This window comes from Oncorhynchus gorbuscha, linkage group LG24, assembly GCF_021184085.1.
Source record: "Oncorhynchus gorbuscha isolate QuinsamMale2020 ecotype Even-year linkage group LG24, OgorEven_v1.0, whole genome shotgun sequence".
NCBI classification, from domain to species: Eukaryota; Metazoa; Chordata; class Actinopteri; order Salmoniformes; family Salmonidae; genus Oncorhynchus; species Oncorhynchus gorbuscha.
In genome coordinates this window covers 28,311,335-28,377,552 of record NC_060196.1, presented here as the reverse complement: position 1 = coordinate 28,377,552, position 66,218 = coordinate 28,311,335, and the positions used below count along the sequence as shown (strand labels likewise).

The window sequence follows — 66,218 nt, the reverse complement described above, 5'->3', positions numbered from 1 at the left end:
CATCTATGGAAAGAGCTGAAACTTGCAGTCTGGAGAAGGCATCCATCGAACCTGAGACAGCTGGAGCAGTTTGTTCAGGAACAGTGGGCAAAATGACCTGTTACAGGTGCAGAAGATTCATTGAGAACTAAAGAAAACATTTGATTGCAGTGATTGCCTCTAAAGGTTGTGCATCAAAATATTAGGTTACGGGTCCCATCATTTTTGTCCATGCCATGTTCATTTGTTTTATTATTTATAATAATATGTTGAATATAAAATCTAAAGAAAAGTCCGATTTCTATTAAATATGGAATAAACCTAGAGATTCTGGGTTCGAGTCCGGACTCTGTCGCAGCTGGCCGCGGCCTGGAGAACCATGGGACGGCGCACAATTTGCCCAGCGTCACCTGGGTTAGGGGAGGGTTTGGCCGGCAGGGATGTCCTTGTCCCATCGCGCACTAGCGACTCCTGTGGCGGGCCGGTCACAGTGCACACTGACAGGGTAGACCAGTTGTACGGTGTCCCCTGCTCGCCTAGCGTAGTAGTGACTACCGAACAGCACCCTGAATCACCTATTGCTGCTCATTTGACCCTATGGTAACTTGACTACACAGCTGATGCCCCCTGGACTGTTTCAACAACACGGTACCTCGTTTTGTGTTTACCTGTCAGGTCAGGTCCTGTATGTACCTAACTGTCCCGCTCTGCCCCTTCATCACCATTAACCCGTTGTTGTCTTAGCTCTCCATATCAACACCTGTGACTGACATTAGAGAGAGGCATAAAGCAATACGCCTTGTCTACTGCTGTCTTGGCTAGTTGTTATTGTTTTATTTCACTGTAGAGCCCTCAGTCACGCTCAACATTCCTTAGATAGTTATTTTGTCTCACCCCACACACATGCAGAGACCTCCCTTAGGTTAACAGATGCCTCCAGAGACAAAACCTCTCTCATCGTCACTCAATGCATAGGTTTACCTCCACTGTACTCTCATCCTACCATACTCTTGTCTGTACATTATGTCTTGAATCTATTCTACCACGGCCAGAAATCTGCTCCTTTTACTCTCTGGCCCCAACGCACTAGACAACCAGTCCTTATAGCCTTCAGACGTACCCTTATCCTACTCCTCTGTTCCTCTGGTGATGGAGAGGTCAACCGAGGCCCTGTAGCCCCCAGTTCCACTCCTATTCCCCAGGCGCTATCATTTGTTGACTTTTGTAAACGTAAAAGCTTTGGTTTCATGCATGTTAACATCAGAAACCTCCTCCCTAAGTTTTTTTTTCTCTCACTGCTTTAGCACACTCTGCCAACCCTGATGTCCTAGCCATGTCTGAATCCTAGCTTAGGAAGGCCACCAAAAAATCAACTACAACATTTTCCGCCAAGATAGAACTGCCAAAAGGGGTGGAGTTGCAATCTACTGCAGCGACAGACTGCAGAGTTCTGTCATACTATCCAGGTCTGTGCCCAAACAGTTTGAGCTTCTCCTTTTAAAAATCCACCTTTCCAGAAATAAGTCTCTCACTGTTGCCGTTTGTTATAGACCCCCCTCAGCCCCCAGCTGTGCTCTGGACACCATATGTGATTTAATTGCCCCCCCATTTATCTTCAGAGTTTGCACTGTTAGGTGACCTAAACTGGGATATGCTGAACACCCCGGCCGTTCTACAATCTAAGCTAGATGCCCTCAATCTCACACAAATGATCATGGAACCTACCAGGTACAACCCTAAATCTGTAAACACGGGCACCCTCATAGATATCATCCTGACCAACCTGCCGTCTAAATACACCGCCGCTGTCTTCAACCAGGATCTCAGCAATCACTGCCTCATTGCCTGCATCCATAATGGGCCCGCGGTCAAACGGTCATCCCTCATCACTGTCAAACACTCCCTAAAACACTTCAGCGAGCAGGCCTTTCTAATCGACCTGGCCCGGGTTTCCTGGACGGATATTGACCTCATTCCGTCAGTAGAGGATGCCTGGTAATTCTTTAAAAGTGCTTTTCTCACCATCTTAAATAAGCATGCCCTATTCAAAAAAATGTAGAACTAAAAACAGATATAACCCTTGGTTCACCCCAGACTTGACTTCCCTTGACCAGCACAAAAACATCCTGTGGCGTTCTGCATTAGCATTGAATATCCCCCCCGATATGCAACTTTTCAGGGAAGTTAGGAATCAATATACACAGCCAGTTAGGAAAGCTAAGGCTAGCTTTTTTAAACAGATATTTGCATCCTGTAGCACTAATTCCCAAAAGTTCTGTGACACTGTAAAGTCCATGGGGAATAAGAGCACCTCCTCCCAGCTGCCCACTGCACTGAGGCTAGGAAACACTGTCACCACCAATAAATCCAAGATAATCGAGAATTTCAACAATAATTTTTCTACGGCTGGCCATGCTTTCCAGCTGGCTACCCCTATCCCGGTCAACAGCTCTGCACCCCCCACATCAAGCCTCCCCATTTCTCCTTCACCCAAATCCAGATAGCTGTTGGTCTGAAAGAGCTGCAAACTCTAGACCCCTACAAATCAGCTGGGCTCGACAATCTGGACCCTCTCTTTCTAAACATTATCCACCACAATTGTTGCAACCCCTAATACAAGCCTGTTCAACCTCTCTTCCGTATCGTCTGAGATCCCCAAAGATTGGAAAGCTGCCACTGTCATACCCCTCTTCTAAGGTCTTCGAAAGCCAAGTTAATAACAAACAGTTCACCGACCATTTTGAATCCCACTGTACCTTCTCCACTATGCAACCTGGTTTCTGAACTGGTCATGGGTGCACCTCAGCCACAGTCAAGGTCCTAAACGATATCATAACCATCATCGATAAAAGACAATACTGTGCAGCCATCTTCATCGACCTGGCCAAGGCTTTCGACTCTGTCAATCACCGCATTCTTATCGGCAGACTCAACAGCCTTGGTTTCTCAAATGACTGCCTCGCCTGGTTCACCAACTACTTCTCAGACAGAGTTCACTGTGTCAAATCGGAGGGACTGTTGTCCGGTCATCTATAAGTCTTTTCTAGGTACAGTCCCACCTTATCTCAGTTCACTGGCCACCATAGCAGCACCCACCTGCAGCACGCGCTCCAGCAGGTATATTTCACTGCTCACCCCCAGAGCCAATTCCTCCTTTGGCCGCCTTTCCTTCCAGTTCTCTGCTGTCAATGACGGGAACAAATTGCAAAAATCACTGAAGCTGGAGACTCATATCTCACTCACTAACTTTAAGCATAAGCTGTCAGAGCAGCTTACAGATCATTGCACCTGTACATAGCCCATCTGTAAATAGCCCACCCAACTACCTCATCCCCATATACATATTTTGTTTTTGCTCCGTTGCACCCCAGTACCTCTACTTGCACATTCATCTTCTGCACATCTATCACTCCAGTGTTTAATTGCATTTTTTTTATTGTTTCGCCACTATGGCCTATTTATTGTCTTACCAAAAAAATATATATATATTTATTGTCTTACCTCCCTAATCATACGTAATTTGCATACACTGTGTATAGACTTTTCTATTGTGTTATTGTCTGTATGTTTGTTTATTCCATGTGCAACTCTATGTTTGTGTCGCACTGCTTTGCTTTATCTAGGCCAGATCTCAGCAGTTATGAGAGCTTGTACTCAACTGGCCTACCTGGTTAAATAAAGGCGAAATAAAAACATTTTTTTAAAGTCCTCTGACACATTGGTGCAGTTGGCTTCCGGGTTAAGTGGGCATTGTGTCAAGAAGTAGTGCGGCATGGTTGGGTTGTGTTTCGGAGAACGCACGGCTCTTGACCTTCGCCTCTCCCGAGTCTGTACGGGAGTTGCAGTGATGAGACAAGACTGTAACTACCAATTGGATACCACGAAATTGGGGAGAAAAAGGGGTAAAAAAAAATATTCTACATGTAAAAATAAATAAATATGTAATAAACAATGGTGGATACCAATTACTTTTGTCAGTTTCAAATTATTTCAGAGAAAATAGTGCATTCTTCGTTTTTTGTGGAGGGTACCAACAATTTTGAGCACTTATGTATATAAATATGTCATAATCGCACAACTAAACATTAAATTTGCACCCCCACCCAACACACACATACATCCCCAGTCAATAGTATATCAGAAATACTTACTTTTCATTGTCACCCCAAAATCCAAAAGCTGTAAATAAACTGTCAGCAGCCTCAATCGTTCGTCCCCCTAAATGAGTTCACAAACCCAAACGTTCTCTTTTATAGAATCTGTACGATGACACGTCACCTGAGTCACCCTCTCCATTCATTGAAGAATGCCCCCGCAATTCTGCTCTCTCCCTCCTCCCTTCCAAAACACAGCTATTCACTTTCTTTTCTTTGTTTTCCATCATACCGGTTGGGTTCTTTATACTGGTTGGTTCCTTTTTACTGGTTGGGTTCTTTATACCTATTGGATTCTTTATACTGGTTGGCTTCTTCACCTGCATTGCTTGCTGTTTGGAGTTTTAGGCTGGGTTTCTGTACAGCACTTTGAGATATCAGCTGATGTACGAAGGGCTATATAAATAAACTTGATTTGATTTGATTCGTGCTGGATGGGTTATTTATACTGGTTGGGATCATTAGATGGGTTCTGGTTGGGTTCTTTAAACCAGTTGGATTCTTTATACTGGTTGGGTTCATTAGTTGGGTTCTGGTTGGGTTCTTTATACCAGCTGTATTCTTTATATCGGTTGGGTTCTTTATACTGGTTGGGTTCATTAGTTGGGTTCTGTTTGGGTTCTTTACACTGGTTGGGTTCTTTATACTGTTTTGGTTCTTTATACTGGTTGGGTTCATTAGTTGAGTTCTGTTTGGGTTCTTTACACTGGTTGGGTTCTTTATACTGTTTTGGTTCTTTATACTGGTTGGGTTCATTAGTTGGGTTCTGGTTGGGTTTTTTATACCAGTTGTATTCTTTATACCGGTTGGGTTCTTTATACTGGTTGGGTTCATTAGTTGGGTTCTGGTTCGGTTCTTTATACCAGTTGGATTCTTTATACTGGTTGGGTTCTTTCTGCTGGTTAGGGTCTTTATATTGGTTCGGGTCTTTATACTGGTTGGGTTCTTAAAACTGGTTAGGTTTTACTGGTTGGGTTCTCCTACCAGGCTGTTCTATGGAATAATCTTGGCTTTGAATTAGTGATGCAATCACACACTGGGGGAAAAAATTGTCCCACTCCTTAACTCTGATATGATATGAGTTGCAATGAGGCTCAGCTAAAAGATATGATTCAAAACGACCATTAATCAGACATGTTTGATACTGTATTTGAAACGGTTGCTAAGTGGTGATTCATTTTTATCTGAATTTTAAATCGTTCTCCTCCCTTAGTAAAATAATCCCCAAAAATGTCCCCACACTGCACCCCACACACAACCCCCCCGACCCTCTCCGTAGCTAGCAAGTACTGTCAGATCTCTCTGCTAGCATTCTGCCTGTTGTTGTTTCATGGATGGACATGAACGCAAAGAGACTCACACAGAGCAGACAAAGGAGATGAGTGCTCTATGATGTCATCAAAGGTCCGCCACTTCCCTCCTGGTGGGAAATCAGGGGGCCCCGAGGGGGGGGGGGGTCAAAAAGTGATGTCAGATAACGCCCTGCTTCTTTTGCCATTTCCCCCCGACCGGCCACCCACTCCTCTACTTTCTTTCCTGTTCATTGATGGAGGCAATGGAATGTGTGGAATTTCAAGAGAGAAAACACGGTAGAATGGCATTAAGAGATTTATTCGACTGATTACCACACAACCCAAAACCCCCCTGCATGGTTTAACATCATCTACAGCGAAGACGACAGCAATACACTGATGATGCTGAACCTCAAACCAAAATCCTTCAAGAACAATTTAGTACTATTTTAGGAAATACAACTATCAGTGCATAAAGCATTGCATTAATTCAGATATACAGCCTTACACATTGAGATGTAAATACATAGCTCACAGGGGCAACACAGAGGCATTATGCCCATTGAGTTTATCCATTTGTACACTGAAAATACAGAAGCTATTACGCATGAATCCAAAGATATGCAATTTGGCCATCAATGCTCCCTTTTTTTTTAAATCAGGTGCATGACGCCTCTGGATCATGTTGAACTCTTTCAGGCGAAATACACAGAGGTGATGACATTCACCAGGTTAAAATATATAATATCATGTCTTTTGTGACAAAAAAAAATATACAGTATGATCCGAAGCAAAAGATACAAGATGATCATTTTCCATACAAAAGCTCAAATGAAAAGGTTCAATCTGGAGCTGTTTTGCCATGTGGTTTCAGGGCGCAGCTCTTTCACGTCCTCTGCCAATTCCATTGGGGTTTTCATGAGAGTTAGATTTACCTGGGACAGCCCTGGGCATCTGTCAGAGGAAAACATTGTGTATGGACACACACACGAACACATTTATGATTTTTGAACTGTACCTTATTCAAATGAATCCTCATACATAACAGTTAGCTCAAATACCTAGAAACTCAGACTTTGTATTTTGTTGTTTTGAATTTATATTTGAGGTTTTTCTTCATAGTCACCTGGAGTTCGTCGTAGTCTGAGCTGGTGCTGGCCATCCTTAGGTTGGTGTATGTGTTGTCCGCTTTCCCTGAGAGGGAGAGCTCTATCTGCTAAAATATTGAGGATAAATCATTTCATGTAAACAGAGGACTCATATTACCCAACAGAGGTAGCAATACTATATAACATTTAATACAAAATAGGAGTATTAGAGTTACATGTTTTATACAAAACCCCAGTAAACGTTGTCAAAGGCGCAACATGTATAATAGTCATACTGAGAATTGTTAAAGTTTTGACGTGGAATTTAACACATCAAACTCTGAGTATCAAACTGCGTCATCTACTGCCAATGTCTTCAAATTGCTCAGTGGTTGAGGTTGGTTAAACAGAATGTTATGAAATGAAAATGTTCCTCTTACTTTCAGTCTTCTGGAGAGACTTATGAGGGAAGGAAAAGGGGGGGGACGGACTTGGGTTAGAACAAAGAGGATTGGAACAGTCCTTCAAGAAATCTATTATATAAAAGTATTCCTAAACTCGATGGGCATGACTACGTAAACAATGATACCTTTTATATTTATACACATCCACGGTGACGGTCAGAACATAAAGCAACACCATCACTCCACAGATGATGTAGGGTGCCATCTTGAAAGATTGGTCGCCTGAAAACAATCGGAATAGAACATGTTTTTTTAAAGTGAATTTGTTGTCCATTTGTCTTGAGTGTTACCCACAGCAGCACTTTTCAACCAATCAAATGGCACTCTATTTCGTATAGTGCACTATTAGGTCAAACGTAGTGCACTATTCATAAAGTGAACAAAATGGCTTACTTTCGAACTCCAGAGGCATGGCCTTTGACCTCTGTGATCCGTTCTGGTTGTGGGCCTCACAGAGGTAGAGCCCGCTGTCCGCCTTGCTGACCAGGAGGACTAGTGTCTTCCCATTGGCCTTCCAGGTCTCCTTCCCACTGATGTCTTTGTACCAGGAGTAGCGCTCCACCGGTGGGTTGGCATCACTCTGGCAGGTCAGGGTCACTGCCCTACCCTCAGGCACAGGGCCTGTTGGGTTGGACAGGGCTACAGTGTTTTTAGGGGCATCTGGAAGACAACATCCACACAGTTAATTCAACTACCTGTGAGGCATACAAGCTCATTTTGATTTTGAAATATTAAACACCAATTCCCACAGGGGGGGAACGTTCGTCATGTGAGCGTCAACGAGCGTACGGATGTCAACGAGCGTACGGATGATAGAAATACAACGTATTGAAGTGAATGAGAGAAAACAGGAAAACATGCAAATGATTAGTGTCATTTTGAAGTCTCACTAGTGAGCTGGAACGTTGCCATAGTATTGAGAACGTGATCTCGAAACCACTATTGAGAAGATACACATACAGTTTACAGAATGAGGAAGGGAAGAATCCTTGCACAGGTATGATTAGCTAAATCACTGCCTATTATCTGCTAATTCATGTCTAACCAGTTCGTTTTTTAAGCCCTGTGCTCTTCAATACTGTTTAGCACTTAACAGTTAAATCACAAAATATGTTTAAACACAGAATAGGGAGATTACACTACTGTTTACAGTTGTGGTCACAAGGTGGCGGTATGGTCATATGATTATGGTTGTTGTGGTCTCTCACACAGAACGTTGAGGGTCAGGTTCCCCTGAGTCGTCTTGGTGGTGCCCCCTGGCTGCAGTGTGTAGCAGGCGGCGCATTTGACCATCAGCCCGTGATGCCCGAGGGAGGCGGTAAATGTCAGGGTGGAGGTCATGGTCATGAGCCCATCTACACCCTCCTGTAGCCGGCTCTCAACACTTCCACCCAGCCTAGAGGTCCAGGTCAGGGAGGGCGGCAATGTAGGGCATGGGGCGGGGGCAGAGCAGCTCAGTCTAGCCCACTCCCCCTCCATGATGTTGCCCATAGGGATCAGTTGAGGTTTGGGTGGGGTGTCTGGGTGGATGACGATATGTGGGAGAAAGGGTGATATTGAATCAATAACATGACAGAAAGTGGCCTAGCTCAATGGCATGCCGTGGTGGGGCATCCAGGTTGAAACTAACTTTGCGACCAATATCACTTTTCATGTTGAGTATTTGATTCTAGGGAGCTTGATTCAATCAGATCCGCTTTAGCCGACATCCGCAAACGGTTGTTTTGGTGATTTCTGAGGTGGAATAGTTCAAATCCACAAATGGCTCCTTGCGTTACCTTATCAGGACACTGAATTGGACCACCCGATTTTACAATTCGACAAATCCCATGCAGACACATTAGAAGTAGGCAGTTCTGAAAATGTTGCCTCATTGATGACTCCTTGCATAAATAAGGAGAACGTAGCCAGGTGGCTTTTGTTGGCTATAGCCCATTTAGTTTAATGATATTACTTGAGAGTAATCATTTCTATCATCGATAGAGCCTACACTTTCTATCACTGTTTTGAACTTCTAAAGTGGTAGGGATAATAAGGAAGGAAGTGGTTTGTGACACACAAGAGCAACCACTCACCAATTTGTCAGCTCTTTCCGCAGTCACATACCCAACACCACCAAAACATCCATTATGCGGAAGTCAGCCATCACGCGTTAACGCTCCATCTGACTGGATCGAGCCCTATATTTGCTGTTAGGATTTATAAGAGTTCAATCTAGTCATTATGTTAGAATGTTTAGCCCTAAGGCTATACTTCAATTGGAAATCATATACAGTGCATTCGGAAAGTTTTCAGACCCTTTGACTTCCCCACATTTTGTTATGTTACAGCCTTATTCTAAAATTGATTCAATTGTTTTTCCCCTCATCAATCTACACAATACCCCATAATGACAAAGAAAAAACACGTTATTTTAGAAATGCTAGTAAATTTATTACAAATAAAAAAACTTAAATATCACATTTACATGAGTATTCAGACCCTTTACTCAGATCTTCGTTGAAGCACCTTTGGCAGAGATTACACCCTCGAGTCTTCTTGGGTATGATGCTACAAGCTTGGCACACCAGTATTTGGGGAAATTCTCCCATTCTTCTCTGCAGATCCTCTCAAGCTCTGTCAGGTTGGATGGGGAACGTTGCTGCACAGCTATTTTCAGCTTTCTCCAGGGATGTTATATCGGGTTCAAGTCTGGGCTCTGGCTGGGCCTCTCAAGGACATTCAGAGACTCACCTCAAAGCCACTCCTGCGTTGTCTTGGCTGTGTGCTTAGGGTCATTGTCCTGCTGGAAGGTGAACCTTCGCCCCCAGTCTGAGGTCCTGAGCGCTCTGGAGCACGTTTTCATCAAGGATCTCTCTGTACTTTCCCTTGTCCTGACTAGTCTCCCAGTCCCTGTCGCTAAAAAACATCCCCACAGCATGATGCTGCCACCACCATACTTCACAGGAATGGTGCCAGGTTTCCTCCAGACGTGACACTTGGCATTCAGGCCAAAGAGTTCAATCTTGGTTTCACCAGACCAGAGAATATTGTTTCTCATGGTCTGAGAGTCTTTAGGTGCCTCTTGGCAAACTCCAAGCGGGCTGTCATGTGCCTTTTACTGAGGAGTGGCTTTCGTCTGGCCTGATTGGTGGATTACTGCAGAGATTGTTGTCCTTCTGGAAGGTTCTCCCATCTCCATAGAGGAACTCTGGAGCTCTGTCAGAGTGACTATCGAGTTCTTGGTCACCTCCCTGACCAAGGAAGTATCACGTTTCAAGTATGACTCAGAGGCAGACAGTGTCAAAGAAACAAAAGTTTATTTCTAAATAGAGGGACAGGCAAACGACAGGTCAAAGGCAGGCAAGGGTCAGTAATCCATAGAAGATGCAAAGGGTCCAGAACAGCAGGCAGTCTCAGGGTCAGGGCAAGCAGGGGTCAATAATCCAGTGAGGTGGGGCAAGGCATAGAACGGCAGGCAGGCAGGCTCAGGGCAGGCAGAAGGGTCAAAACCAGGAAGACTAAGACACAGGTGCAAGAAACAGACAGGAGCAGGTGAACAAATGCTGGTATGTTTCACAAACAAAACGAACCGGCAACAGACAAACTGAGAACATAGGTATAAATACACAGGGGATAATGGGAAAGATGGGCGACACCTGGAGGGGGGTGGAGACAAGCACAAAGACAGGTGAAACAGATCAGGGTGTGACAGGAAGAGTCTTGGTGGTTCCAAGCTTCTTCCATTTAAGAATGATGGAGGCCACTGTGTTCTTGGGGACCTTTAATGCTCCAGAAATGTTTCGGTACCCTTCCCCAGATCTGTGCCTCGACACAATCCTGTCTCTGAGCTCTACGGACAATTAATTCGACCTCAAGGCTTGGTTTTTGCTCTGACCTGCACTGTCAACTGTGGGACCTTATATAGACAGGTGTGTGCTTTTCAAAATAATTTCCAATCAATAGATTTTACCACAGGTGGACTCCAATTAAGTTGTAGAAACTTCTCAATGTCATGTTTTGTCATATATTGTCTTGTCCTTGTGCTTTCCCTTCTGTTCGTTTCCCCCTGCTGGTCTTATTAGGTTCGTTCCCTTTTTCTATCCCTCTCTCTCCCCCTCCCTCTCTCTCTTCTCTCTATCGTTCCGTTCCTGCTCCCAGCTGTTCCTCATTCTCCTAACTCACTCATTTACTCTTTTCACACCTGTCCCCTATTTTGCCCTCTGATTAGAGCCCTATTTCTCCCCTTGTTTTCCGCTTCTGTCCTTGTCGGATCCTTGTATGATGTTCGCTGTTCTGTGTCCTTGTCTCGCCCTGTCGTGTTTTGTCTCCTTCAGATGCTGCGTGTGAGCAGGTGTCTTAGTCTGCTACGGTCGGTGCCTTCCCGAAGCAACCTGCAGTCAATGGTCGAGTCTCCAGTCTGTCCTCGTTACTACGAGTGGATTTAATTTTTTTCCTGTTTTGTTTTCTTCTTGATTTTTCCAGGATTATTACTTTTGTCATATACTGGAATAAAGACTCTGTTTTCGTTAAGTCGCTTTTGGGTCCTCATTCACCAGCATAACACTCAAGGATGACCAATGGAAACAGGATGAACCTGAGCTCAAATTCGAGTCTCATAGCAAACAATCTGAATACTTGTATAAATACAGAATTTCTAAAATCCTTTGTCATTATGGGGTATTGTATGTAGATGGATGAGGGAAAAAATATATATAATCAATTTTAGAATAAGGCTGTAATGTGACAAAATGTGGCAAAAGTTAAGGGGTCTGAATACTTTCCTAAGGCATTATATTTCTTAGGAAAGGTCAAATTCAGTACCTGTATGATTGATATTTACACCTGGTAGAAAGTTATACTTGAGGGGATTTGTTTCAGCACATTCCAGCCTAAAGATATATGTGTCATCATATCCTGCAGAGAAACTGTTGAAAATAGTGGTGCAGTTCTTGTTCAACAGATTTCCTAACATCACTCCCTTGATGATGTTCTTGGCATCCGTTTGGGCTGAGTGGAAAACGATATTTCCCCATTCTGAATGTTTCTTCCAAAGCCCATGGGGTGTGCAGTTGTTCAAGGTAGCATCAAACTCCGCAGGGATCTGGAATCTACATGGGACCATTAGGCAGGATCCACCAACAGCCACAATGCTTTGGGGCATCCACAGACTCCACTGTTGGCAGAGAGCACCTGGAGAACACCGCACCATCAACAAACACTGAACAGCAAAACCTGGACTCAGGGATAGACATAACATAGTAAACATAAAATCTGTCTGCCTTCATTTAGTATGATATGTTACGAATTATAATTTGTATATGATATATCACGCATTTCAATTTGTATAATATGTTACGAATTCCACTTTTCTGTGCAAATGTGGGGTTAGGGTTAAAATTACGGTTAGGGTTAGGTGTTAGGGTTAGGGGTTAGTTTTAGGGGAAGGTTGATCTAACAGGCTAAGTACTACTGTGAGTAGTTGCAAAGTTGCTATTTTGTTAAAATGCTAAAGTTGTCCTTGTACAAAAAATATCTAGTTAACAGAAGAAAGGAAGACAAAATAAGGACAAAAGAAGGACAGAAGAAAAAGGAAAAGAAAGAGGACAACAAAGTGAAACAGTCAGCACTTCTATTGCAACTTCGTATTTCGTCGTCCTAACGTAGTCTACACTGCTATCTGCCCAGCAGCTAGCCAGCTAGCAAACGTCCACCGTCTACCGAATAGCAGCACTGTAGAAACTATTACACTCAACTGAACGACTTGATTAGTGTAGTGTTAGCTAGCTATTGGTATTGTAACCATACAAATATAATATTTGTTGTGAATTTAATTGGGATATTTGGTATTTGTATTTATTAGGATCCCCATCTTCCTGGGGTCCAAAACACAGCAATTACATATAAAACTAAATATAAAACAGTACATCATAACATTATTAGTTGTCTTTGCTGTCTTCGTATCCAAGATAATTGTGTAGTTTAGAGCGTGTAGTCTTAGAGTGATTATCTTAATTTACCGAGGTTAGCTAGCCAGCTATTTGTCGTCCTTAACGTAGGAGACACTGCTAGCTAGTCAACAGCTAGCCAACGCAATTACATCTAAAACTGGTCGTACATCATAACATTCCGCATTTTCGCTCCACAGGTAGTATCACATTTTTCATTTCATTTCATTACAGCACAACGGTTTGATTTGTTTGATCGTAGCTAGCTACATAGCTAGCTACATAGCCATCTGTGTATCAAAGATAATTGTGTAGTCTAGAGCGATTTTCTAGGTTAGCTAGCCAGCTATTGTCGTTCTTTTAACGCAACGTAACGTAATCAACACTGCTAGCTAGCCAGCTAGCCCCGAATAGCAGCACTGTAGAAACTACTACACTCAACGGAACGACTTGATTAGTGTAGTGTCAACAACGCAGCCACTGTCAGCTAGCCTACAAAGTCAACAACGCAGCCACTGCCAGCTAGCCTACTTCAGCAGTACTGTATCATTTTTAATAATTTTAGTCAATAAGATTCTTGCTACGTAAGCTTAACTTTCTGAACATTCGAGACGTGTAGTCCACTTGTCATTCCAATCTCCTTGCATTAGCGTAGCCTCTTCTGTAGCCTGTCAACTATGTGTCTGTCTATCCCTGTTCTCTCCTCTCTGCACAGACCATACAAACGCTCCACACCGCGTGGCCGCTGCCACCCTAATCTGGTGGTCCCAGCGCGCACGACCCACGTGGAGTTCCAGGTCTCCGGTAGCCTCTGGAACTGCCGATCTGCAGCCAACAAGGCAGAGTTCATCTCAGCCTATGCCTCCCTCCAGTCCCTCGACTTCTTGGCACTGACAGAAACATGGATCACCACAGATAACACTGCTACTCCTACTGCTCTCTCTTCGTCCGCCCACGTGTTCTCGCACACCCCGAGAGCTTCTGGTCAGCGGGGTGGTGGCATAGGGATCCTTATCTCTCCCATGTGGTCATTCTCTCTTTCTCCCCTTACCCATCTGTCTATCGCCTCCTTTGAATTTCATGCTGTCACAGTTACCAGCCCTTTCAAGCTTAACATCCTTATCATTTATCGCCCTCCAGGTCCCCTCGGAGAGTTCATCAATGAGCTTGATGCCTTGATAAGCTCCTTTCCTGAGGACGGCTCACCTCTCACAGTTCTGGGCGACTTTAACCTCCCCACGTCTACCTTTGACTCATTCCTCTCTGCCTCCTTCTTTCCACTCCTCTCCTCTTTTGACCTCACCCTCTCACCTTCCCCCCTACTCACAAGGCAGGCAATACGCTCGACCTCATCTTTACTAGATGCTGTTCTTCCACTAACCTCATTGCAACTCCCCTCCAAGTCTCCGACCACTACCTTGTATCCTTTTCCCTCTCGCTCTCATCCAACACTTCCCACACTGCCCCTACTCGGATGGTATCGCGCCGTCCCAACCTTCGCTCTCTCTCCCCCGCTACTCTCTCCTCTTCCATCCTATCATCTCTTCCCTCTGCTCAAACCTTCTCCAACCTATCTCCTGATTCTGCCTCCTCAACCCTCCTCTCCTCCCTTTCTGCATCCTTTGACTCTCTATGTCCCCTATCTTCCAGGCCGGCTCGGTCCTCCCCTCCCGCTCCGTGGCTTGACGACTCAATGCGAGCTCACAGAACAGGGCTCCGGAAGGCCGAGCGGAAATGGAGGAAAACTCGCCTCCCTGCGGACCTGGCATCCTTTCACTCCCTCCTCTCTACATTTTCCTCCTCTGTCTCTGCTGCTAAAGCCACTTTCTACCACTCTAAATTCCAAGCATCTGCCTCTAACCCTAGGAAGCTCTTTGCCACATTCTCCTCCCTCCTGAATCCTCCTCCCCTCCCCCCTCCTCCCTCTCTGCAGATGACTTCGTCAACCATTTTGAAAAGAAGATCGACGACATCCGATCCTCGTTTGCTAAGTCAAACAACACCGCTGGTTCTGCTCACACTGCCCTACCCTGTGCTCTGACCTCTTTCTCCCCTCTCTCTCCAGATGAAATCTCGCGTCTTGTGACGGCCGGCCGCCCAACAACCTGCCCGCTCGACCCTATCCCCTCCTCTCTTCTCCAGACCATTTCCGGAGACCTTCTCCCTTACCTCACCTCGCTCATCAACTTATCCCTGACCGCTGGCTACGTCCCTTCCGTCTTCAAGAGAGCGAGAGTTGCACCCCTTCTGAAAAAACCTACACTCGATCCCTCCGATGTCAACAACTACAGACCAGTATCCCTTCTTTCTTTTCTCTCCAAAACTCTTGAACGTGCCGTCCTTGGTCAGCTCTCCCGCTATCTCTCTCAGAATGACCTTCTTGATCCAAATCAGTCAGGTTTCAAGACTAGTCATTCAACTGAGACTGCTCTTCTCTGTATCACGGAGGCGCTCCGCACCGCTAAAGCTAACTCTCTCTCCTCTGCTCTCATCCTTCTAGACCTATCGGCAGCCTTCGATACTGTGAACCATCAGATCCTCCTCTCCACCCTCTCCGAGTTGGGCATCTCCGGCGCGGCCCACGCTTGGATTGCGTCCTACCTGACAGGTCGCTCCTACCAGGTGGCGTGGCGAGAATCTGTCTCCTCACCACGCTCTCTCACCACTGGTGTCCCCCAGGGCTCTGTTCTAGGCCCTCTCCTATTCTCGCTATACACCAAGTCACTTGGCTCTGTCATAACCTCACATGGTCTCTCCTATCATTGCTATGCAGACGACACACAATTAATCTTCTCCTTTCCCCCTTCTGATGACCAGGTGGCGAATCGCATCTCTGCATGTCTGGCAGACATATCAGTGTGGATGACGGATCACCACCTCAAGCTGAACTTCGGCAAGACGGAGCTGCTCTTCCTCCCGGGGAAGGACTGCCCGTTCCATGATCTCGCCATCACGGTTGACAACTCCATTGTGTCCTCCTCCCAGAGCGCTAAGAACCTTGGCGTGATCCTGGACAACAAACTGTCGTTCTCAACTAACATCAAGGCGGTGGCCCGTTCCTGTAGGTTCATGCTCTACAACATCCGCAGAGTACGACCCTGCCTCACACAGGAAGCGGCGCAGGTCCTAATCCAGGCACTTGTCATCTCCCGTCTGGATTACTGCAACTCGCTGTTGGCTAGGCTCCCTGCCTGTGCCATTAAACCCCTACAACTCATCCAGAACGCCGCAGCCCGTCTAGTGTTCAACCTTCCCAAGTTCTCTCACGTCACCCCGCTCCTCCGCTCTCTCCACTGGCTTCCAGTTGAAGCTCGCATCCGCTACAAGACCATGGTGCTTGCCTACGGAGCTGTGAGGGGAACGGCACCTCAGTACCTCCAGGCTCTGATCAGGCCCTACACCCAAATAAGGGCACTGCGTTCATCCACCTCTGGCCTGCTCGCCTCCCTACCACTGAGGAAGTACAGTTCCCGCTCAGCTCAGTCAAAACTGTTCGCTGCTCTGGCTCCCCAATGGTGGAACAAACTCCCTCACGACGCCAGGACAGCGGAGTCAATCACCACCTTCCGGAGACACCTGAAACCCCACCTCTTTAAGGAATAGCTAGGATAGGATAAAGTAATCCTTCTCACCCCCCTTAAAATATTTAGATGCACTATTGTAAAGTGGTTGTTCCACTGGATGTCATAAGGTGAATGCACCAATTTGTAAGTCGCTCTGGATAAGAGCGTCTGCTAAATGACTTAAATGTAAATGTAAATGTAAATGTCCTTGATTTGATAAATAAATTGGACCCTTGGGTTGCTAGACGTTCACGTCTACCTATCCTCCCCGACCAACCTCCCTCCTTCCTTTCGTTTTTTGAAGTTAATAACCTTCTGTCTTATGTAACCATATCAAAGGTAACATATCATACTAATTTGAGTGTCACAGACATACTTTTATTATATTACGTCTAGTCTATGAGGCCAGGCTGAACAACAAAACAAATGTCTCTGCACACACACACACACACACACACACACACACACACACAAAGATTTATCAATCTCACACACATTTGTTAAAACGTACAAGCACACATTGCGGAGTTGTTATCAGTAAAATGTCAGTAAAATTGTGAGTAACTCTAAGTGTGTACAAGTTAAGAAGTACAGTACGCACAATTAGAGAGAAACTGACCTTCCAACAGGAAAATGGTGGACGCAATAAACCACAGACCCATCTGTGATGTTGTCCACAGTAACAATACACTTCAAATAAACATAGAGACAGAAAAAGACTGTGTTTATTGTGTAATACTCTAAACGTGTCTTTCAAATTCATTTATGAAAAAGCCTTACCTGTGACTGAGTAATGGAGATCATGGATATTGAGATCACAGATATATCCGAAATGGCACAGGGTCTTTTCTTTTATATGCATTGGGAAATAAAGGGAAATCCAAACCCTGTTTGCTTAATGTTGAACCAATGACAAACATCAGAATAAAGAGGATGTTTGCTACAGCTGATGGAACATTAGAACATTTACAATTGGTTGCAACATTCTGTGACAGGACGTCTCTGACTTCTCTATTGTAATAAGGCACAACGTGATGACTTGACACAGTCTGCCACCAGAGTGCAACATCCCCATGTAGGAGCCACCAAAACTATCAGGGGCCTGAGGCATCCCGCAGATAGCTTTTATAAAGCTCTGTATACAGTCGTGCAGTACATGCATCAGTAAGACAGCTATTGGTACATTTGGAGAGTGATATACTCTAATCCTAAAGTCATAATTTATTACTAATTACTATTGATTTTGGGCGCATTCGCCTCATTCTGGGTGTCTGTTGGCTGAACATAGAGAATACAGGCAGGAAGTGGACACTCTAGGACTCCAGTTGAAGAGGGAAGAGCGTCTAACAACCCGAGTAAGGCATGGGCAGTAGTACACACCCCCTTACACACCCCCGTACACACCCCCTTACACACCCCCTATCTGTGTGAGCGGAGAGAGTGGATGGGAGGGAGAGAGATGGAATGTGAGAAAGAGAGAGCGAGAGACAGGAAGTTCACACATCTGATTACTTTTCTCTGGCCACTTCACCCAAGTGACACAATGACTTATGGCTGGAGTTTCAACACTTAGATACACAGACACACTCACACACTCACAGGAAAGACGGAGAAGATCGTCTGTAAACTAAAGACACACAGTTTAGAACTATGAACCTCCACGCTTTGTTCAACCACTGAAGCTAAACATGCTGGACAGCTACTTCTGAAGCATCTCAACTCATAGGTAAGCATTATCCGTATGAATAACTACCGTAAACAGCATTCTTTGGCTTTACTTTTCATTTAGTTTCTTAAATCACTTCATTTGGATATTTTAAAATACAAGAGAGAATATACGTAGTTGTAGCATGCTATGGCCTATTCTGGACAAATGATGAGATTCTGTGGATAGTTAGCTGAATATATACAGATCATCCGTCAGGGACTATATGAAGAAGATACTGTATGTTACTCTTTATCTGTGTCCATTGCAATATCACCACTTGCCAGCTCAAATTGAGTTGCCAACAAAACAGATAATAATTAGCCGCTGATATACATTACTACCGTAGATTAAAATATTGAGTCAAATCTAGGCTAGATATGGACGTTTTTTCCCCAGCATTAATTGAAACGTAATTTAGCCAGCAACAGTAAATGGTTGAAAACAAAGTCTCTTCTACGTTTACGAGCAGGGGCGAACAGCATTTAATCACGTAGGCAAGCATAAATATTGCAGTAACACAAACAGTGCCATAAAATAGGAGGCGTAACAAAACACTTTAATCTTCATCGTGTATACAATGAAGTCCAGAACAATCCGTCCACTGTGCTAGTGGACGCCAGTACATACAGTATGTCAGTCACATCTAACGATAAGACATCCTTCTTTATCTTGACAATAAAGATATGAAGCAGAAAGGATTTGACTTTGTAAGGTGTATTTACATGAATGCAATACATCCTCAAACTGATAAAGAACAATCAATGAATGTAGCCTGTCAATATTGATTTTGACCTCGTGCAGAGAGCCAGCTTTATGACAACACAAGAATTTAGGGCGATTCAAATCATATTAGCGTCATATCAAAGAAGCCTCTGCTCTTAAAACAACACAAAATCGTACGAGAGGTGGATTGAGTCCTTGGCTCATGGCACAATAACACATTCCTAATTGTCTTGCTCCTAGGTAAACCCCATCCCTTATATAGACTGGAAGCGTATTGGTTGCCAGACAACAGGACTATGTTTTGTTTTACTGTCTGCTCACTCATGGAAATATATATACAGTGCATTCGGAAAATATTCAGACCCCTTGGGTTTTAAAATTTTTTGTTACATTACAGCCTTATTCTAAAATGGATTAAATAGTTTCTATTTCTCATCAATCTACACAAAATATCTGATAAAAAACATTTTTTAAATATATTTCTGCAAATTTATTCAATACAAAAAATTGGCTGGTGACCAAGAACCCAATGGGCACTCTGACATAGGTCCAGAGTTCCTCTGTGGAAATGGTAGAACTTTCCTGAAGGACAACCATCTCTGCAGCACTACACCAATCAGGCCTTTATGGTAGAGTGGCCAGACGGAAGCCACTCCTCTGTAAAAGGCACATGGCAGCAGTTCGCTTTGTCCTTTTAAAAAGGGTGCCTAAAGGACTCTCAGACCACCAAGAGTGAACTCTTTGGCCTGAATGCCAAGCGTCACATCTGGAGGAAACCAGGCACCGCTCATCACCTGGCCAATACTATCCCTAAGGTGAAGATTGGTGGTGACAGCATCATACTGTTGGGATTTTTTCAGAGGTAAAACAAATTAATCAATTTTAGAATAAGGCTGTAACCTCTTCTGCAGATGTACCATCTCACCACCAGGGGGTGGTGCAGCACCCCTAGTTCTCACAGCTATGACACAGAGACTGGTCAAATGAGTCATAAGCCAAAAACATTTTATGATTCCTGTCTATGCATGCCTCTGGAAAGGAAATTGAGATACTGTATGCAATGAAGATCAGGATGGAATCGTGTTCTTACACGTTCCTTGTTGGACTGATATTTTTCAGGGGGATTGCAGACAGTATGTCAATATCCGATGAATTGCGTAGTATGTGGGCATGCACCACAGGAGGTTGGTGGCACCTTAATTGGGGCTCGTGGTAATGGCTGGAGTGGAATCGGTGGAATGCTGTCAAATACATGAAACAGGTGTTTGATACCATTCCATTTAGTCCATTCCAGCCATTATTATGAGCTGTCCTCCCCTCAGCAGCCTCCTGTGGTGTGCACTTTGGGAAAAAGTTTTTTTTTAAAGGGTAAAACAGTGGGTAGTTCACAGTCCCAGACACCCGCCATATACTCACAAAAATACCCACACACATTCCCAGTCACACACACAGAATGACTCAGACTTAGAAATAGATTGTCCTGAATAGACTACATCATGCCTGGTACACAACATCCCATCTGAAGATTCAGAATACTTCCTAAATTGAAAAATATATTTAATTGTAATCTTAACGTCAAGAATTTATAGTTCTGTTCATTTGTGAGTATGAGTCCTCTTCCTGATAATATTAAAACCTCTTAAGGATCCGCCCATTTTTTTAAGTTTTCGTCTAAAATGACATACCCAAATCTAACTGCCTGTAGCTCAGGCACTGAAGCAAGGATATGCATATTCTTGGTACCATTTCAAAGGAAACACTTTGAATATTGTGGAAATGTGAATATAACACAATATAACATGGAATGTAGGAGAATATAACACAATAGATCTGGTAAAAGACAATACAAAGAAAGAAAACTATAAAGTTATTTTGTATTTCATCTTTGAAATGCAAGAGAAAGGCCATAATGTATTATTCCAGCCCAAGTGCAATTTAGATTGTGGCCTCTAAATGGCAGCTGTGTATGAGCAAAGTTTTAGACTGATCCAAGGAACCATTGCATTTCTGTTCAAAACATTGTATCAAGACTGCCCAAATGTACCTAATTTGTTTATTAATAACTTTTTATGTTCAAAATTGTCCACTCTCCTCAAACAATAGCATGGTATTATTTCACTGTAATAGCTACTGTAAACTGGACAGTGCAGTTAGATTAACAAGAATTTAAGCTTTCTGACAATATCAGACATATCTATGTTCTGGGAAATTTTCTTGTTACTTACAATCTCGTGCTAATCACATTAGCCTACGTCAGCTCAACCATCTCATGGACAGTACACCTATCCCGAAGAAGATTTTAACTGACTGGCTGCTGGCTGTGACAAAGTGTTCTACCATTAGAGGAAACAGTGTTACACTATATGACTCATCTGAAGGAAAGCCATTAAGTATACTGTAGACTAGAAGGAAGTCATGCTGTGTATTCACACCCTTGTTGCCTTTTTTTTACAGAATGACACCAAACGCCACCATTCCGTTTGCCCTCGTCACCTCAGCCGCCCGAGATGACGAAGCCAAGGTGGTGGACATCGATGCCATCATGAACAAATTAAACATTGTCCTTCTCACGCTGACCATTGTCCTGGGCACCACGGGCAACTCTGTAGTCATCTGGGTGGCAGGCTTCAAGCTCAAGCCCACCGTCACCAATGTGTGGCTGGTCAACCTGGCCGTGGCCGACCTCATCTTCTGCCTGAGCCGTGTGCTCTCGCTGACCAAGAAGCTCTTCTTCGACTACTGGCCGTTCGGCATCTTCTTATGCAAGTTCAACGGCTTCTTCAGGTATACCAACATGTTCTGCAGTGTGTTCCTGCTCGCCGTAATCAGCATGGACCGGACGCTCTGCATCTGGCACCCCGTCTTTACCAAACGCCGTAGGACGATCTGCACCGCCCGCCTGGTGAGTGCTGGCGTGTGGGCTGTAGCGGCCATTTTGAGCGCCCCCCACTTCGCCTACCGCCAGGTTTACCTCGGCAAGAATAACCTGAGCAAGTGCTCTCTGGAGGACAATGAGCCAAAAGGCGATAACAGCGCTAAGCTAGCGCTCTACCTAATGCGCTTCCTATGCGGTTTCCTGCTTCCTTTCCTCATCATCCTCTGCTGCTACATCCTGGCAGGGCTAGGCATCAGACGCACCCGCCTGTTGGGCAAGTCACGTCCACTCCGTATCTTGATATCGCTGGTCTGTGCTTTCTTCCTGTGCTGGGCGCCCTACCACTGCCTCCTACTGGCAAAGATGGTGAACAGCAACAGTACGTTGGTGACGGGGGGGCTGACAGTGGCCACAGCCTTTACCTACTTCAACAGTTGTGTGAACCCGCTGCTGTACTTCTGTATGGGATTGGACATGAGAGGGTCGAGGTTCAGGCAGACCTTAGTGGGGGTGTACCGGAGAGCACTAGCCGATGACAGAGATGGTCGAAACACGCAGTCCAACGAGCACACAGTGCATAATAGTTCTGGTTCTGCGTCACAACCTGCACTCAGTCTCAAGTGAATGTGGCCCACGTCTGAGAGAAGTCACATTTGGTATGAGGAGTGGTTTCAGTCCTTATTAGCTCACAGGCTAGTAAACCCCTGATAGGTTTTCCCAACTTGTGTAGACACACATATTTCAGAGTTTTTATAATTTGGGATACATATAGACATAGTGCCACTGGTGAATTTGTCATATTGCTGACACCTCATTCACTCTCATTGATGATTAAAAGGGGGGGGGTAAATAAAGAGTTGAGAGAAAATAGGAAGAAAGGTGAAAGGGAGTCAGAAGAAGAGGATGTGATCTGGACAACTTGACTTGAGGAAGCGTGGTGGTCGCTTGTTTCTCTTTTAGTCACCACATTGCTCCTCCTAGACAGACGGTTTCCATCATGTCTCAGTCACAAAGCTGGTCTCTCCTTCAGACAAACTGTATCAGAGATGAACACAGAGGCTTAGCTGAAGCTCTCTGGTTTCCAGTTCAGATAAAACCGTGTGGTCACGTTTCCACTTAATATGCAATGTCACACTCACAGCGGAAGAGAAATGAAAACCACAATTCAGTTCACTTTCCGTCTCTTTCTCGCTCGCTCCCTCCTTCTCCTTTCTCTGATTATATTTTTCAGGACTCCTGTACTAAAATATAAGGTATGAAAGAGACAATTCAGCTGACATCTATTTATCTTTTGATAAAAATTCTCAACTGTTTTCCTGTATTGTCTGAAACTGTGTAGCTAGCGTTGTCATTCATGAAAGGCCTAAACGTCCAGGATGCAGAGAAACAGAAATCCCCCTCAGGACAATGGTGGAAAGGAACATACATGGATGGGAACAAACAGAACAGACCAGCCAGCCGCACCCTCCTTCCTCTCATCTTTTTGATGCTCTGCCCTTTATCAAAGTAAAATTATTTTTTAAATCAATGAGAGTTAAACAAATTGACCAATTGCCATTGTTGAGAAAGTACCATGCCAACGGATATCTCATTCTTCAACCAACATGTTGACCTATAGGAAGAGGGAACTCCTACTTTATGTCTGATTCATTTGATTTGTCATGAGTCTAAAGGTCTTGAATTGAGCAACATGTGAAATAATAAAATGAATTGAAGTATTTAATACACAAGTTAGGTTTTTCTTTGCCTCTATTCCAGCAACACACATCCTCTTTTTCACTGGTCAACATTCACAAAGCGGGCGACAGAGGTTTTCTTGATGTCTTCTCATTTGTTGCGAAAGCAAGAGTCCCTCTTGTCCCGTCTTCCCTTGCTAGCAAGTAGGCTAAACACTGCAAGCTAACTAGCCTTTTGAAATAATCAGATTTCTAATGAAATAATATTAAATGGCAAATACTTCCCGGTGTAACCTACAACATTATCCCAATTTGATTTGCTGCTTCAATGTATTGGCTCACATATCAGCTAAACATACAATGTCATCATTTTTATTCAGGGCCTCTCCTGTTTTAAGCCCCACCTATTTAGCTAAAAATGTAATGTTGCCTGTTTTGCATGCTATTTTGGCATTAATATTATATTTCAAAATTATTATTATTGAGTTAATAAAGCGGCATACAAACATGTTCTCTTTGTTGCACTCTTGAGTAAGGCATCTCCAAAATGCAGACGTTTCAGCCTAGCTCAGTGCTATCTGTGGTGGAGAGGCAGCCAGTGGAAAATACTGAGCCTTAGGGGTTGGTAATCTTCTCTAGTTGCACCGTGATTGGCTCAGTGTTCTGCCACTCATGGGGACACTATGTCACCACAAAATCTACAGGGAGAGCTAGATAGATCAAGCCCCCTTGAGTACTCTCATAGATTTACATTAGAAGTGCCCATCCAAGAAGGCTCAAGGTCATTGGCCACAGATAAAATTACGTCAAATCATGTTATATTTACCATAGCTTTGATAATCTTAGCTAGCAAGCTAGACAAGCAGTCATCATCATGAATCACGTCGGCAAATCCTTTTCAATCCTTGTCATATGAATAGAAATGATAGATAAAACGTATCAGTGCTCATCGACCATTGGATATTAACATTACACAACAAGTTGGAAATCGCAAATTCAGAAATGAATGGTTTGGACAGAATCAGTGGCTAACTGCAAGTTTTTTTTTATTTATTTTACCTTTATTTTACTAGGAAAGTCAGTTAAGAACAAATTCTTATTTTCAATGACGGCCTAGGAACAGTGGGTTAACTGCCTGTTCAGGGGCAGAACAACAGATTTGTACCTTGTCAGCTCGGGGATTCAAACCTGCAAACCTTTCGGTTACTAGTCCAGTGTTGCAAAGTGATCACTATTTTTCTTCCACTACCTTGTAACGGCTGTTGGAAGGAGAGGACATACTTTATTTGTTCATATTTTATTTGAAATGAACACTGAAATAACAAAAATAACAAAGAGAACGAACGAAAACCTAAACAGTCCTGTCAGGTGCAGAAAGACACAAAACAGAAAACAACTACACACAAAAACCATGTGGGAACCACACCCGGCCAACAACAAGGAAATACAAAACATAGAAAATTAACATAGAATGCCCACCCTAGTCACACCCTGGCCTAACCAAAATAGAGAATAAAAGCCTCTCTATGGCCAGGGCGTGACATACCTGCTATTCGGTGGTGAAGGTGTGTGGTCTAAGTCTGTGTTTAAGAGTCTCTTTTCCAAGCTTAACAGGATAAACATTCACACGCAACATCATGGGCCAGGAAAGGTTGAACACATAGGCCATGCTGTTATTCCAGCATGACTTCTGTCGTAGGCAAAACAGCTGGAAACTCGATGTTTGAATGGTCATTCAACTCGGAATTCCAAGTCGAGAACTCAGGCCTCACTCTAGAGCTCCGACCTGAAGATCACTGACGTCATGATTCAACATTGTTTTTTTCAGAGTTCCCAGTTGACTTGAAAGCACCATAAATCCAGAGGATGCCAGACTTTGATGACAACGTTTCATTACAAAATTTACCCACAAGAAGGACTGCCAGCACAACATTCCTGTTCAGGTGAGCACAGCACAACACGGTGAGTCCAAAAATGTATTGTATGCTGCTGCATAAATGATGTAATATGCCAGGAAGATGTGTATACTGTAGTTTAGAAAGTAATACTAAGTGTATGTTGTGTAGTAAGCTATAGGCTAAAGCCCGTGTGCCTCACCCTAATAATGTGGTCCCTTTCCCCTTCATAACTTAGCCTACTGTTCTGACTTGGTGGTGCACATTTAGCCTATAGCCTGTTTTAGAGAAACATCATCATCGAATATTGTAAGAGCTTTCATTGTCTGCTTATATGTCCCCTTTATTTATCCTACTGTTCTGACTTGGTATACAGAGAGTATATTGTAAGAACGGCCCATGTTCTGAATTCTGTCGCTGTAATTTCTAAAAGTGCTGAACAAATAGTTATATTGACTGCGTCCGTATTAGCTCGCTCGTAAATGTCTTAATCAAAACTACGGATTGCCTCTTATCCGCTCATTGTTCCCTTATGCCATGGTTTGTACAACTCAATTGTCAGTAGAAACCACATTTGTCAGCCATATCAGCGATGCTTTTTTTAAAGGCAATAAATGAGGCTGAATTAACTGTTGGGACTGTCAGACAAGGCTTCGCAGATAGCCAGGTGTAGCGGTGGTGAGGATTCACTCCATGGTGCTGAAAAGAAAGCTCTGCTGTTGGGACAGTTTTATGTAGGCCCTAACAGTTTGTGGGCAATGTTTGTCACTGTTATAGTGCAATTCATGTATTGTTTAGTGTTGTGTTGTGTAATGGCTTTGCTGGCATGCATACAAAGAAATAGTGACGTTATGTTTGCCCCACCAAGATTTACATGCTAAAATCGCCACTGATCTTCTTTGAGTTATTGTTTGAACAGTCGCTAAGATTATATTTATTTGTCAATGCCAAATAGGCTGCTTATTTAGTACCAAGCTAAACTGAGACAGTAAACTTGAAGTTTAAGTGATTTTAAAGAAGATTAGCTGTGAAATAATCACATTTATAAATTAAATGATATGTTATCAGTAAAAATGTCAGTAAAATTGTGAGTAAGTCTAAGTGTGTACAAGTTAAGAAGTACAGTACGCACAATTAGGGAGAAACTGACCTTTCAACAGAAAAATGGTGAACGCAATAAACCACAGACGCATCTTTGATGTTGTTGAGGTGCCTTCCACAGTAACAATACACTTCAAATAAACATAGAGACAGAAAAATACTGTGTTTATTGTGTAATGCTTCTGAGATACTCAATACTCGTGATGACTTGACACAGTCTGCCACCAGAGTGCAACATCCCCATGTAGGAGCCACCAAAACTATCAGGGGCCTGAGGCATCCCGCAGATTGTATACAGTCGTGCAGTACATGCATCAGTAAGGTACATTTGGAGAGTGATATACTGTAACTCTAACTAAAAATCTGCAATAAAACAAAACATTGTGATTGAATGATGCATTTAGATACTTTGAGATTGGGATGCCATCATGAAAAAGCCCTCATCTTGACTTAATAAGCTACTAACTACACCATCATTCATCGTCCTAATTGTATTGAGGCATTCATCTCGTTCTGGGTCTGTTGGCTAAAAATTGAGAATACATGCAGGAAGTGGACACTCTAGGACTCCAGGGAAGAGTGTCCAACGACCGAGTAAGGCATGGTCAGTAGTGCACACCCCTTTACAACTCTTGCCCCTTGTATCTGTGTGAGCAGAGAGAGGAGGTGGGAGATAGGGGATGGGAGCAAAAGAGATAGAGCGTGAGAAAGAGAGAGCGAGAGGCAGGAAGTTCACTTCCCTGTGGCCTTTTCACCCAAGCGGCACAATGACTTGTGATTGGGGGCCACATCATTTAGACATGTACACACAGACACACTCACACAGACACGGAAAAGACAGAGAAGATCGTGAGGATTGTAGGGACACAAACCTATCTGTAAATCTAAGACACACAGCTTAGAATTATGAACCTCCACGCTTTGTTCAACCACTGAAGCTAAACATGCTGGACAGCTACTACTGAAGCATCTCAGCTCATAGGTAAGCATTATCAGTATGAATAACAACAACCGTATACAGTGTTTTTTGGCTTTACTTTTCATTTAGTTTCTTAAATCACTTTATTTGGATATTTTCAAATGCAGGAGAGAATATTCTCTAGGTGTTCTGACTATCAAGAGACGATCGGTTCGATTTAGTTAGAGACCACCTAAACTCTTTTGACATGAAGCAACTCTGTCTTCTGACTATCAATACTGGCCACTCAAGCTGTACACGTACGTAGTTGTAGCATGCCATAGCCTATTCTGGACAAATGATGAGACTCTGTGGATAGTTAGCTGAATATATACAGATCATCCGTCAGGGACTATATAAAGAAGATACTGTATGTTACTCTTTATCTGTGTCCATTGCAATATCACCACTTGCCAGCTCAAATTGAGTTGCCACTGATATATATATATATATATATATATAAAACTACTATAGATGAAAATATTGAGTAAAGTCTAGGCTAGATATGGACGTTTGTTTTGCAGCATTTATTCAAACTTAATTTAGCCAGGAACCGTCAGTAAGTCATTGACAACAAAGTTTCTTCTACGTTTACGAGCAAGGGGCGAACAGCATCTGTCAGCCACATCTAACAATAAGACATCCTTCTTTATCTTGACAATAAAGAAATCAAACATAAATAGTATGTCATGTTTGTCAAAGACAAATGATCGGATTTGACTTTGTAAGGTGTATTTACATGAATGAAATACATCCTCAAACTGATAAAGAACAAACAATGAATGTACCCTGCCAATATTGACTTTGACCTAGTGTCGAGAGCAAGCATTATGGCAACGCAAGTATTTACGTGGGAATGCTAATCATATTAGCGTCATATCAAAGAAGCCTCTGCTCATAAAACAACACAAAACCGTACGAGAGGTGGATTGAGTCCTTCGCTCATGGCACAATAACACATTCCTAATTGTCTTGCTCCTAGGTAAACCCCATCCCTTATATCGACTGGAAGCGTATTGGTTGCCAGACAACAGGACTATGTTTGTTTTACTGTTGGCTCACTGATGGGAATATATAAATACTGTATACAGTGCATTCGGGAAAGTATATGAGTAGAGTCTGAATACTTATGTAAAGGTGTTTTTTTGCTTTTATACATTTCAAAACATTTCTAAAAAACTGTTTTTGCTTTGTCATTATGGAGTATTGTGTTTTGATTGATGAGGATAAAAAAAACAATTGAATCCATTTTAGAATAAGGCTGTAACATAACAAAATGTGGAAAAAGTGAAAGGGTCTAAATACTTTCCAAATGCAATGCTCACTGATTGGAATATTCAGCTCTTCTGCAGTTTTACTATCTCACCACCAGTGGAGCTGCAACACCCTCAGCACCCCTACTTCCCACGGCTATGATCCAAAGAGACTGGTCACATCACAGCTGTTACCGCCACACCAGCGGTCACGAGTCATGGAGGCAGTCAAATTCAAATTCCATGTGAAGTCACGGTAATTCGGCTTCTCCAAGCTCTGATGCTGCTGATGGTCATTAGTAGCCTACCAAACTTGCTAACTGCCTGGTACTCACCACTCTATTGTCACTCTGAGAACAATGCAAATGTAATCGAAAAATCTACTCAAACACTTCATGAGAGCCCATGAGCTCATTTCTATAGGCTATGTAATTGTGTGAGAAAACAGAGTGATGGCCTCTACTAAAAAGAAGAGGATCCCATCAGCTAGGCCCACAATATTTATTTCTCAACTTCCCTAATATTAAGCACCTTGCTTCTCTTTACAGCACGAGTATAGCCACATAGCTGGCAGCATAGTCACATAGTATAGCCACATAGCTGGCAGCATAGCCACATAGTATAGCCACATAGCTGGCATGAAAATGAACCTTGGGAAAAGTGTCCTCCATTCACTATTTAAGTGCATAGATGTATTTTTGTCCCCTGCCCCTGTTTCAAGACAGGTGCATGATAATGGTCCATTCCAAATCAAAACTAATTTCACAGATATTATTTAGTATATGTAAAGGCAAGATTCAATTAAGAATAGTGTGTTGGGTGACAATATTAGCTTACTTGTGAATTAAATATTATCACTTGTGAAAGATGCCCAGCATAAGGCAAGAAACAATGCATACCTTTTTGTTTTGCTACTTTTTCAAATCATAGTCCCACACATCGGCCTATATGTTTTGACAAGGTTTGTATATCACAACTAAAGTGTCCATATAACTGTAGATTCTAACTGGCTTACATACGCAGTGAGTGAGTTTCAAGGTTGGGGAAGATCATTTTCACCATTAAAATGCACCTTTATAATAGAAGCATTACATGCGTAATCCCATTTTCTTCACTTTTGATAATGGTGTTTTCCAGCTAATGGAACATTCGGTTTATAGCCTACTGGCGTTTGTGCATTGCTGCACAAATAGTTTATCAACATTTTAAGCTAAACGTTCTGATCTGTTCATGCTAGCAGTTGTATTAATTTGGGATCTATCGCATCCCACAACTGTCCCAGACTCTGTTTGGAATATTTATTTTTCGCACAGAATAGAATAGGTAAACTTTTGTACTATGGGGGTGTTAGAGGAATTCTAAATTCCTATATGCTTTATAGCCAAAATCAAATTTGCACTCTCTCTATTTCATTAATGAGTTGTAAATTCATTAATTATGCATGAAATGGATCGAGACCAGTCTTAAAAGTCAGGTAACTGCGTTTATTAGAAGAGAGTACTGCCACATACACATTTTTCCACAGGTTATAAACTGAAAATGACGTCAGCGTTTTCTAAATGTTCTATCTCTTCATAACACCGGTAGAGGCCCTATAGTTTCTCGAGCTTTCCCTCCTCTCCTAAAGCCAAGGTCAGTCACTGTAAATCAGCATTCTAGACAGTCTGGAGATAGTCCGTTCCTGCCACCTGGAGTTAGTACATTCATTTGTACAAGGAACAGACCGTCATTGTTACTAAACTCCTGACTACATTATATAACTAGGCTATGGGAGCAAGAGAGAAAATTAATATACGTACAGTACATTATAGCATTTGGACTAGTCAGTTCTGATTGGAATGTATACATAATTAGTCATTTCAACCATAATTTCCTCCAACAGGGGGATAGTGGCTTGACATAGGCTAGAGCATTTGCTGTTATTTAGGCTTACTCATCTTGTTGGCTGACGACAAGTCAATTCTTCCAAAATCTTTAATATGTGCTTCGGAATTGGATGAGGACACATGCAGTTGCCACCCGGATGTGTCTGTCTTTCAACCTGTGAGAAAGACCAGATCACGTGACTGAGAGCCAATACGAGTGAGAGGTGCTTCAGAGCACGAAGCACGCAGGGAGAAGGGAATAACAATTATCGTGTTCAGTCTAAGGGCAGAACAGCCACTGGCTGCAAAATATATGGATTCTTTCAGGGGACATTATGGTCCAACAAAGGGGATGCCACTGGGAAATTCGAGGCATTATCAAGTGCTTGTCAAATTGTGAATGAGAGACTGATGAAGTGTGTACAGCCTGCACAAAAAAATAAAGCAGAGCTCCTGCCTTTCATATGACTTCTTTCAAATCAACATTAGAGTCTTATCATGCAGCCTTAGAATGTATTAAAAATCCAAACATATACCCCAACATTTGTACCGCAACTAAAGTTACATAAATAACTCTAAATGAAGCATATAGGATGGCCTTTATCTTTGTTACCCACTCAACACAGAATGGCCACGTGCGCACTGTTTGGAGAAAATACCTTTCTATTTTATTCAGCTTTGTTCCATTGTATTCTTTATACTATATAATACTATAAAATAATGCCATGATATTCTAAGCAAATCTTGTCTGCTAAATTAACTACCATAGCCCACAGCCATATGGCATAGCCAGATCAGGACCTAACATAAGGACAACTCAGAGTATGCTATTCTGTTCTTCTGAAATAGATGACATTTTCTCCATATCATGTTTCTTTAGACCTGTCTAAAGTAAATAATGGATTTATTGTGAAGGTGTAGGCTATATTGTATGGAAGCCATGAGATGCAATATGTGTTTGTTAATTAACGCTCACTTACCGTGAGACCGGCAATTATTTGCTTGACAATCACCGGCTGATGAAATTTCATGACCACCACAGCCTTAGTTATAAGCCAAAACCATTATACGATTGCTGTCTATGCATGCCTCTGGAAAGGAAATGGAGATACTGTATGCAAAGAGGATCAGGATGGCAATCATGTTCTTACACGTTCCTTGTTGGACTGATGTGTTTCAGGTGGAATGCAGAGAGTATGTCAATATCCAATGAATTGTATAGTGTGTGAGTGTGCACCACAGGAGGTTGGTCAAATCAAATCAAACTTTATTTGTCACATGTGCCCGAACGTAGACCTTACCGTGAAATGCTTACTTTACAAGCCCTTAACCAACAATGCAGTTCCAGAAAAAGTTAAGAAAATATTTACCAAATAAACTAATGTAAAAAAAGAATCAAAGGTGACACATTTAAATAACAATAACGAGGCTATATACAGGGGCTACCGGTACCAAGTCAGTGTGCGGGGGCACAGGTTAGTCGAGGTAGTTTGAACATGTACTGTAGGTAAGGGTAAAGTGACTATGCCTAGATAATAAATAGCGAGTAGCTGTAACAGCGTTTGTCTGTTGAATGAAGAAAGTCGGACCGAAATGCAGCGTGTAGGCTACTCATGACTTTAATGAACAGAATAGCGGTACATGAAATAACTGAAATACAAAAACAACAGAACGGAACGTGAAACTAATTACAGCCTATCTGGTGACTACAACACAGACAGGAACAAACACCCACGAAATACAAAGCGAACTCAGGCTACCTAAATACGGTTCCCAATCAGAGACAACGACAAGCACCTGACTCTAATTGAGAATCGCCTCAGGCAGCCAATCCTATACCACACCCCTAATCAGCCTCGATCCCAAATACTACAAACCCCAATACGAAAACAACATATAAACCCATGTCACACCCTGGCCAACCCAAACATATAACAAAAACACAAAATACAATGACCAAGGCGTGACAGTAGCAGTGTGTAAAAACAAATGGGGGAATCGATGAAAATAGTCCGGGTGGCCATTTCATTAATTGTTGGCAGTCTTGTGGCTTGTAAGTTGAAGCTGTTAAGGAGCTGTCGGTACTTTGTATTGATGTGATGACTGCTGTTCATCAATTGATTAACTGTTTATAATTATGTGATTAAATTAATCAGGTAATTATTAACTCCGTAATCTGGGGCACCATGGGAAAGTTTGGTTTTATTGAGTTTCTATTTCCCAAATTAACAAAGAAAATCTCAGAATATCTATTGTACAACAGTTGCTGATTAATACATTTCCTCTACAGTCTCGTCCTGAACATTGCATAATCTGGGAATCAGCACAAACCCGAGTCCCACTATATATGTCCGTACAATACCAATTGAGTTGATTATTTATTTACTAACAAGCTAAAATGATAATATAAGATACACAAACACACAGTCTAGGCTATTGATTAGAACTTAGTATAATGAAACAGGTCCCTAGCGGGCCAACACAATATGACACGTGTTACACAAAATGGGGATTTAAAAAGAGAGAGAAAAAGAGAGAAAAGCACACTTGGGTACATTTGTAAACGATGCTTAGTTTAGCCCTAATTTGCCCCGAACTGCCGCTCTTATGGGTCAGAATATAATTAATTAATTACGTGTAGACGGTCTCCGTCTTTATGGCAAGTTCTCTGGACGTCGCTAGTTACGAGGCAAGGTCTGGATTTTACTCAGATCCAATTTAGAAAACTAATGTCACATTTCATCTTTACAAAAACATCCTATTTGATCTGGACATTTTCCACACAACGTACAGCATGCAAACATCAGGTACATATTGTGAAAACTCTTCAAGTTACAATGTTTTTGTTATAACGTCATCATTTAACTTTTAATAGCATAACAAAACAACATTCCTTTTCGTATTCCATCTATCATTTTCCACCATTTTGGCTGACGAAACATATTGTCCAAAAGTCCATTTATTGCATGTTACTGTTCTGAGGTAGGTTCTCCATAGGCCCATCATACATTCCATTCCTCCACAGTCAGAGGACAAAGGGATTTTGTCTGCTGCCTTAAGATTTACTATGGGCATGAGATGTCATAAAACCCCCACCTCCATACCTCTCGATCTCTCACTCTCTGGTGGGTGTGAGAGGTGTCTCCGTAGGAGTGTGGTCCACGTTAACCTGACCCGAACAGGCCAGCCATGACAGAGCCTTTTGGTCCTAGACTTGGCGCTCCGGTATTGCTTGCTATGCGGTAGTAGAGAGAACAGTCTATGACTTGGGTGACTGGAGTCTTTGACCATTTTTTAAGCTTTCCTCTGACACAGCCTAGTATATAGGTCCTGGATGGCAGGAAGCTTGGCCCCAGTGATGTACTGGGCCGTACGCACTTCCGTTTGTAGAGCCTTACAGTCAGATGCCGATCAGTTTCTATACCAGGCGGTGATGCAACCAGTCAGAATGCTCTCGATGGTGCAACTGTAGAACATTTTGAGGATCTGGGGACCCATGCCAAGTCTTTTGAGTCTGCTGAGGGGGAAAAGGTGTTGTGCCCTCTTCACAACTGTCTTGGTGTGTTTGGACCATGATAGTTCATTGGTGATGTGGACACCAAGGAATGTGAAACACTCGACCCACTCCACTACAGCCCCGTCGATGTTAATGGGGGCCTGTTTTTTCCCTGTAGTCCACGATCAGCTCCTTTGTCTTGCTCACATTGAGGGAGAGGTTGTTGTCCTGGCACCACACTGCCAGATCTCTGACCTCCTCTCTATAGGCTGTCTCATCGTTGTCAGTAATCAGGCCTACCACTGTTGTGTCGTCAGTTGTGGTGTTGGAGTCGTGTTTGGTACGCAGTCGTGGGTGAACAGTTATTTATGTAACTTTAGTTGCGATACAAATGTTGGGGTGAACAGGAGGGGACTAAACACGCACCCATGTGTTGTTGCCTACACTTACCACCTGGGGGAGGCCCGTCAGGGAGTCCAGGTTCCAGTTGCATAGGGAGGTGTTTAGTCCCAGGGTCCTTAGCTTAGTGAGGAGCTTTCTGGACACTATGGTGTTGAATGCTGAGCTGTAGTCAATGAACAGCATTGGAGTCAGTCTAGGGTATCCGGGATGATGCTGTTGATGTGAGCCATGACCAGCCTTTCAAAGCACTTCAAAGCTACCGACATGAGTGCTATGGGGAGGTAATTATTTAGGGAGGTTACCTTTGCTTCCTTGGGCACAGGGACTATGGTGGTCTGCTTGAAACATGTAGGTATTACAGACCTGGTCAGGGAGAGGTTGAAAATGTCAGTGAAGACACTTGCCAGTTGGTCCGCGTATGGTTTGAGTACACATCCTGGTAATCCATCTGGCTCTGCAGCTTTGTGAATGTTGACCTGTTTAAAGGTCTTGCTCACATTGACTACTGAGAGCGTTATCACACAGTCGTCCGGAACAGCTGGTGCTCTCATGTATGCTTCAGTGTTGCTTGCCTCGAAGCGAGCATAAAAGGCATTTAGCTCTGGTAGGCTCGTGTCAATGGGCAGCTCGAGTCTGGGTTTCCCTTTGTAATAGTTTTCAAGCCCTGCCATATCCGACGAGCATCAGAACCGGTGTAGTACGATTCAATCTTAATCCTGTATTGACGCTTTGCCTGTTTGATTGTTCGTCTGAGGACATAGCATGATGATTTCTTATAAGCGTCCGGATTAGTGTCACTCTCCTTGAAAACGGCAGCTCTAGTCTTAAGCTCGATGCAGATGTTGCCTGTAACCCATGGCTTCTGGTAGGATATGTACGTACGGTCACTGTGGGGACGACGTCGTCGATGCACTTATTGATGAAGCCGATGACTGAGGAGATAAACTCCTCAATGCCATTGGATGTATCCCAGAACATATTCCAGTCTGGGCTAGCAAAACAGTCCTGTAGCGTAGCATCCACGTCATCTGACCACTTAGGTATTGAGCGAGTCACTGGTACTTCCCGCTTTAGTATTTGCTTGAAAGCAGGAAGCAGGAGGATATAATTATGGTCAGATTTGCCAAATGGATGGCGAGGGAGAGCTTTGGATGCGTCTCTGTGTGTGGAGTAAAGGTGGTCGATAGTTTTTTCCCTCTGGTTAAGCGTGACATGCTGGTAAAAATGAGGTCAAATGGATTTAAGTTTGCCTGCTACTATGAGCTCCGCTTCTGGATGAAAATGTTCTTGTTTGCTTATGGCCTTATACAGCTGGTTGAGTGCGGTCTTAGTGCCACCATCGGTTTGTGGCGGTAAATAGACGGTTACGAATAATATAGATGATAATATAGATCTCTTGGTAGATAGTGTGGTCTACAGCTTATCATAAGGTACTCTGTCCTCAGGCGAGCAATACCTCTTCATGCAATGTCTGAGATTTGGGCCCGTTTCTGAGAAAGAAGTTATTCCTTTGTGTCGGACTCGTTAAAATAAAAATCTTCGTCCAGTTTGAGTTATCGCCGTTCTGATGTCCAGAAGTTATTTTCGGTGATAAGAGACAGTAGCAGCAACATTGTGTACAAATAAGTTAAAAAATAAGTTACAAACAACACGAAAAGACTAACAAGATAGCACAACTGGTTAGGAGTCCGTAAAACGGCAGCCATCCCATCCGGCACCTTAATTGGGCAGAACGGGCTCGTGGTAATGTCTAGAGCGAAATGAGTGGAATGGTGTCAAAAACAGGTGTTCGTTACCATTCCATTTAGTCCGTTACAGTCATTATTTTGAGCCGTCCTCCCCTCAGTAGGCTCCTGTGGTGTGCACTTTGGGGGAAAAGAATGAAAAAGGTTAAAACTGTGGGTAGTTCACAGTCTCAGACCCCCGCCACATACTCACCCAGATACATACACACACATTCCCAGACATAGATACAGAATTTTTTTTTTTTTTTTTTTTTTTTCACCTTTATTTAACCAGGTAGGCTAGTTGAGAACAGGTTCTCATTTGCAACTGCGACCTGGCCAAGATAAAGCATAGCAGTGTGAACAGACAACACAGAGTTACACATGGAGTAAACAATTAAGAAGTCAATAACACAGAGAAAAAAAGGGGAGTCTATATACAATGTGTTCAAAAGGCATGAGGAGGTAGGCGAATAATTACAATATTGCAGATTAACACTGGAGTGATAAATGATCATGTACAGGTAGAGATATTGGTGTGCAAAAGAGCAGAAAAGTAAATAAATAAAAACTGTGGGGATGAGGTAGGTGAAAATGGGTGTGCTATTTACCAATAGATTATGTACAGCTGCAGCGATCGGTTAGCTGCTCAGCTAGCTGATGTTTGAAGTTGGTGAGGGAGATAAAAGTCTCCAACTTCAGCGATTTTTGCAATTCGTTCCAGTCACAGGCAGCAGAGTACTGGAACGAAAGGCGGCCGAATGAGGTGTTGGCTTTAGGGATGATCAATGAGATACACCTGCTGGAGCGCGTGCTACGGATGGGTGTTGCCATCGTGACCAGTGAGCTGAGATAAGGCGGAGCTATGCCTAGCATGGCCTTGTAAATGACCTGAAGCCAGTGGGTCTGGCGACGAATATGTAGCGAGGGCCAGCCGACTAGAGCATACAAGTCATACAAGGCTTCCAGTTGAAGCTCGCATCCGCTACAAGACCATGGTGCTTGCCTACGGAGCTGTGAGGGGAACGGCACCTCAGTACCTCCAGGCTCTGATCAGGCCCTACACCCAAATAAGGGCACTGCGTTCATCCACCTCTGGCCTGCTCGCCTCCCTACCACTGAGGAAGTACAGTTCCCGCTCAGCTCAGTCAAAACTGTTCGCTGCTCTGGCTCCCCAATGGTGGAACAAACTCCCTCATGACGCCAGGACAGCGGAGTCAATCACCACCTTCCGGAGACACCTGAAACCCCACCTCTTTAAGGAATACCTAGGATAGGATAAAGTAATCCTTCTCACCCCCCCTCCCCTTAAAATATTTAGATGCACTATTGTAAAGTGGTTGTTCCACTGGATGTCATAAGGTGAATGCACCAATTTGTAAGTCGCTCTGGATAAGAGCGTCTGCTAAATGACTTAAATGTAAATGTAAATGTAAGTCGCAGTGGTGGGTAGTATAAGGTGCTTTAGTGACAAAACGGATGGCACTGTGATGTGTTGGAAGCAATTTTGTAGATGACGTCGCCGAAGTCGAGGATCGGTAGGATAGTCAGTTTTACTAGGGTAAGCTTGGCAGCGTGAGTGAAGGAGGCTTTGTTGCGGAATAGAAAGCCGATTCTTGATTTGATTTTCGATTGGAGATGTTTGATATGGGTCTGGAAGGAGAGTTTGCAGTCTAGCCAGACACCTAGGTACTTATAGGTGTCCACATAGTCAAGGTCGGAGCCATCCAGTGTGGTGATGCTAGTCGGGCATGCGGGTGCAGGCAGCGATCGGTTGTAAAGCATGCATTTGGTTTTACTAGCGTTTAAGAGCAGTTGGAGGCCACGGAAGGAGTGTTGTATGGCATTGAAGCTCGATTGGAGGTTAGATAGCACAGTGTCCAATGACGGGCCGAAAGTGTATACAATGGTGTCGTCTGCGTAGAGGTGGATCAGGGAATCGCCCGCAGCAAGAGCAACATCATTGATATATACAGAGAAAAGAGTCGGCCCGAGAATTGAACCCTGTGGCACCCCCATAGAGACTGCCAGAGGACCGGACAACATGCCCTCCGATTTGACACACTGAACTCTGTCTGCAAATTAATTGGTGAACCAGGCAAGGCAGTCATCCGAAAAAAAGAGGCTACTGAGTCTGCCAATAAGAATATGGTGATTGACAGAGTCGAAAGCCTTGGCAAGGTCGATGAAGACGGCTGCACAGTACTGTCTTTTATCGATGGCGGTTATGATGTCGTTTAGTACCTTGAGTGTGGCTGAGGTGCACCCGTGACCGGCTCGGAAACCGGATTGCATAGCGGAGAAGGTACGGTGGGATTCGAGATGGTCAGTCACCTGTTTGTTGACTTGGCTTTCGAAGACCTTAGATAGGCAGGGCAGGATGGATATAGGTCTGTAACAGTTTGGGTCCAGGGTGTCACCCCCTTTGAAGAGGGGGATGACTGCGGCAGCTTTCCAGTCCTTGGGGATCTCAGACGATATGAAAGAGAGGTTGAACAGGCTGGTAATAGGGGTTGCGACAATGGCGGCGGATAGTTTCAGAAATAGAGGGTCCAGATTGTCAAGCAAAGCTGATTTATACGGGTCCAGGTTTTGCAGCTCTTTCAGAACATCTGCTATCTGGATTTGGGTAAAGGAGAACCTGGAGAGGCTTGGGCGAGGAGCTGCGGGGGGGCCGGGGCTGTTGGCCGAGGTAGGAGTAGCCAGGCGGAAGGCATGGCCAGCCGTTGAGAAATGCTTGTTGAAGTTTTCGATAATCATGGATTTGTCGGTGGTGACCGTGTTCCCTAGCCTCAGTGCAGTGGGCAGCTGGGAGGAGGTGCTCTTGTTTTCCATGGACTTCACAGTGTCCCAGAACTTTTTAGAGTTGGAGCTACAGGATGCAAACTTCTGCCTGAAGAAGCTGGCCCCCCCTTTAAGATTTAGATGCACTTTAAGATTTAGAGGCACTATTGTATAGTGACTGTTCCACTGGATGTCATAAGGTGAATGCACCAATTTGTAAGTCGCTCTGGATAAGAGCGTCTGCTAAATGACTTAAATGTAAATGTAAATGTAAATGCCTTAGCTTTCCTGACTGACTGCGTGTATTGGTTCCTGACTTCCCTGAACAGTTGCATATCGCGGGGACTGTTCGATGCTATTGCAGTCCGCCACAGGATGTTTTTGTGCTGGTCGAGGGCAGTCAGGTCTGGAGTGAACCAAGGGCTGTATCTGTTCTTAGTTCTGCATTTTTTGAACGGAGCATGCTTATCTAAAATGGTGAGGAACTTACTCTTAAAGAATGACCAGGAATCCTCAACTGACGGGATGAGGTCAATGTCCTTCCAGGATACCCGGGCCAGGTTGATTAGAAAGGCCTGCTCACAGAAGTGTTTTAGGGAGCGTTTGACAGTGATGAGGGGTGGTCGTTTGACTGCGGCTCCGTGGCGGATACAGGCAATGAGGCAGTGGTCGCTGAGATCCTGGTTGAAGACAGCGGAGGTGTATTTGGAGGGCCAGTTGGTCAGGATGACGTCTATGAGGGTGCCCTTGCTTACAGAGTTAGGGTTGTACCTGGTGGGTTCTTTGATGATTTGTGTGAGATTGAGGGCATCTAGCTTAGATTGTAGGACTGCCGGGGTGTTAAGCATATCCCAGTTTAGGTCACTTAGCAGAACAAACTCTGAAGCTAGATGGGGGGCAATCAATTCACAAATGGAGTCCAGGGCACAGCTGAGAGCTGAGGGGGGTCGGTAGCAGGCGGCAACAGTGAGAGACTTATTTCTGGAGAGAGTGATTTTCAGAATTGGTAGTTCGAACTGTTTGGGTATGGACCTGGAAAGTATGACATTACTTTGCAGGCTATCTCTGCAGTAGACTGCAACTCCTCCCCCTTTAGCAGTTCTATCTTGACGGAAGATGTTATAGTTGGGTATGGAAATCTCTGAATTTTTGGTGGCCTTCCTGAGCCAGGATTCAGACACGGCAAGGACATCAGGGTTAGCAGAGTGTGCTAAAGCAGTGAGTAAAACAAACTTAGGGAGGAGGCTTCAGAATGACTCAGACACAGACATAGAAATAGACTGTCATGAATAGATTACATCATGCCTGGTGCACAATATCCCATCTGAAGATTCAGAATACTTCCTAAAGTCAAGAATTTATAGAGTTCTGTCCATTTGTGACTATGAGTCCTCTTCCTGATAATAATAACTGACTGGCTGCTGGCTGTGACAAAGTTTTCTACCATTAGAGGAAACAATGTTACACAATATTACTCATCTAGAGGGAAGCCATTAAGTATACTGTAGATTAGAAGGACGTCATTCTGTGTATTCAAACTATTGTCACTCTTTTTTACAGAATGACACCAAACACCACCCTTCCATTCGTCCTCGTCACCTCAGCCACCCAAGATGACAAAGCCAAGGTGGTGGACATCGAGGCCATCATGAACAACTTAATCATTGTCCTTTACACACTGACCATTGTATTAGGCACCACGGGCAACTCTGTAGTCATCTGGGTGGCAGGCTTCAAGCTCAAGCCCACCGTCACCAATGTGTGGCTGGTCAACCTGGCCGTGGCCGACCTCATCTTCTGCCTGAGCCGTGTGCTCTCGCTGACCAAGAAGCTCTTCTTCGACTACTGGCCGTTCGGCATCTTTTTATGCAAGTTCAACGGCTTCTTCAAGTATGCCAACATGTTCTGCAGTGTGTTCCTGCTCGCTGTCATCAGCTTGGACCGGACGCTCTGCGTCTGGCACCCTGTCTTTACCAAACGGCGTAGGACGATCTGCGCCGCCCGCCTGGTGAGTGCCGGCGTGTGGGTGGTGGCGGCCATTTTGAGCGCCCCCTACTTCGCCTACCGCCAGGTTTACCTCGGCAAGAACAACCTGAGCAAGTGCTCGCTAGATGTCAAGGAGTCAACGAAAGGCGATAACAGTGCTAAGCTAGCGCTCTACCTAATGCGCTTCCTATGCGGTTTCCTGCTTCCTTTCCTCATCATCCTCTGCTGCTACATCCTGGCAGGGCTAGGCATCAGACGCACCCGCCTGTTGGGCAAGTCACGTCCCCTCCGTATCCTGGCATCGCTGGTCTGTGCTTTCTTCCTGTGCTGGGCGCCCTACCACTGTCTCCTACTGGTCAAGATGGTGAAGAGCAACAGTATGGTGGTGAAGGTGGGGCTGACCGGGGCCACAGGCTTTGCCTACTTCAACAGTTGTGTGAACCCGCTGCTGTACTTCTGTATGGGGTTGGACATGAGAGGGTCAAGGTTCAGGCAGAGCTTAGAGGGGGTGTACCGGAGAGCACTAGCCGATGACAGAGATGGTCGAAACACGCAGTCCAACGAGCGCACAGTGGATGAGAGTTCTGGCTCTGCATCACGACTTGCAATGGTGAATGTGGCCAAAGTCTGTGGGAAGTCACATTTGGTATGAGGAGGAGTTCATGTCCTTATTAGATCACAGGCTAATTAACAGTGAATAGCTGAATAGCTTGTGTAGACAAACATTTTTCATATTTTTTATCAGTTAGGATACAAATAGACATAGGGTAACTGTGAATTTCTGTAAATGCCTCAGGAAATAATTATCACACGTTCGAAGTGTTATGTGATGAAAATCACAGAAAGAAAGTGGAACTGTGCCTGGAAAATAGAAAATAAACTGTCAGGAGGAAGTGATACAACTTCTGGGGAAAGTCATAGATGACTTCAATCATGCTGTTTTACTAAGTGTAAGTGGCAAATATTCTTATACAGGTACTTACCGGTGTAAACTACAAAATTATCCCAATTTGATATGTTGCTTAAGGGACAGCTCACAATTTACTGGGGGGTGGTCCAAAATAGGGGAGGGTTGTCAAACTTTGTCTTTGTTGCTTTGTGGTGGGTTGTGTGTTTTTTTTATTGAGCACAGGCCAATATAGTCTACCAGTCTAACGGTCTATCCAGCATTCATAGTGACAATAGTGGTAGATGGATCATTTGTCCAGATCTGCAATAGGCTAACTAACAATCACACCTCACATAAAACATTCAAAACTGCACCTCATTCACTCTCATTGATGATTAAAAGGGGGGGGGGGGTAAATAAAGAGTTGAGAGAAAATATGAAGAAAGGTGAAAGGGAGTCAGAAGAAGAGGATGTGATCTGGACAACTTGACTTGAGGAAGCGTGGTGGTCGCTGGTTTCTCTTTTAGTCACCACATTGCTCCTCCTAGACAGACGGTTTCTATCATGTCTCAGTCACATGACTGGTCTCTCCTTCAGACAAACTGTATCAGAGGTGAACAGAGGCTCACTTCCTGACTCTCTCTCTCCCTCCCTCCTTCCCTGTCTCTCTTTCTTTCTCTCTCTCTCTCTCTCTCTCTCTCTCTCTCTCTCTCTCTCTCTCTCTCTCTCTCTCTCTCTCTCTCTTCTCTGCTCTCTGATTATATTTTTAAGAAATAAAAAGTATGAAAGAGACAATTCAGCTGACATCTATTTATCTTTTGATAAATATTCTCAATGAGAAACTCAAAACTGTTTTCCTGTATTGTCTGAAACTGTGTAGCTAGCGTTGTCATTCATGAAAGGCCTAAACGTCCAGGATGCAGAGAAACAGAAATCCCCCTCAGGACAATGGAGGAAAGGAACATACATGGATGGGAACAAACAGAACAGACCAGCCAGCCGCACCCTCCTTCCTCTCATCTTTTTGATGCTCTGCCCTTTTTCAATGTAAAATTATTTTTTTAATCAATGAGAGTTAAACAAATTGACCAATTGCCATTGTTGAGAAAGTACCATGCCAGCTGATATCACATTCTTCAACCAACATGTTGACCTATAGGAAGAGGGAACTCCTACTGTATTACTGATTCATTTCATTTGTCATGAGTCAGCAACACACATCCTCTATAGTTGCTTTTTCACTGATCTATCATTCACAAGGGGGAACAAACAGAGGTTTTCTTCTCTTGCCTTGTTGTCTTCCCTTGCTAGCAAGTTGGCTAAACACTGTTAGCTAACTAGCCTTTTGAAATAATCAGATTTTTTATGAAATAATGTTAAATGGCAATTACTTATACTTTCTGATGCAACGTACAACATTATCCCAGTTTAATATTCTACTTCAAGGTATTGGCTCCCCTATCAGCTAAAAATAGAATGTCATAATTGTTATGTCATAACAGGCTTTTTACATTTTTTTGTTGTTCTGTTTTTACATTTCAAAATGAGGGGATTCTAATAAGGCTACAATCTTGTCCAGTGCCAACCCCTCATTCAGGGCATGGCGGGGGGGGGGGTTACAATTATTCTTGACTTAATAAAGCCACATACAGACATGGTCATGGTCTTTTTTGTTTTCTTGAGTAAGGCAGCTCCAAAATGCAGGTGTTTCAGCCAAATTCAGTGCTATCTGTGGAGTAGACTCAGCCAGCGGAAAATACAGAGCGTAGTGGTTGGTCATTTTCTCTAGTTGCACCGTGATTGGCTCAGTGTTCTGTCACTCATGGGGACACGTTGCCAGAAAATCTACAGGGAGAGTTAAAAAGTTCAAGTGTCCTTGGGTGCTGCCATAGATTTACATTAGAAGTGCCCATTCAAGAAGCCTCAAGGTCATTGGCCACAGATAAAGTGATGCAGTGGCGACTCGTCATTAAGGGCAGGTGGGGCTCATTTGAGCCTCACATTTTAAAAAATATATATTTATATTTTATATATGTTTTTTTAGGGGGGGCTTGCCTGTTTTGCATGTTATTTTGGCATTAATACGTGTCACATATCAGTTTGCAAATCATGTAAAAAATATACAAACAGGCAGTTCCAAAATGCAGGCCAGCAGAAAATCAAATCAAATTTTATTGGTCACATACACATGTTTAGCAGATGTTATTGCGAGTGTAGCAAAAATGCTTGTGCCTCTAGTTCCGACAGTGCAGTAATATCTAACAAGTAATCTAACAATTCCACAATAACTACCTAATACACACACATCTAAGTAAAGGGATGGAATAAGAATATATACTGTACATATAAGTATATGGATGAGCGATGACTGAGCGGCAAAGGCAAGATGTAATAGATGGTATAAAAATACAGTATATACATATGCGAGGAGTAATGCAAGATATGTAAAGATTATTATTGTTATATCATTATATTATTATATTAGTGTTATTATGAAAGTGACTGGTGATCTATTTATTAAAGTGGCCAATGATTTCAAGTCTGTATGTAGGCAGCCGCCTCTCTGAGTTAGTGACGGCTGTTTAACAGTCTGATGGCCTTGAGATTGAAAAATAGCTTCTGTCTCTCGGCCCCAGCTTTGATGCACCTGTACTGACCTCGGCTTCTGGATGGTAGCGGGGTGAACAGGCAGTGGCTCAGGTGGTTGTTGTCCTTGATGGTCCTTTTGGCCTTCCTGTAACAACGGGCGCTGTAGTCGTCTACAAACACTGTTGTGTCGTCTACCAACTTGATGATTGAGTTAGAGGCGTGCATGGCCACGCAGTCATGGGTGAACAGGGAATACACAAGGGGGCTGAGCACACACCCTTGTTGGTCCCCAGTGTTGAGGATCAGCGAAGTGGTGACGTTTCCTACCTTCACCACTTGGGGGTGGCCCGTCAGGAAGTCCAGGACCCAATTGCACAGGGCGGGGTTGAGACCCAGGGCCTCAAGGTTAATGATGAGCTTGGAGGCGACTATGGTGTAGAATTCTGAGCTGTAGTCAATGAACAGCATTCTTACATAGGTATTCCTCTTGTTCAGTATAGTCTACCAGTCTATCCAGCATTCATAGTGACAATAGTGGTAGATGGATCATTTGACCAGATATGCAATAGGCTAACTAGCAATCACACCACATATAAAAACATTCAAAGCTGCATCAATTGTCAATATAAATTGACAAGAACAAATAGGAATACCCGATAGGCAGCGGACAGGCCAGGTGCATCACGGCGCATGAAAGAACAATGAAGACAATGAACACACAGCTCATAAAGAAAGTGGAACTGTGCCTAGATAATAGAAACTAACCTATCAGGGGGAAGTGGTATAACTTTTGAGGAAAGTCATAGATGACTTCAGTCATGCTATGTTGTAATAAGTGTCATGTTTCAACAGTGGAAAGACAAGAATATTTATTCCCATTTTACATTTCAGCTTTTCCATTTAGAGTCAACGTCTACTATCCTTATGTGCCACTGGTGAATTTTCCATATTGCTGACACCTTAATTGATGATTCAACGAGGGGGAGGGGGGGGGGGGTCTGGACAACTTGACTTGAGGAAGCGTGGTGGTTGCTTGTTTCTCTTTTAGTCATCACATTGCTCCTCCTAGTCAAACTGTCTCTATCATGTCTCAGTCACATGACTGGTCTCTCCTTCAGACAAACTGTATCAGAGGTGAACACAGAGGCTTAGCTTCAGCTCTGTGGTTGCCATTTCAGATAAAACCAGACTGTCATGTTTCCACTTAATATGAAATGTCAGACACCACACTCACAGTGGAAGAGAAATGAAAACCACAATTATATTAGCCTTCTTTCTCTCTCTCTTTCTCCCCCTCTCTCTGATTATATTTTTCGGGACTCTTGTACTGAAAGAAAAAGTATGAAAGAGACAATTCAGCTAACATCTACTTTTGATAAATATTCTCAATGAGAATCAAAACTGTTTTCCTGTATTGTCTGAAACTGTGTAGTTAGCGTTGTCATTCATAAAAGGCCTAAACGTCCAGGATGCAGAGAAACAGAAATCCCCCTCAGGACAATGGAGGAAAGGAACATACATGGATGGGAACAAACAGAACAGACCAGCCAGCCGCACCCTCCTTCCTCTCATCTTTTTGATGCTCTTCCCTTTATCATCATTGCTTTTCTTAGACTGAATGTAACATGGGTGAAAGGTCAAAATGTCCAATGCAAAAACACATTTTTTTTTGACCGGTTTGAATAGTGTAACTGGTGATACTGTAAATATTGTGATATATTTTGGGTGATTTTATCTCTTCAATGTATTATACAAAGTACAAAGTACTTTTATAAATCAAGGTGTGTAAAGCAAATTGACCAAATGCCATTGTCGAGAAGTACCATGCCAACGGATATCACATTCTTCAATCAACATGTTGACCTATAGGAAGGGGGAACTCCTACTTTATGTCTGATTCATTTCATTTGTCATGAGTCTAAAGGTCTTGAATTGAGCAACATGTGAAATAATAAAATGGGTTGAAGGCAGTGGGGGTGAAGGGTGCTGCTGGATATGTATTTAATACACAAGTTAGGTTTTTCTTTGCTTCTGTTTCAGCAACACACATCCTCTATAGTTGCTTTTTCACTGGTCAACATTCACAAGGCGGGCGACAGAGGTTTTCTTGGTGTCTTCTCATTTGTTGTGAAAGCAAAAGAAGAGTATCATGTCTTGTTGTCATCCCTTGCTAGCAAGTTGGCTAAACACTGCAAGCTAGCTAGCCTTTTGAAATAATCGTATTTCTAATGAAATAATATTAAATGGCAAATACTTATACATCCCGGTGTAACCTACAACATTATCCCAATTTGATATGCTGCTTCAATGTATTGGCTCAAGCAAGTTGGAAATCGCAAATTCAACAATGAGTGGTTCGGAAGGAATCAATGACTAAGTGCTGCAAAGCAATCACTATTTTGCTTCCCCCGCCTGCTATTTGGTGGAGAGGGTGTGTGATCCAAGTCTGGGTTTAAGGGTCTCTTTTCCAAGCATAAAAGGATAAACATTCACATGAAATATCATGGGCCAGAAAAGGTTGAATACATTGGCCATGAGGTCAATCCATCATTACTTCTGCTGCCTTAAAAACAGCTGGAAACTCAGAACTGGGAAATCTCAGACTTCAGTGAGTTCCAGACAACTGGGAAAACGAGCTCAGACTGGGAAAAAAAAAACATTTTGAATGGTCATCCAACTTGGATTCCAAGTCGGGCCCCTTTCTATAGCTCCGACCTGAAGATCACTGAAGTCATGAATCAACCTTGTTTTTTCAGAGTTTCCAGTTGTATATTGTAGCTTAGAATGTAATACTAAATGTATGTTGTGTAGTAAACTGTTAGTAGCCCATGAGCCTCACCCTAATAATTTGGTCCCTTTCCCCTTCATAACGTAGCCTATTTTTCTGACTTGGTGGTGCCTATAGCCTGTTTTAGAGAAACGTCATCATCAAATATTGTAAGAGCTTTCATTGTCTGCCGATATTCCCCCTTTATTTATCCTACGGTTCTGACTTCCCTGTTTTAGGTCAGTTAGGATCACCACTTTATTTGAAGATTGTGAAATGTCAGAATAATAGTAGAGAGAATGATTTATTTCAGCTTTTATTTCTTTCATCGCATTCCCAGTGGGTCAGAAGTTTACATTCACTCAATTAGTATTTGGTAGCATTGCCTTTAAATTGTTTAACTTGGGTCAAACGTTTCAGGTAGCCTTCCACAAACTTCCCACAATAAACTGGGTGAATTTTGTCCCATTCCTCCTGACAGAGCTGGTGTAACTGAGTCGGGTTTGTAGGCCTCCTTGCTCACACACGCTTTTTCAGTTTTGCCCACAAATTATCTATGGGATTGAGGTCAGGGCTTTATGATGGCCACTCCAATACCTTGACTTTATTGTCCTTAAGACATTCTGCCACAACTTTGGAAGTGTGCTTGGGGTCATTGTCCATTTGGAAGAGCCATTTGCGACCAAGCTTTAACTTCCTGACCGATGTCTTAAGATGTTGCTTCAATATATCCACATAATTTCCCACCTCATGATGCCATCTATTTTGTGAAGTTCACCAGTCCCTCCTGCAGCAAAGCACCCCCACAACATGTTGCTGCCATCCCAGTGCTTCACGGTTGGGATGGTGTTCTTCGGCTTGCAAGCCTTGAAATACATCCACAGGTACACCTCCAATTGACTCAAATTATGTCAATTAGCCTATCAGAAGCTTCTAAAGCCATGACATCGTTTTCTGTAATTTTCCAAGCTGTTTATTAATGGCACAGTCAACTCAGTGTATGTAAACTTCTGGCCCACTGGAATTGTGATACAGTGAATTATAAGTGAAATAATCTGTCTGTAAACAATTGTTGGAAAAATAATTTGTGTCATGCACAAAGTAGATGTCCTAACCGACTTGCCAAAACTACAGTTTGTTAACAACTTCAACTGTATTTGCATTTTTCCGTTAGGGAACGCCTCATCTGTGAATTGCCGGTGTGTGCACAACTCAATTTGACCTTGCACTCCTACTAAACAGCGACGACCCGTAATTCAGAGCAGATTGGGCAGAGCCTGTTTTGAGCCCTACATTTTTAGCAAAAATGTTATAAAAATGAGAAATATGTTTTTTTGGGGGGGCTTGCTTGCTTTACATGTTATTTGGGCATTAATACGTGTCACATATCAGTTTGAAAACAATGTAATATATATATATATAATTGAGTTAATAAAGCTGCATACAAACATGGTCTCTTTTTTGTTTTCTTGAGTAAGGCAGCTTCAAAATGCAGGTGTTTCATCCTAAGTCCGTGCTTTCTGTGGTGTTGGGGCAAGTCAGTTGAAAATATGGAGCGTTGCACCATGATTGGCTCAATGTTCTGTCACTCATGGGGACGCTACATCACCGCCAAGTCTCAGGGTAGAGCTACAAAATTCTAGCCCCTTGAGTGCTGCCATATAGTTTCATTAGAAGTGCCCATCCAAGAAGGCTCAAGGTCATTGGCCACAGATAAAATGACGTCAAATCACGTTATATGTGCAGTAACTGGTCTGTAAAAATCTAATTTAGTTGTTCCATGGGATTGCTCGGCTTTGTTACTTTTTGTAATAAAGTCTATTTGAATCCACAAGCTCCGGTATCTGAGAAATATTTGATTCAATATTTCCATGACAGCAGTCATCATCATGAAAGAAGTCGACAATCTAGTCGACTAGATTGTCGACTAATCCTTTTTAATCCATGTCATATAGAGAAATAATGAAGTGAAGTTGGAAATCGCAATTTCAACAATGAGTGGTTTGGAAGAAATCAGTGACAGTGGCTAACTGCAAGCATTGCAAAGCAATCACTAGCCTGCTATTCAGTGGATTGGTTGTGTGGTCCCAAATCTGGGTTTAATAGGCTCTTTTCCAAGTTTAAAATGATAAACATTCAACATTTTCCATGCTGTCAATAAAGCATGATTTGTGCTGCGCTCTAAACAACTGTTAACTCTGAACTGTGAAAACTTGACTTCAGTGAGTTCGAGACAACTGGGAATTCGGGAATAAACAAGCTCCGACTGGGAAAACAAGTTTTGAACGGTCATCCAACTCGGAATTGTAAATCCGGCCTCTTTATAGAGCTACGACCTGAAGATCAATGATGTCATCGTGATTCGACCTTGTTTTTTCAGAGTTCCCAGTTGTTTTGAAAGCACCATAAATCCAGAGAATGCCAGACTTTGATGACAAAATTTGCCCACGAAGGACCGCAGCACCACCTTCTTGTTCAAGTGAGCACAGCACAACAAAGTGAGTCCCAAAATGTATTGTATGCTGCTGCATAAATGATGTAATATACCAGGGAGATATGTATACTGTAGCTAAGAAAGTAATACTAAGTGTATGTTGTGTAGTGAGATTTTAGTATCCCATGTGCCTCACACTATTAATTTGGTCTATTTATCCCTCTTAATTTTGCCTACTGTTCTGACTTGGTGGTGCACATGTAGTCCATAACCTGTTTTAGAGAAAAGTAATCATTGAATATTGTAAGAGCTTTCATTGTCTGCTTATATGCCCCCTTTATTTATCCTACGGCTCTGACTTGGTGTACAGGGAGAACACCGTAAGAACGGTCCATGTTCTGAATTCTGTCGCTGTACATTTCAAATGTGCTAAACAAATAGTTATATTGACTATGTCCATCCTAGCTCGCTCATTAATGTCTAAATAGAAATGACGGATTACCTCTTATCCACTTGTTGTCCCCTTATGCCATAGGCTGAATGAACTGTTTCACTGCCAGACAAGATACCGCTGATAGCCAGGTGTAGCTGTGGTAAGATGTTGGGATTGCTGTTGGGACAGCTTTATGTAGGTCCTAACAGTTTGGGGGCACCGTTTGTCACCGTTATAGTGCAATTAATGTATTGTTTGGTGTTGTGTTGTGTAGTGGCATTCTGGCATGCATCCCACCAATTTTCTAAAACTTTGGCAAAGAGTCAAGTCTAGAAAACGTAGTGCACTGTGTTCTGTCATGGAAATTGCAAGATTATGTTATAATGCTTGTATTGTATTATAATGGTTGTTTTATTTGACAGAATAGAGTATTCTGTTAACTATTGTGTGTGTGTGTTTTACTGAGGAGGGCTTCTATGAGATAGCACTGACGGAGGAGATTTACGATGTCTTTGGGTGATAAAACCTAAAGAGCATTCCAGAGAACATGAGCTAATGGTTCTGTTCTATACCGTACCAGGGAGAGATGGTTCCAGATTGGAGTAGGAGGACCAGACACTGGTCTTTACAATGAAGTAGATACCTTTCATACAAATCTTAACCTTGTGGCCATTCTATGTATCTGTTGTTCGTCATATAGGTTGAGAGGGGTATGTCTTGGCTATAAAATATCTTTGTACTTTTGTGTTGTCACTTTCAATGGTTCATTAGAAATGGCGTATCATTGAAAGGCAAGTGCTATTGCAAAGCTCTTATTATTAAAAATGTAGTTTAAGTATAACTCTGTGACTGGTGTGTGAAGTTTGTTTCTCCTCATTTGGTAATACAGAAATTAGCCACCACAGTTCATAACATATTTCAGTTTCGGGAACAGAAAAATATATTGAGATCAGATTTTTACATGGATTAGAAAATCAGCAGAATCTCAGCCCAGTTTCACCTCGTACCTGCCTCTCCCACTACCCGTAACTGAATTCCTCTCAGTGCCAAAAGAGTGTCTTATAGTCAAATAGATTTTTTTTTTTACCTCACTCAGTTTAATCCTTTCGTTACCATTGTATTGATGCGAAGGCACAATGGACTACCATCACATAGAGGTATGGGCACGATAAGATCAAATATAGAACACCCACGCTGCCCCTGCCTGCCTTGACCTGTCTATTGCCTGCCCCTTTTGGAATATTAAATAATTGTCATTTCGATGTCTGCATCTAGGTCTTACCTTGATTCCTGACAAAAACAGGTTATAGGCTACATGTGCACCACCAAGTTAGAACAGTAGGTACAATTTTAAGAGGTGAAAATAGACCAAATTATTACTATGAGGCACATTGAACGCTGTTTGGGTCTTTGCGTGTGAAAAATATATAACACTATTTGATGCTTTAAATGAGCTTTTGTGGGCAAATTTTGTAATCAAATTCTGGCATTCTCTGGATTTATGGTGGGAACTCGGGAGGAAAACACACAGACACTCCATTGAATAGTAGGCTAACGTTAGTGGTTGCTTTGCAATGCTTGCAGTTAGCCAATGATTCATTCCAAACAACTCATTGTTGAATTTGCAATTTCCAACTTGTTGTGTAATCTTTATGTCCAATGGCCGATGAGAACTGATACGTTTTATCTATAATTTCGCTTCATTATATGACAAGGATTATATGACAAAAATGTAAAAGTATTTGACAGTAGATTGTCAACTTGATTCATGATGACTGCTAGCTAAGACTTTGAAAGTAAGATGTTGACATGATCAGTCCAATCAAAGCTACTGTACATATAACGTGATTTGACCTAATTTTATCTGTGGCCAATGACCTTGAGCTTTCTTGGAAGGGCACTTGTAATATAACTCTATAGCAGGACCCAAAGGGCTGAAATGTTGGATGTCTACTCTTTTTTTATTAATATCAAATCAATACATAAAGCACATGAGGGAACACAAGCGTACATAGATTACAAACAATAGACAATCGAGCTAGGGGGTACAATATCACATTACAATTACACAAGGACCTTAAGGGATATTGTGCTGCCATCCTGTTAGAAGGTAACAGATTATTTTATTACAATGGTTAAATTGGATTTTCATTGTGTTCAATGGTGTTATTTGCCCCTAGTGGCGCTTTCTGGTACTTAGAAAGACAACGCAAACGGGAAGTTCAGAATTGGTTTTGCACGCATAGAAGCAGCTACAGACAACGCTACGGTGCAGGTCTTTCAATGTAGTTATTTCTTGTCACGCTTCAGCCTTGGAAAAATATTTGTTTGTAAGTTCAATTCAAGCATTTAGCTAATGATAATAATCTTGTTATTGATAGAGTTTCTTACATATCAATGTTGGTTGCATTTACTCACAAATTGCAATGCCTTTTGTGTATATCGTTAGCTGTATTACTTTGCTCATGCGTCATGCAAACGAATTGTAAAATATACAATACTGTAGTTTGTTACTGTTTCTAGTGTAATATGCATTGTTATTCTACATAGATGGTTATACATTATTAGAGTAATGAAAGGAGCAATTACCATATGGTTAACAATTAGCTATATGGTTTGGCATCATGCCAGATGCATGGTACCTTAGCACGTGCTTTGTATTTATGCAACTTCAAATGTTTAATGTACAGCTACAGTATGTCGGTGTGAATTGAACACTAAAGTATATTCTTTTCTGTATTTTGCAGTTTCACAACATAAACGTTTTCAATATATTCATTCAAGAAAAGTCACGCCTTGGGAGTTTTATTGAAGACTTAGTTGTTAGCTATCTGTCTAGTTTTGCATGGGAACGCAACTCAAGGGCAGAATAGTGAAAAAACATCATCACAGCGGGCTCAAGCACAAGAATAACTGCACACGGTGGTTATGTTTCTACGTTCATCAGCCAACAAAGCCTCTTATCCTAGGGAAGACCAGCAGTCTACGATGCAACAACCAGAGCCAGGTGTTCAACAGAGAGAGATGGAAGAGCCTCTTCAGCACATTGGGACCAAGTCTCAATCTACAAGATCAAGGTCATCAAAACAGTCAAGCAGATCCTCAACAGCGAGTTCTGCAGCCGTCAAAGCACGCGCCAAGGAGGAGGCAGCACGCGCACAAGTCTCTTATGCTGAGAAGGAAGCTTCTGTGATGAAGCAAAAGGCAGAAACAGAGGCCAGCTTGTTGAAGCAAAAGGCTGACCTCGAGGCAAGTTTATATGTTCTCCAAGTTGAGAGAACAGCTGCTGCTGCGTTGGCTGAAGCTGCAGCCTTTGAAGAAGCTGTAGGATCAGAACGCAGAGAGCTTCGCAAAGAACTAGACACAGGGACACAGCCCTTAAGTCCAGTCCAACGTACATGTGAGTATGTGCAACAACATGCTAGGCCCTACTTTGCTGAACTTCCATTTGAAGTGGAGAAACAAGAGCTTAGTGTTGACCCAGCTTAGTGTTGACCCAGCTGATTTTCCAAAACTGGCTAACAAAGACAATCACAAACTAAGAGAACTAGGTGACATTCTTCTCGAACTGGAGTGTGCTAAAGTAGAAGGGTACCTTCCAGGCCTCGCTTATCTGGACACATCTCGGGGGGTAAACCCTATTGTAGAGAAACTTCCATTCAGTTTACAAGAAAAATGGATAGCACAGGGATCCAAATATAAGGAGGACTATCGGGTAGCATTCCCACCATTCTCCTTCTTCTCAAGATTCATCAGGAACCAGGCGAAAATTAGAAATGACCCCAGCTTCACCCTCTACACCTCAACTAACCAGGTGTCCATGAACAGTGAGAAACCTGCCAGGTACAGCAGCAAGACACCTGTGACTGTATACAAGACAGATGTGTCATCTGAGGCTTCAGACCACCAAACCAAACCCAGTAAGACAAAGGTTGAAAACCCTGACCGTCACTGCCCAATACATAACAAGCCTCATCCTCTTAAAAAGTGTCGTGGGTTTAGATACAAAACTCTAGATGAGCGCAAATCATATCTCAAAGACAATGGCATTTGTTTCCGATGTTGTGGGTCAACTCAGCACAGAGCTAAAGACTGTAAGGTTTCAATCAAGTGGTCTGAGTGCGACAGCGACAGGCATCTTGCTGCTCTGCATCCAGGCCCAGCCCCTACAAATACAGACACCGCTACAGCAGAGACAGAGCATGGCGGGGAGCAAGGTGACGATGCTCTTCTATCTGTCACCTCAAAGTGTACAGAGATCTGTGGTGAGGCAGTCAATCCAAGATCATGTTCAAAAATATGCCTAGTCAAAGCTTATCTGGCTGGGAAAAGAGAGAAAGCTGTCAAAATGTATGTAGTGCTTGATGAACAAAGTAACAAATCTCTGGCCAAGACAGAGTTTTTCAGTCTCTTCAACATCAATGACAACTCTGCTCCATACACCATGAAGACGTGTTCTGGGGTAACAGAGACTTCGGGCAGGAGAGCCGTCAACTTCATGGTGGAGTCTATAGATGGACACATGCAGCTCACTCTCCCTACTCTGATAGAGTGTGATATGATGCCAGACGATAGGATGGAGATTCCCTCCCCCGACATTGCGTATCATCATCCCCATCTGCAACCAGTTATGGACAGAATTCCAGCTGTGGACCCAGACGCTCCCATCCTCCTGCTCTTAGGACGAAACATCTTAAGGGTACACAAGGTACGAGAGCAAATCAATGGGCCCCACAACACTCCTTATGCACAGCGACTCGACCTCGGGTGGGTCATTGTGGGTGAGGTCTGTCTGGGAACGGCTCACCGACCAGCCAATGTTAACGTGTTCAGGACAAACATACTTCAAAATGGTCGCACATCCTATCTGAGCCCTTGCCCTGACATCATCCAGGTAAAAGAGAACTACAACAGCGTAGCTCAGAAACACATCTCTCCCTCTACAGTGCACTTGAGAGATCCAATCACAACTGTGAACACAGACAGCCTGGGATGTTCCGTGTTCGACAAAACACAAGACGATGATAAACCAGCACCATCAGTGGAGGACAAAGCCTTCTTGGACATTATGGACAAACAGGTTTTCCAGGATGATGGAAACAACTGGGTGGCTCCACTACCCTTTCGCCCCAATAGACGTCGCCTTCCTAATAACAGGGAGCAGGCCATGAACCGTCTCACATCACTTCGCAGGACTTTAGACAAAAAGCCTGACATGAAGCGTCATTTTATTGACTTCATGCAAAAGATGCTGGATAACGACCAAGCCGAACCTTCACAGCCACTAGAGGGAGACAAAGAACGTTGGTATCTGCCCATATTTGGTGTTTACCATCCACAAAAGCCTGAACAAATACGAGTAGTATTTGACTCCAGTGCTAAGTGTCAAGGCGTGTCACTTAACGATGTTCTGCTCAGTGGTCCAGACTTAAACAACACACTCTTGGGTGTCCTAATACGTTTCCGCAAGGATTGCATTGCACTAACAGCAGATGTGCAACAAATGTTTTACTGTTTTGGTGTACGTGAGGATCACAGAGATTACTTAAGGTTTCTCTGGTATGAAGACAACAACCCAGATAGAAACATAACTGAGTACAGGATGAAAGTCCATGTATTTGGGAACAGCCCTTCACCAGCCGTAGCCATCTACTGCATGAGACGAGCAGGGCTACAAGGTGAGAAGGAACACGGGTCAGAACCCAAGCAATATGTAGTGAGGAACTTCTACGTCGATGATGGTCTGACATCAGTAGCTACTACAGAAGAAGCTGTCAACATTCTAAGAAAAACACAAGCAATGTTGGCGGAGTCCAACATGAAACTACACAAGATTGCATCCAATAGCAAAACAGTTATGGAAGCCTTCCCTATGGAGGACCGTGCAAAAGACTTAAAAGATCTGGACCTAGGAGTGGATCCTCTCCCCTTTCAACGGAGTCTGGGACTTTCCTGGAACCTGGAAACAGACAGCTTCTCATTCCAGGTGTCCCACAATGAGAAGCCTTTTACTCTGAGAGGCATCCTGTCCACAGTGAATAGTCTTTATGACCCCCTTGGGTTCGTGGCTCCAATAACAATGCAAGGTAAAGCCTTAATCAGAGAACTCTCTTCTGATCAGAGTGAGTGGGATGTCACTCTTCCAACAGAAAAAGAAGAGAAATGGAAACAGTGGAAGCAAGTCCAGTGTCTCGCTGACACCTTTTGGAAAAGGTGGAGACAGGAGTACCTGACAACGCTGCAGAGACGCAGAAAATGGACAGCAGAAAAACCAAATGTAAAAGTGGGAGATGTCGTCTTATTGAAAGACAGTCAGGCACACAGAAATGACTGGCCAGTCGGGCTTGTGGTAAAAACCTTTCCCAGTACTGACAAAAAGGTTAGGAAAGTAGAACTAAAAATTGTCAAGCAAGGAGCTGCTAAGGTGTTTCTGAGACCAATCTCAGAGATTGTTGTTCTTCTTTCTGAAGCATCCTAGAGACAAAAGATAAAAATAGAAAGGACATTATTTGTTTCTTGATATGTTTTATTTCATAGTGGCACAATTTCATTATACCAGGCGGGGAGTGTGCTGCCATCCTGTTAGAAGGTAACAGATTATTTTATTACAATGGTTAAATTGGATTTTCATTGTGTTCAATGGTGTTATTTGCCCCCTAGTGGCGCTTTCTGGTACTTAGAAAGACAACGCAAACGGGAAGTTCAGAATTGGTTTTGCACGCATAGAAGCAGCTACAGACAACGCTACGGTGCAGGTCTTTCAATGTAGTTATTTCTTGTCACGCTTCAGCCTTGGAAAAATATTTGTTTGTAAGTTCAATTCAAGCATTTAGCTAATGATAATAATCTTGTTATTGATAGAGTTTCTTACATATCAATGTTGGTTGCATTTACTCACAAATTGCAATGCCTTTTGTGTATATCGTTAGCTGTATTACTTTGCTCATGCGTCATGCAAACGAATTGTAAAATATACAATACTGTAGTTTGTTACTGTTTCTAGTGTAATATGCATTGTTATTCTACATAGATGGTTATACATTATTAGAGTAATGAAAGGAGCAATTACCATATGGTTAACAATTAGCTATATGGTTTGGCATCATGCCAGATGCATGGTACCTTAGCACGTGCTTTGTATTTATGCAACTTCAAATGTTTAATGTACAGCTACAGTATGTCGGTGTGAATTGAATACTAAAGTATATTCTTTTCTGTATTTTGCAGTTTCACAACATAAACGTTTTCAATATATTCATTCAAGAAAAGTCACGCCTTGGGAGTTTTATTGAAGACTTAGTTGTTAGCTATCTGTCTAGTTTTGCATGGGAACGCAACTCAAGGGCAGAATAGATATGCATATACTTACAATTCTAACAGCTTTTTTGTTAGTAGAGCATTTAACCGTCTTAAAATAGTTCAATTTCTTTTTGTAGGGTACGAAAATGTGTTTTTCTGTTTGTAAATTTACCTTTGTGTATATGAAATTTGGCCAAAAGAAGAATGAAATTAATTACATAAAAATGATTCCGCTTATTTCTATTGTATGTAAAGAATCCAAACAGTACATCTCTCCACAATTGTGTAAAATATTCATAAATGTGTTCAATTATAAACCTACTGATGTCTTGCCACAGTTTTCTTACATGCATACAATGCCAAAAAAGATGCACAACTGTTTCTGGGTGGTCATTACAAAAGGAGCAATTTGAGATGTTTTCCTTAAACTTCTTCATATAGTGGTTGGCAGGATAATATTTATGAATCATTTTCAAGGAAACTTCCTTAATTTTGTTAACAAGTAGGTATGGATGTCTACTCTTACTATGGACATAAACTTGGCGATGGCGTACTCTCCCCATGAGTGACAGAACACAGCCAATCACGGCGCAATGCTTCTATTTTCTGCTGGCTCGCATCACCACCACAGAAAGTACTGAGCTGAAACACCTGCATTTTGGAGCTGCCTTACTCAAGAAAACAAAAACAATATGTGACAGTATTAATGCCAAAATAACTTACAAAACAAGCAAGCCCCCCAAATATAATTGTATTTTTTATTGCTAAAAATGTGTGGCTCAAAACAGGTTGGGCTTTTATTTATTTGTTTAAATAGTGAGTGCTGTGTTTGATGTGAAAAATATTTTTTTTCGACGAAAGTATAAGGGAGTTGTTCTCCAGTCTAATAGCTGGCGGTAATGCAACATTTATTGAATGCCAACCTTTGGTAAACCTCATCGAAGAAGAAAATGAAGGCGGCGCTCCGTAGTTTTGATACCTTAGCCAACTTCCGATTCTGGTACAACACCCAAGGAGAACGAAGACGGGCGAAACAACGCGAAGGTATTTTATTTTTAAAAATACGCGTTTTATTTATCAGATTGAACAGCACACATGTTGGTGTGTTCAACTTATAGCCAAATAAAATATTTGGTAACATTAATGTTGGTTTAGCTATCCTATCTATCGTCCTGCGACGGTAGCTAAATAGCTAACTGACGTTAAGCCACACTTGAAATGGCTGACTAACTTGGCTAGCTAGCTAAGAACTGTTAGAACTGGCTAACCATGCTTTATTTTGTTTCAGTTCGCGCCGCAGACATGTTTGTCTTAGTTATTACGCAAGTGTTACTAATCAATTGGCTAGATGTGCTAGCTATTTTTGCCAGCCGAACTAACGTTAGCTAGCACTAGTTAGCTACAATACGAGGTATACGGGGTATAATCACGAGTGCACACCGTAGCAAAACATTTCGCAACGAACACGAGATTCTATTGGGCAAATAAACATGTCAGTTTCGTCCCGTTTTCTTCTTTGTGAATACACCACAGTGGAATGTTTTGGCTCTTGCTTTATGCTTATCACATTCTTCTCAGAACAGAAGATAAACTCGGCCACACGCTTCTCTATTGACTAGTAATATATGCCATTTAGCAGACGCTTTTATCCAAAGCAACTTAGTCATGTGTGCATACATTCTACGTATGGGTGGTCCCGGGGATCGAACCCACTACCCTGGCGTTACAAGCGCCATGCTCTACCAACTGAGCTACACAGGACCACAGTCACACCTGACTATCCAGCTGATGCCTTCGCAAAATATGTTAGCCATTAGATTGTATAGCACGCCTAAATCTTATAGTTTAAGGCTGTTACATAAAACCTATTTTTTACTAAATACAAGCTAACTAGGTAAATAATCATACAATCTCTTGTTTAGTTGTCAGCTGGTTAGTCACGTGTTTAGCTAAATTCACTTGTACATTTTCTTCATAGATGGCTAGATTGCTGACAAGACTGCGATACTAGTATCAACAGATACATTTCAATGCTATGAGTTGCATTTTTAAAATTCTCTGTTTCTTTCAGGTAGGCTATGGCTCGCGGGCAACAGAAGATTCAATCCCAGCAAAAGAACGCCAAGGCGGCAGCTGCTAAAAAGAAGGGAGCAGCAGCAGACCAGAAGACTGCAGCCAAGGCAGCACTTGTCCACACCTGTCCTGTCTGCCGGGTGAGTGTTAGTGGTTGGTAGTTTATGTGCCTTTAGTAGGCAGGGCTAGGGCTGTTATGGTGATTGTATTACTGCCACACCAACGGTCACGAGTCATGACGGCAGGCAAACTCCACGTGACCGTTTAGTCACTAATTAGGCTTCTCCAAGCTCTGACGCTCCTGCTAGTTACTAGTAGCCTACCAAACTTGTTAACTGCCTGGAACTCAGCACTCTGTTGTCCCTCTAAATACTCTGACATCAATGCAAATGTAATCGACTATCTAATCAAACACTTCATGAGAGGTCATGTTGCACAACATTTCTATAGGCTATGAAATTACGTGAGAAAACAAAGTGATGGCCTTTGTTAAAAAGAGGAGGATCCCATCAGCTTTCTATAGGCTAGGCCTACTATATTTATTTCTCAACTTTCCTAATATTAAGCACAATACTTATCTTTACAGCAGGAGTATAGCCTACATGGCTGGCATGAAAATGAACCACAGGAAAAGCATCCTCCATTTGCTATTTAAGTGCATAGATGACATGCATTTTTTTTGTGCATGATAACGGTCCATTTTAAATCAACATCAGAAATGGATAAGGATGTGCGCAGTTGTGTCTTTGATGTGTCTTTCTTCACTTTTAATCTGTAAGAAAGACCCAATCCTGTGACGGAGCCATGTGAGTGAGAAGTGCTTTGGCACCCAGCTGGGAGAAGGGAATTGTAAATCATTATATTCAGCCCAAGACCATGCTGCCACTGGCCGCAAAAGGCATGGATTTTTTTAGGGGGCATTGCGGCTACACGGGATGCCACTGGGAAATTTAAGGCATTATCAAGTGCTTGCCAAAATGTGAATGAGAGACTGATGAAGTGTGTACAGCCTGCGCAAAAACAAAGCAGAGCCTCATGCCTTTCATGCAACTTTTTTCAAATCATCGTTAGTTGCGTCATGTAGTCTTAGAATGTATTAAAAATCAAAATATATAGCCCAACATGGGTATCACAACAAAAGTTATATAAATAACTAATTAAGCATAAACGAGAATCTGTTTCTTTGTTAACCACTCAACACAGAATATGCGCACTCCCTCAGTGTTTGGAGAACATATTCTTTCTATTTTATTTAGCTATGTTTAATTGTTCTTCATACTGTAAAATTCCATGCAAATCTTGTCTGTTACATGAACTAGTGTAGCCCACAGCCATAGGGCATAGTCAGATCAGGGCCTAACATAAAGACAACAAAGTATGCTATTCTGTTCTTCTGAAATAGACTACATTTTCTTCATATCATGTTTCTTTAGACGTGTCTAAAATTGATTTATTGTGAAGGTGTAGGCTATATTACATAGATTTTAGACATTTTAAAGTGTAGATGTTCCAAAGGTCTGCATCAGTGGCTTGAATGCTATGCGTGGAAGCCAGTAGATGCTAAATGTGTAACTTCTTATGGGCCAACATCCGGTGAAATTGCAGAGCGCGAAATTCAAACTACAGTATTATAAATATTTAACTTTCATAAAATCACAAGTGTAATACATCAAAATAAAGCTGAACTTCTTGATAATCCAGCCACTGTGTCAGATTTCAAAAAGGCTTTACAGCGAAGGCAAACCATGCGATTATCTGAGGACAGCGCCCCGCATACAAACACATGAAAACATATTTCAACCAGGCAGATGCGACACGAAAGTCAGAAATAGCGATATAAAAATGCCGTACCTTTGATCTTCTGTTGGCACTCCAAAAGGTCCCAGTTACATCACAAATGGTCATTTTGTTCGATAATGTCCTTCTTTATATCCATAAAAACTCAGATTAGCTGGCGCGCTTTAGTCAATAATCCACCCAGTTTCCCTCCATCAAAATGCATACAAAATGAAACACCAAATGTTACTAATAAACTTTTCCAAACAAGTCAAACAATGTTTATAAACAAACCTTGGGTACCCTAATACGTAAATAAACAATACAATTTAAGACTGAGAATTGTTATTGTCTTTACCGGAGGAAAAATACCAAAGAACGTGCTCTCTTCCACGCGCTTGGAAACGCTACATCCAAAATGGGAGCCACCTAGAAAAGAAAAAAATCTGTTGAGATCTAGTGGAAGCCCTTGGAACTGCAATCTGCGAGGACTTGGCCTTATAATTCAAGTGGTAGGCTGATTTTTTTTTTTTTGGGGGGGGGTTGTCCTCGGGGGTTTCGCCTGCCATATCAGTTCTGTTATACTCACAGACATAATTCTAAGAGTTTTAGAAACTTTTGTGTTTTCTATTCAAATATACCAATATATGCATATCCTAGCTTCTGGGCCTGAGTAACAGGCAGTTTACTTTGGGCACACTTTTCATCCGGACATCAAAATACTGCCACCTACCAAAGAGAGGTTAACAGTCAATTACTGTGAGACCGGCAGTTATTTGCTTGACAATAGCGAACTGACAATTTCATGACGGCCACAGCCCTATACAGAGCACACCTGTTTTGGTGATTTCAACTAGATCATCAAATAAATAAATCACATCATGTTTTGGGGTTCATTTAGTAGTTTTTACCAGATTTTTAGGTACATACCCATTGGAAATTAATGTTGAAAGTTACATTTGTCCAAAACTTAAGTTGCTGCTTCTGTTTGACAAGACATTTTGATAAATATCCCAATAAAAAAATTTAAAACATGTTCAAATCAATAAACAATATGCAGAAAGTGTTATATATTGAAAACCTAAAATGTACTATATACACTTGTGCAACAGTCATATAATTACTTTTGTATTTTTTAAACATGCACAGTATAAACTGTACATGCACCAAAACCCGTTTTGATAAATAACTGATATCGATTAGGGTGGAAATCAGGTTGTACGTGCTGTTAAAATTAACACAACTTAAAAAAACACATGGAAACTGGATAAGTTTTTAAATCACTGGTTAGAGAACAACCCGCAGAAGACAGTCGGGTTCATTTGAGGGATGCAATTTCATTTGGGGGTCGCCAAAAAGAAAAGAGAAACTCAACACTTATTTGTCAATCACTCATATCGATATCACGTTGAAATCAATTACGCGAGAGGGGGAGATGAGGTGGCACGTCCTGTTAAAACTAGCATGGCTCAACCATCAGGAAATAATCACTGGTTAGAGGACAATTTGTAGAAGACGGCTAACTACATTTTTAGTCAAGTGTGTCGCCAACGTGGTAAGTGTAACGCAGCACTTTGTTTTGTTAATCACTTCCATGGATATCCCGCTGAAATCAATAGAACAGGGGGCATACGTTTTGGGGTGTAGTGCTGTTTGAACTAACACTATTCAAAGGCCACACGGAAACTTGGAATAACCTATACATAGTCGGTTAGATGAGTCCTTGAAGGCTTATATCTATATTTTCGAATGTTGATTTCGGGAGGCTTCCATCATGGAAAGGGACCAGACCACTTTTTTTGTTAACCTAAACGAATCACGGCCCTCTATAGAATAACAACAGTTGACTGCTATTTAAGTAATGGTTTGACTGTCAAATCCATGTATTGGTGTGTGGCCATTGACTTTTATGGCGAGACCGCCCCAAATTTTCTGTGCCATTTCCTGAACTCTGTGTTCTGCGCATCCCAGCGCTAAGAAAAATTAATTGTACAAAACCTAAAATATTGTTCTGTTTAAAACTATTTTTGTCATCGTGATGTCTAAACCTTTAGACTAACATCACCAATCTGAGGTTAACATTTTGTGTAATTCCACTAAGTTTTATAGGCTAAAAATGCAAGCTTGTGTAAGGTAGTAACACAAACTGTCCGCATTTGGTAAATTGTATATTGAGCAAACTTCCAATGGCAAAGAAATTCAACATGTCAATTTAAGATGATTGTATTTGTTGCATACATACAAAGTATTACCAAAAGTACATATATTTCAAGGGATATAACACTGAGACCCCTGAACATGGGTGGAGGAATATTTGTGTGACAACCTAAAACAGGGGCAGAAGCTCACCAGCACCAGCAGTCTCTCCAACCACCCCTGAAGGTCAGTCATTTGACCATTTAGAGAGTTGAACAAATGCTTGGCACTCTAGACTAGAGCCTCCATAGTCTGCAGCAACTTGAATGTTTCACGTGCCTACCTTTAGGCTTCTCTCAGTACAGTCCATTGTACTGGCCTGTGTGATGTGTCGTAGTTTGATGCATCTTATTACTTTGTTTGTTTGTCACCTGAAAATTCAGTCTCAGCCAGTGATTGTTCATATCCTCCATTCCTTACCTGACCCCTTACAGACGCAGATGCCGGATCCGAAGACATTCAAGCAGCACTTTGAGAGCAAGCATCCCAAGTCCCCAATGCCACCAGAGCTGGTTGATGTTGAGGCTTAAAACGATCACACACACAACGGACCTACAGTTGGGGTAAGATGCTCACATCATTCAGACTTGCAGTGTACATGTCAGCAGCAAGCTTTTGCCCTACTGTATGCTTCAGTTATATGTTGTATGGCTCAATATGTGGAAATGTTGTCACTCATCGTCTTTCATGTTGTGATTCACAGATACACGATTTTAACACTGCGACTGGTATAATGGCGTCAAGGGACATAACACTGAGACCCCTGGACATGGGTGGAGGAATATTTGTGTGACGACGTACAATGGGGGCAGAAGCTCACCAGCCCCCCATCTTATATGTCCAACCACCCCTGAACGTCAGACTGTATTGAAGCAACCATCTTACTTCTATGAGCCCACTCTACGTACATCCCATATTCCTATGCTGCTTCCTTCACTTAATTCCTCTTTCAATAACATCTAGACTAATTTACAAGTCTACAAGTTTCATGACTTTTTTTGCTACTTCTTCTCATCTGTATACTGCTGTCCTACGTTTGCCCCCAACTCTTTTCTATACCTCCTCCCATGCACTCTTGTTCAGATGTTCTTGATCATTTCTGCTTTCTTTGAGGAGGGTGTCATGGATTTGATATAAGGTCAAGACCGTGCCTGGTTCTGCCTATATAAAGACCCTGGTCGAAACGAGGCCAAATCCTGTAGTAGTTTTGGTCTGTATGCAAAGATCACTTTTGATAATCCATGTTGTAACCATTTTTGTTGTTGTTGCTTTTTACCATTTCCAATAAATGTTGCGATATATATGGAAGCATTCCACTGCCTATTTGATCCATTCTGAAGGAAAGCAGTGAGTAAGTTTTGTTTGTATGTGTGTTGAGGTTATGTATGCCTTGTAATCCTACCAGAAAATCGGGACTTCCGAATGCAAGGTAAACGCAATTCCATCTATACTGATAACAGACAAATGCATTTTCAATATACTGTAGCTGAATAGGGATGGCACAGTCAATGGATTTCACATTACTGGAGGAGCGCACAGCCAGGCCTGGTAGGGCATAGGCCCACCCACTGGGGAGCCAGGCCCAGCCAATCACAGTTCGTTTTTATTTATGAAAGAAAGAAATACTCTTCAGCTGCCCGGGTGGCTGGTCTCAGATGATACCACAGGTGAAGAAGCCAGATGTGGAGGGCAAGTGTGGTTGAGGCCAAATTCTCTAAAATGACAGGGGTGACTTATGGTAGAGAAGTGGACAATCCTGCAGTCCACAAACCAATTGCACAATCCCTCAGAACTTCAGACATCTGTGGCATTGTGTTGTGACAAAACTGCACATTTTAGTGCCCTTTTGTCCCCAGCAAAAGGTGCACCTTTGTAATGATCGTGCTTCTTGATATGGGGCACTTGTCGGGTGGATGGATTATCTTGGCAAAGGAGAAATTCTCACTAACAGGGATGTAAACAAATGAGCTTTTTGTGCGTATGGAAAATTTATGGGATTTTTTAAAATTTCAACTCATGAAACACTGGAACAACATTTTACTTTTTTTTTTCAGTATATAGTCCTCCAGAAAAATGTTGACAAGGACTTACATCACTGTGTATTCGTTCCTCTGTACATACAAAAATGGCCAAACATGTTTTTTCTATTTTCAATTACTACTAATTTGTACTTGTTAAAAGTATGATTAAAGAATAAGAAAATAATTGGATAAGTTTTGCGAACCATGTTTAGTACATCTAAAAGAGACTGGGAAATTATAGCCATCAAAAGTGTCGAATTTTAACATGATCATTTATAATACAGTACTTTACAGCTTTGATTGATCACAGAATATATGACATGAAAGGGTGATAATTATTTGAGTTTAGTTAATCAAGAGGGAAGTATGGTTATTGTTCATATACCACTCTCGCACTCAAACTAAATATATTCGATACATAGTATATATCAGCATATTGACAGATTATTGCTATCAACTGCTGGTTGCAAGTTATATTACCCTGTTTGTATATTTTGTAACAATGGCAATTAAGTTGATTCAAATGATGTAGAATAGATGGGCTACCACTGGTGTCACAGGCATCCACAGGTCTTGACCACCATGTTGCGATGCTTCTTTAGGATCATGTTGTTGTTGTCATCGTAGAAGAGTACAGAGATGGGACTGAGCTTGGTGGGTGCGCAGCACGCTTTGGGAACCTCATCCGGCTTCAGAAGGTGAACCTGCCATTGAAAACGGTAAATCAGACTCATTCATACACGCACTTTCATATAGACAATGATAATATCCTGTTATAAAAGAGATATGGGTTATTTAAGCAATAAGGTCTAGGGAAGAGTGGTATAT

The 66,218-nt window shown here is 42.5% G+C and overlaps 3 protein-coding genes across 9 annotated transcripts; 2 read left to right on the top strand and 1 right to left on the bottom strand.

Moving 5' to 3' along the window:
- Positions 1 to 5,734: 5,734 nt before the first annotated feature.
- LOC124013069 (sialoadhesin-like) lies at positions 5,735 to 17,385 on the bottom strand. Of its 4 annotated transcripts, XM_046327216.1 has the most exons (9): positions 17,248 to 17,385; positions 17,087 to 17,157; positions 11,781 to 12,149; positions 8,186 to 8,497; positions 7,371 to 7,637; positions 7,103 to 7,199; positions 6,954 to 6,972; positions 6,552 to 6,641; positions 5,735 to 6,379 (listed from the first exon to the last, which is right to left on the bottom strand). In XM_046327216.1, exons 2-9 carry the CDS (start codon positions 17,127 to 17,129, stop codon positions 6,296 to 6,298), a joined length of 1,281 nt encoding a protein of 426 aa, XP_046183172.1. In that variant the 5' UTR covers positions 17,130 to 17,157; positions 17,248 to 17,385; the 3' UTR covers positions 5,735 to 6,295. The 4 variants fall into 4 exon arrangements, with proteins under 4 accessions (XP_046183172.1, XP_046183169.1, XP_046183170.1 ...); XM_046327213.1 differs by lacking the exon at positions 17,087 to 17,157 and having other exon boundaries at positions 17,248 to 17,358; XM_046327214.1 differs by lacking the exon at positions 17,087 to 17,157 and having other exon boundaries at positions 6,552 to 6,638; positions 17,248 to 17,358.
- A 493-nt stretch (positions 17,386 to 17,878) lies between these two features.
- Positions 17,879 to 43,394, top strand: LOC124013071 (C3a anaphylatoxin chemotactic receptor-like). 4 transcript variants are annotated; one of them, XM_046327218.1, is made up of 3 exons: positions 17,879 to 18,193; positions 25,278 to 25,392; positions 40,488 to 43,394. In XM_046327218.1, exons 2-3 carry the CDS (start codon positions 25,316 to 25,318, stop codon positions 41,563 to 41,565), a joined length of 1,155 nt encoding a protein of 384 aa, XP_046183174.1. In that variant the 5' UTR covers positions 17,879 to 18,193; positions 25,278 to 25,315; the 3' UTR covers positions 41,566 to 43,394. The 4 variants fall into 4 exon arrangements, with proteins under 4 accessions (XP_046183174.1, XP_046183173.1, XP_046183177.1 ...); XM_046327217.1 differs by having other exon boundaries at positions 25,278 to 25,411; XM_046327221.1 differs by lacking the exons at positions 25,278 to 25,392; positions 40,488 to 43,394 and adding an exon at positions 21,353 to 23,883 and having other exon boundaries at positions 17,884 to 18,193.
- A 14,820-nt stretch (positions 43,395 to 58,214) lies between these two features.
- On the top strand, positions 58,215 to 64,680 carry LOC124012709 (zinc finger protein 706-like). Its single transcript, XM_046326602.1, has 4 exons — positions 58,215 to 58,368; positions 59,396 to 59,537; positions 63,804 to 63,932; positions 64,073 to 64,680. Exons 2-3 carry the CDS (start codon positions 59,403 to 59,405, stop codon positions 63,897 to 63,899), a joined length of 231 nt encoding a protein of 76 aa, XP_046182558.1. The 5' UTR covers positions 58,215 to 58,368; positions 59,396 to 59,402; the 3' UTR covers positions 63,900 to 63,932; positions 64,073 to 64,680.
- Positions 64,681 to 66,218: the final 1,538 nt, after the last annotated feature.

Excerpts from the sequence above, each read along its gene's own strand:
- LOC124012709 (XM_046326602.1), top strand. The coding sequence starts at position 59,403 with ATGGCTCGCGGGCAACAGAAGATTCAATCCCAGCAAAAGAACGCCAAG. Across the intron at positions 59,538-63,803 it reads ACACCTGTCCTGTCTGCCGG|ACGCAGATGCCGGATCCGAA; the intron begins GTGAGTGTTAGT and ends GACCCCTTACAG.
- LOC124013071 (XM_046327217.1), top strand. The coding sequence starts at position 25,329 with ATGACAACGTTTCATTACAAAATTTACCCACAAGAAGGACTGCCAGCA. Across the intron at positions 25,412-40,487 it reads GGTGAGCACAGCACAACACG|AATGACACCAAACACCACCC; the intron begins GTGAGTCCAAAA and ends TCTTTTTTACAG.
- LOC124013069 (XM_046327213.1), bottom strand. The coding sequence starts at position 17,329 with ATGCATATAAAAGAAAAGACCCTGTGCCATTTCGGATATATCTGTGAT. Across the intron at positions 7,638-8,185 it reads CCTGACCCTCAACGTTCTGT|ATGCCCCTAAAAACACTGTA; the intron begins GTGAGAGACCAC and ends GTTGTCTTCCAG. Across the intron at positions 6,380-6,551 it reads CAGACTACGACGAACTCCAG|ATGCCCAGGGCTGTCCCAGG; the intron begins GTGACTATGAAG and ends TTCCTCTGACAG.